The sequence below is a fragment of the Citrus sinensis genome, chromosome 3, assembly GCF_022201045.2.
Source record: "Citrus sinensis cultivar Valencia sweet orange chromosome 3, DVS_A1.0, whole genome shotgun sequence".
Classification (NCBI taxonomy): Eukaryota; Viridiplantae; Streptophyta; class Magnoliopsida; order Sapindales; family Rutaceae; genus Citrus; species Citrus sinensis.
This window is the reverse complement of record NC_068558.1, coordinates 27,078,073-27,141,514: the sequence shown is the minus strand read 5'-3', so window position 1 is coordinate 27,141,514 and position 63,442 is coordinate 27,078,073. Positions and strand designations below refer to the sequence as shown.

Here is a 63,442-nt window from a genome sequence, read left to right as displayed (position 1 = left end):
GTGTGACCATGATCGAGTAATTTTTAAATTATTCAAACTATTACCTGACTTGAACTTGACCATAGTCGAATATATTTTTCAATTACTCGATTATTACCCGCCTTGTGCGTGACCATAGTTGAGTAGTTTTTTAAGTACTCAACGTTACCCGACTTGTGCCTGATCATGGGGCGAGCAATGTTTTAACTATTCGACTATTACCCACTTTCTACCTAATTGTGACGGACCTGATGAATAATTTTTATTCGGATTATGATAATTAAAAACATACACGAAATTAATTTTAATTTTAAGGAGACAAAATAAATATTGAAATAGTGTAAACATATATAATCAAAATCCTGGCGTTGGAATGAAATTGTGTAACTTGTAATTGATAAATGAAGGTATATTATTCTTTGTGCAGATGAATTTGTCATATGACTGAATAAATGGAAAGGAGGGCGTACAGCACTTTTGTGGCATATACAGATAAAAAAATTTGCAAAAGTTATTATGAGATATACATATTTGATTATGGGAAAACATTGTGAGTGCTCTTAGTGCATACTCGATCATTTGGTCTATTTTTTTTTCACGTGTGTATACACTTTAACATAATTAGATGAAAAAGTTAGGGGGCAAAATGCCATAGCCAGCACTTTAGCTAACATGAAAGGCAAAGCAGCGATCACGGAATCAGCGGTTAGCAAGTCTTGAGAGGAAAATTCCTTTTGATACACCCCTGCTTGTAGCAAAGCTTAATTTTTCTCCGAATTAACGGTGAAGGATCTTGTTATGGACCTGATTGTGTTTTAGTTAATCTAGTGACTGCCTTACTACAATGAGCTTTTTTGATGTTTAAGATTTTAAAGTGCTTTGCGAATTAATTGATTCAAAACAAAATACAGCAAATCATACATATATGGGATGATAATATTTATTGCAACTTATAAATATTGAAACTAAAAACGCACATCCAACTTAATTACTACTGCTTGGAGCAGTCAGTTGGTTTAAACGAAACCGTGCGTCCCTCAATGTCATAGCCGATCAAAAAGTTGGTCTGCATAATGTTACCATAAACTGGCGTGCCATTGCTAGCACTAAAAACTAAACACACAAGGTCTTCTGAAATATTCATAAAAAAGTTGGAAGGGCTCAACTTTACATCTGCATCTCTGAAATGTATTGTGACTTCAGGAAATTGAGGTCGTGAACCTATACTGTAGCAAAGATCATATGGCCCTTCAACGGGTTGTGCCGCTATCATACTGGACATTACTGAAAGCAATTTTGAGGCATAAGCTGGTGGTAAATAGGTTAGTGTAGTACCAGAATCAATTACAATGTCTCCTCCCGGAGTTGATCCTGATATAACACCTAGTCTTTGATCTCCTACACTGATTGCATCGAGTGTGAGGTAATAGAAGGTTTTGGGATTCTTAACAAGCAAGGGAGTAGAAACTACGCCAGAACCTGAAACAATTCCATTGGTGCCAAAATTGATTTTGGTTGAGCTTTGTTGCACCAAGCAGTAGGAGAATTTACCTGCAATTGTAGTTCTTATTTGAGAAATAAGGGAAGCATCACCTCCCCCAAGGCCAACGATGCCATCAGTTTTTGAATTAAATCTCCCACCATTTTTTGTTCCGCAGCCAAAGACTATTTCTGGCAGAGCCACGGCCTGTCCGGATTTTGATCCCAAAGTAACAGTTTCGGTAGCTAGATCGCCATTTGAGAAAGATTCTTGGTCTCCGTAGCGGACTAAATATTTGCAATTCCCCTCCCCCGAGCAAGATTCTTTGATCGGTGGTGCGCATTGGCTCGATGAGCAAGAAAGATATTTGTAAGTGGAAGACTTTTGAGGATCAAAAAGTGGATTGTCTTGCTTGTAACATTGTGATGGTGGGCAGGGTTGACACTGTGTCCATATGAGATCACTTCCTGTGTCAGCCACAGCTAGTATTTCAACAGGGGGAGTACCGATTGATATACGAATGAGATAGTCACCAACATTAGGTATTATATCAGCTTGGGAAACTTTTGCTGAAGAGACTGATGAGTTTTTATTGAAGTGACTGAGACGATTGGCAGAACGATTCAAAGCATTTCTCAACCGTTGGTAGGGAGTTTCATTAGGGTTATAGAAGGGAGACTTTGGAGAGTCACGGTGGATCAGTTCAACACTGAACCCTCCACTTTGAGCCTCTGCTTGAGAGATAACTGAGAGACAAAGGAAGAAGAGAATGAATGCACAACTCAAGAAGGTTGCCATTGTCAAAGCTGCAGCTGTATCTAGAGAGATGATGATAAGGAGGGAATGAGTCGATGCTTATATAGGGGAGGGGCATAAAGAGATGATCAGGAAAATTTAATTAATTTGAAGTGGAAAAACGAGGAGGAAGAGAAGTAAACTTCCACCTTCCAGGATACTACATGCCATGGTGCAAAGAAATTGAATGCTGAATCTTTCTTTTGTAATCAAAGCTATCTTAAGAGTGACAGTTCTGTCACCTTTGCAACTTGTGTGGAAAATTCTTAAATTTGTTTGGCTGAAAAGTCTCTCTTTCATGTGAACTTAGCACGGTAAATAATGACGATTAGAATTTTTTGCTGATTCTTAAAAAAGTTTTTGAATGTTAAAGACCAGGATGCATATTGTCAAAACGCTTAGCAGTTTGTCCCATTTATTCCGCAAGGTCCGGCAATTGGCATACCAGTCCCTGTATGAAACCAACATGAGAAAAAAAGACTTGAGAATATTCAGGAGAAAAGACTTATTTAGTGCAGTATTTTGATGTATTTTCCCTTTAGACAACTGGACATTCATTTTTAACGGTGAGAATATCTTGGTAGGGTCTGGTTTTTTGTTATGAAATTTAATAAATTCAATTTTGATTAAAATTTGAGTAGATTAAAATATAAGTATCTATATTATATATATTTTTCATATCCGAAAAAAATATCATAAATTTTGTTTGTTTACTTTTTTTTTTCTTTTCACATCCGAAAGAAACGTCCTGAAAACATTTTTTTTAAACTAATTAACGATATTCGGTAATTAATGATAGGACTTTAAAAAGTTAAAAGAAAATATGGCTTCTTATGAAAATAGATATTATATGTATTAATAAAAAGTTAAAAAATTAACTTTGTTTAATTCATACACTTTTTACAAGTTTACCGTTGAAAAAGTAAAGCACACAAGAGAATTTTTACGTGGTCTGCGATCCAAATTCCTATGTTTACGGAGCGATAGTCAAATATCAAGTAATTCACTAGGCACAAAAAAAAAAAAACTATTGAAACCTTATAGAATATAAGACTTCCCCTTAGTGATTGCTTGCACCTTATTGTAACCTCCGCTCTCAAACAAGATTTCAGCCACCGCAATTTCAAATTAGTCCTTAATAATGTTGAACAGTGATCATATGGTATGCACATATACCAATAAAAGAAAAATTTAGTCAAGCTCTTAAGTAAAAAATTTAAGGGATTAACATATGTTTTAGGAAAATGACGTTTGTCCCGGGTCAAACCCCGAACTAAACGCACCGTTTTATTAAGTTAAAAACGCACCGTTTTATTAAGTTAAAAACGCACCGTTTGCCTTCTGCCAAAAACGTACCGTTAAATTGGTCCTCAAGTACAAGTTGAGGACCAATTATTGCTCTTGCTCTTCTTGTTGGTCCTGCGGTTGTGGGGAAGAGAGATTTGGGGTGAAGGCTTTAGTAGTGACTGTTGTGGGTGTGAGAGCCAAAGAGGAGAAATTGTGAGAGAAGAAGAGCCAACGGATGGGGATTAGAAGTGAGGTGGGGTTTACGGAGTTGGCATTTTGAGAGGATTGTGGAAGTTGTTGATATGCAGAGGGGTCTCAACAAGAAATCCATTGTTGTCGCCATCGTCACTGCAGCGGTGCTGTGCTGACTAAGATTTTTGACAAATAAAATTTTAATGACAAATATATTAGTTTGAAAGTCTCTGCATGACGGTACATAACTGCAATGTTTCAACCTTCTTCATCTAATTCATGAACCAAATCAGGATAAGAGCGAATGAGCATGTTAGGTTCCAGTCAGAATTAGTGGAAAATAACAAGTAGAGAATTTGTCTTCTTAGGGTGAGAACTACCACAATTGCTAATAGCTTTGGATAAAAATCTGATCTCCTTTTATTGAGATTTTGGAGTTTATTTATAGAACAAAGTTAATGAGATAAAGCAGCTAATATCAAATAAACTACTTTGCTATAAATTCAAAGCAAATAACAATCTTAAAGGAAACATGTTTAAAGATGAATTCTCCACCAAATCAATAAGGCTTAACGTTGTAAAGCCTCCCTGTTGCATGCATGAAGAGTCCTTGAATCAGCTTCAAACTCGGAAGCATATTCTCACTTAAAGGACATACTTCCACATGATGCATACCTCATGCATGACTTGCATGGCTGCTTGCGTGACTTGCATGGTCGCTTGCATGTGCCCATGCATATTCCTTATACTTGCTATTGGGTTTGGGTGCTCGCTTGGACTTGCGTAGCTCCTTATCAGAGCATAACGAGTTCCTCCAGTGGAAGCTTCTTCCCAAGTAGCTTCCTCCAAGTAGCTTCTTTCAGCAGATTAAACTTTTTCGATGATGGAACCCCCACGTTTAAGCCAACGAGTGTCCACAACTGAATCCTGTTCTAACTCTATCACACCTTCATCATCAATTGGAGGCAATTCGGTGCTATTATTGGACATGTCACCCACAACTTTTTTGAGCAAAGATACATGGAAGATGGGATGAATCCGAGCCCCTTCTGGGAGCCGAAGTTTGTAGGCGACATGACTAATTTTCTGGAGGACTTGATACGGCCCAAAGAATTTGCAAGCCAGCTTATGGTGTGCACGCTTGAAGACCGAGGATTGCCTGTATGGATGCAGCTTTAGATACACCATATCACCCTCTTGGAATTTAACTTCTCTCCGATTCTTGTCAGCCGATTGTTTCATTCTATTAGCTGCAGCCGCCAGATTTATTTTTAATTGAATCAACAATTGATCACGAGTCTTCAATGCTTGGTCTACTTCATGAACCAGTGAGTCATTAGAAGGGAGTCATTCCGGTTGAAATATGAAAGGTCAAATTATACCAAAATTCTGCCCATGGTAAATATGAATTCCACTTTCGCGGCCATTGATGAACAAAGCTTTTTAGGTACTATTCTAAGCATCGATTAACGACCTCCGTTTGTCCATCCGTTTGACGGTGGTAAGCTGAACTCATTTTCAATTTGGTTCCTGACATTGTAAAGAATTCTTGCCAGAATTTACTAATGAATATGGGATCCCGATCACTTACAATCATTTTAGGCATGCCATGCAACTTTACAACTCCTTCAACAAATTTTTTGGCAACCGATTTTGCTGTAAACGAGTGAGATAAGGGCATGAAGTGTGCATACTTACTGAGCCTGTCAACTACCACCAATATCGTATCTCGGCCTTGTGAATTCGGGAGTCCTTCAATGAAATCTAAAGTGATGTCTTCCCATACTTAGCGAGGGATTGGCAGCGGTTGAAGAAGTCCCGCTGGTTGAAGTGTTTCAACTTTAGTTTTCTGGCATGTTTCACATTTGTTGACATACTCCTTAACTGAGTAAAACATTGAGGGCCAATAAAATTGTTGAGCCAAGCGTTTGTAAGTGCGAAGAACTCCCGCGTATCCTCCCATCTTGGTGTCGTGGGCCTCAAATAATAATAACTCTCGTAATTGCCGTAGAATTACCACATTTCCTTTAAAAAATATCAATCCATTACGTAATGTGTAAGGGCTGTCATGTTGGGTTGCAGCTAGCTGTGTAATTTTTGTCATATACTCATCGTCAAATGCAACCTTTTTAATCTCCCCCCATAATACTACCTGCGGCACAAATAGATGGTTAAGAGTTGGACTATCCGGTCGTCGTGACAGGGCATCGGCAGCAGCATTTTCTTTGCCGGGGCGGTACTGAATTTCGTAGTCGTAATCCATTAATTTAACCATCCATTGTTGCTGTTCTGGCGTGGCTATTTTTTGCTCCAAGAGATACTTTAAACTACACTGATCCGTTTGAATCACGAATTGATGCCTCTACCACGGCTAACATTTCCTTCGCATACGTCGACCAAGACTTTTTTGAGACACCCAAAGCTCAGCTCATGAAGGCTATTGGCTTTCCATTTTGCTGTAGTACTGCCCCAATGCTGTCTCCTGACGCATATATTTCTATGGTAAAAATATCATTAAAATTTGGCATGGAAAGGACCAGTGTCTTCGTCATGGCGTGCTTGAGTTTTACAAAGGCTTCTTCTGCATCCTTGTTCCAGCCGAATTGCCCTTTCTTAAGGAGGTTGGTTAGAGGCCTTGCTAATAAGCCGTAGTCGCGTACGAACTTGCGGTAATATCCGGTTAGGCCCAAAAATCCCCTCAGCTCTAAAATATTATGTGGTTGTGGCCATGATACCATTGCTGCAATTTTCTTTTCATCCACCTTCACACCGTGACAAGTGATGATGTGCCCCAAATGTTCTAGCTCCTGTTGTCCGAAATTGCATTTGTTGCCTTTGACAAAAAATTGTTGTTGCTTGAGGATCTCGAACGCTTGTCTAACATGCTTAAGATGACAACTCCAAATGGGGCTATAAATTAAAATATCATCAAAGAAAACAAGTATAAATTTTCTAAGATGAAGTCTGAAAATTTCATTCATTATAGCCTGAAAAGTGGAGGGTGCGTTGCGTAATCCGAACGGCATCACCAAATATTCATAATGGCCGTTGTGTGTGCGGAAGGCCGTTTTATGTATATTTGATGGGTGTACCTGTACCTGGTGATACCCGGTCCTAAGGTCAAGTTTGGTGAAGTAAGCAGCTCCGTGTAATTCATCTAATATATCTTCAACCGTGGGAATTGGAAATCTGTCTTTCACGGTTACTCCGTTGAGTGATCGGTAATCGGTGCAAAACCTCCAACTACCATCTTTTTTTTTTACAAGCAATACCGGTGAAGAAAAGGGGTTGGTGCTTGGCCAAATAAGCCCAGAATTCAGGATCTCATGTACTTGTTTTTCAATCTCGACCTTTTGAAAATAAGCGTATGGGTACAGTCTTACATTGATTGGTTCTGCCCCTTCTTTAAGTGTGATGCGGTGGTCAATTTCTCGCATTGGTGGCAGTCGCTTGGGTTCTTGAAATAATTCAGCATATTCCTCCAACAATTTTTGCATATTGGTCGGCGCTACATTGAAGGAATCTTCCTTTTTTTATTTGAAGGCATATTGCGAAGACGAAATGCCTTTGCCTTATCTCCTTCGTGATTTCAGTCAAGGAAGTGGCTTGAATTGCTTGTGGTCCCATCCCTTACAGCCGTTGTCTTTCATTCTTCCACTTGAAATCCATTGTTAAGGTTTTCCAATTGTGGTAGTGTCGTTGAGGTGCACCAAATTTAAAACCTTACCACTAATATAAATAATTAGTACATAGCAAATAATGATCGATCCCACAGAGACTATGCTAGTTATATTTATTATTAACTCCAAAGCAAGATTTAAAATAAAATAATAGTAATAGTAATAATAATATAAATTAATCTAACTAAAGAAAATGCCAATTAAAAATAAAAGGGGGGTTTATGAATTTTTAACTAAATAGTAAGAAATAAAGAAATTAAAATTACGAACAAGAATTTAATAAAAACTCTAATTAAAGGAGAAATAAATAATAATGATGAAAGCTTTGGTTAAAGGATCATTCGCCACCACCAAACATGCACATAATATATCAATTCTATTATTAATTTATATTGAAACTATCAACCATAGACAACAATAAGCTCTGTTAGTCTCAATCTTTCCTTAATGTGTCGTTAGGTAAAATAAGCTCTTCACCTAATCTCTAACCATTAAATAATTTAAAACAAGCTCTTTAAATTTAAGATAATGGAAGCATTAAACAAATAAAGATATTAGGTTGATCTAGGCAATACACACACAAGCTCGGATTATTTAACTTAGGTTATGTTCTTCAATTGAAATCACTAATTCCAACCTGCTACTAATGATTAAAATATCAAGACAATTACGGATCAAGAATTTTAATCTAGCAATCAAATTTATTCAAGTCCTATCTAATTGGCCACTCAAACAAAACAAGAATAAATCATGAACATTAATTATAGAAGAACATAAACAATCTCAATTAAATAAATTGAATGGTAGAATTTAAATTTAATTGCATAACATGTTTAGGGTTTTGAATTCACCCTCAACCAAATAAAAATCTAGCCTAACATAATTGAATTGGGAATAAGAGAATTGACAAAACCAATCATGGAAATTAATTCAGGTGGCTGCCTTTTTCTTCAATTGAATTCCAGCTGCTGATTTTTTCTTCTTCTTGCGACTGTTGATTTTCCTCTTGCTGCCGAATTGGATCTGCCCTCCTTTTTTTTTTTTTTTTCTGTCCAGCGGCTGCAATCTCCTTTTATAATGCTAGTTGACCGAATTCTTCTCCAACAAGAATAAAGAAATCCTTTTTCAATTCTAATTGAAATCCTTTTCCAATTTAACGCCACCAAAAGCCATTAATTCCAACTTTTGAAAGTCAATTGCGGGCCCGTTTAAATGCTTTCCACTTTTGCAATGCCATGCACGTGTACTCCAATTGCCAATTGGAAAAAATTAAATCTTTTAATTATTCAACATTTCTCAATTGGATTAATTGCTTTGATTTCTTCCACTTGGTTTTATCAATTTTTTACTGTATTTTTGTCTTCCAATTTAATCTTTATTCCTTCTCAATTTGAACTTCTTCATGCCCTTTTTATTCATAATCTCCAATTAATTCCCTATTCAATAAAATAATTTAATTAATTAAAAATAACTAGTAATTAAATAATTAAGGGTAAAATATGTATAATTTAAAAATTAACTAAAATAACTAGAATATTTAAGACCAAAACAAGAAAAAGATGGAGAAATTAATAGTAAAATATATGAAAAACATGCACTTATCAAATTGCAAACAACCAATCCCAAATTTTCAAGCCACTGAATGCTGAGTACCATATCTAGTCCTGTAATAGGTAGCGAGTAAAGGGTAAGTTCAAAAGGAACATCCTAGATCAAGACCTGTACCTTTTCATGTTTCCCTTGACATGTAACTTTTTCTTCGTTCGCCACTCTTATTGAGAACGCGGCTATAGGTTGAATCGGTAGTTGGAGCATATTGGCTAATCGGGTATTGATAAAATTGTGTGTAGAGCAACTGTCAATCAATACTACAATTTCGTTTGGCCCGATTTTAGCCATTACTAGCATAGTTTGTGGAGCAGCCCAACCTGTTAAAGCGTACAAAGTAATTTTAGGGTCAACAAACTCCTCTTGCTCGTTCCTATGCGGCGATGCCTCCGTACCTTCTCCGTAAGGGTTCTCATCAACGTCGGCCTCACTTTCTAGAATCAACAGCTGAGCCTTGGAACACTTGTGCCCGACGGTAAACTTTTTGTTACAACTGAAACAAAGACCTTGCACCCTTCGTCTTTTCATCTCCTCCCAAGAAAGTTTTTTAAATGGTACTGCTGGTGAAGCGCGGTTGTTGAAGATTTGTGGTGGCGGTGAACGGCTGAAAATCAGTGATCTTATCAACCTCTTCTATCGCTGTAATTGTTCATCCCTCATTCTCGCCAAACTGAACACTTCCTTAAGAGTTCTTGGTCTGAACAGCAGGATTTCCTCAGATATCTCGAGTTTCAGTCCACCCATGAATGTGTTGACAAGAGCCTTTTGAGTCCACCCTTGAACTCGATTGCCAAGCCTCTCAAATTCTTTCTGGTAATCTCGAAGAGTGCCGGTTTGCTTGACCCTTGATAGTGCCTCGTCGAAGTCCTCGCAATCTATTGGCCCAAACCTCACCCAAAGTTCCTCCATGAAGATTTCCCAAGTCACGACTCATCCTTCCTCTTGATATGACCTCCTAAGCCACTGCCACCATTGGTTAGCTTCCCCCTCCAAGTGGAATGAAGCCAAGACAACTTTCTGGTCTTCCATTGACTCCTAATATTCGAAAAACTGATTGATATGGTTGAACCACTTGGTTGGGTCATTGCTAGCATAGCGTGGAAAATGTAGTTTTGCCACTTTTGATTGAAACAGTTGTCGTCTACCATCCTTGTATTCTCGGTTTGGTCGTGATGTTGCTATGTTATTGTTGATGCTTGGTGCGTCTTTGGATGTGTTGAAGGACTTTGCAAGTTTGCTCAATGTTTCCTCAATGTGAACCAACTTGTCGTTAATTCCCACTTCCATCTCTCCGAGCCCCACTTCCACTCATTCGATGCGTTCCTTGTTAGTTGTCATCTTGCCTAGCTTTGATACCAATGTTAGGTCCCAGTCAGAATTAACGGAAAATAACAAGTAGATAATTTGTTCTTCTTAGGGTGAGAACTACCACAATTGCTAATAACTTTAGATAAAAATCTGATCTCCTTTTATTGAGATTTTGGAGTTTATTTATAGAACAAAGTTAATGAAATAAAGTAGTTAATATCAAATAAACTACTTAGCTATAAATTCGAAGCAAATAACAATCTTAAAGGAAACATGTTTAAAGATGAATTCTCCACCAAATCAATAAGGCTTGACGTAGTAAAGCCTCCCCGTTGCATGCATGAAGAGTCCTTGTAGGAGCCAGCTTCAAACTCGGAAGCATATTCTCACTTAAAGGACATACTTCCATGCATATTCCTTATACTTGCTATTGGGTTTGGGTGCTCGCTTGGACTTGCGTAGCTGCTTATCAGAGCACAACCAAGAATTTGAAATTCCTCGAGTGAGCTGTATCGAATAATAAATTTGAAGGTTTGCTGATAAGTTTCAAGACGTCCTCATGTGTGCTTTCTGATATTTCTTCCCAAAGACATTTGACTAATTCAAGTGGTTGAGATGAAGAGTCTGTACTGTTGGTGATGAACTTCATTCCTGGAACTAAAAGACACAAAATTATTTTTTTTAATTTTTATTGTTTTTGTTTATTGAATTAAAGCATCAAGTTTCTGTCTTGCCTTATTCATGTTTTCTTTGCTTCTATCCTACTGGATGAAGTTAAAGCCAAAAATTGGTCCTCAAAATGGCATTGTTGTGTGAAGAAAGTAGCTCATCTATCTTAACAAAAATTGATCCTTAAAATGGCGTCGTTTTCTCAAGTTCGGGGTTTGACTCGGGGCAAACATCAGCACTATATGCTTTATGAGAATTTCCCGGCTTTTGAGCTTAAAAGAAAATGAAATGGGAAGAAAGAATATTAATTATAATAGAAACAGTACAAATCAAATGGGGTCGTATTATTTATGACACTCAAAAGTCATTTTGTTCATATTGTGATTGAGTTGCAGTTGACGAAGACTTTTAAGTCAATCAAGCACCGCAAGTAAACCTTAACCTTAGGGCAACGAAATTACTTTGTTAGTTGCATGAAAGCGTCGGAAAATAAAGGGTGTTTTGATAGGAAATTTGAATATAAACATAAACAGCATCATCTACTAGATCATCTTAGTTGTTTTATATTTATTTTAATCAAATGAATAAGTCAAGCATTTGTGTGCCAAAAAAATTACGAAGTGGGGTTTAGTGACTTTGATATTTCAAAGGAAAACAATTCTTTAAGTTAACTGGCTTCTTAACTCAACTAAAAACATTAAAAATAAAACAAAATTAATGATTTTATCAGGAGATTATAGTAACTTTCAAAACGCCTCTATTTTTCATCATATATCAATGGTCATCGTTATCATTTCCACATCATCCTTATTCTAGAATCCTTGATTTTTTGTAAATCACATATACGACTTTTTTTTCCCCAATTGTTGATTAATAGTTGTAATCATAAACAATTCACTTCCAAACATAATACCACTATAGAGAATACATCTAATTCTTCCTCAATAAAAGCGAAAAAACAAAGAATCTAAATTTCTACGAGAACATTTTGTAGGATTTGGATGACATTATAATTTGTCTCAGTCCTCCAATAGGTCCAAGAATAGCATTCCCGACCCAACAATGATAGAGATCTTCAATAAAAGACACAAGAGAAAAAGTTAAAAGAAGCCCCCTTTTTGTTTTTCACTTCTACTGTAAAACATAAACAAGATGCATGCATGAATCTATGAAATTTAAAAACTCATATATATACAAACTCTCATATATGAACATCCATATGAATATGGATTGAATTAATACAGTTCGTAACAGCCAAATATAGCATAATTTCAACTCCATATTGAGTTGTTAGAGAGAATAGAATGATAAAATTCCTTCGTTGTTTGTTAAAATTAATCAATTTTCCACATGGTTCAAAAATTCATCAAAACCCTTCTGTGTTACAAAATCTTTTTTATTAACTTTCAACCTTTTTTTTTTAATTTCTTTTATTTTACTTCTACAAACAAACTTATGATTACAAAACAAAATAATAATACTCAATTTACCTAAACAAAACTCAGTAACTAATCAATTAGAAAAATCTATCAACGGCTTGGACTTTTTATGAACTCCGAATTAAACATGAAGAGAAAATTTAATTTACCAAAGCAACATGAGAGCTGTGATCATTTTTTTCCGAAAGACTAATACTGCTATAATTAAATAGTTGACGTAGAATTGTAAAATAAGCATAATAAAATCATATTTTATAAAAATAAGAATGTTCTCACTTGTGTTTTTTTTTTTTTTCCTCTCTCTCTCTTTTTGTGGTTACAATCTATAAATATATTACAATCTATAGTCTATTGGACAGATATGTAAAGTTATAGCACAGCTCTACTACGAGACTAGTTCAGATATAAACTCCCACTAACAAATTAACATTTGAGAATAAATCAAACACTAATTCATTTATTTCATTAGGAAAAAAAAGAAACTCCTAAAGGCTCCAACGGATGCCCTCAATGTTCTTAAGAGCACTGATAACAATGGGCTACAAGCCCAATTACATATATTATAATGATAGGCTTAGGTACAAATAACTCATAAACTTACTCAGCTAACCTAATCGCCTCCTGAAACTAAGGTAGTATTTGTTTTTTCATTTGAAATCTGAATGGGTCTGAATTTGGCTGAAGTCTGAACAAGTCTAAATGACATGTTTGTTTTTTTTTTTTTCAATATCTGAATATAAGTGGCATCTTGCTTGTTTTTATAAATCACAAACATTTGAAATATGATTATTTGACATTTATGTCCTTATAAGAATTATTTATTCAAATTTTAAGAGTTAAATATCTATACATTACAATTAAAATCAAATATATTTAGAATTAGGTAGTAATTGATCTTTAAATAAAAATATTATTACATTACTCGAAATACAAAATTGAAGTATGATGATCCAATTTAAGTCTTCCCAAAGCCTTTCATCATGCCTTCCTTTCGGCCTCCCTTTCCATATTTCTCATTTTGCTTTAATTTTCCACAATTCTACCTTGGATGGTAATATTGAATTCCCCACGAATTGAGTGAACCATTGGTCCGTTACCCACCCCACTTCAATAGTAATAATAATAAATAAACTCTTCAAGCAATTGAGAATTGGCCCACCCCACTTCAATATTAATATTAATGGGAAACCATAAATTCTTCTACAAATCAGTCAATGTTCTAAAATCCATGGAGTTGCCGAAATTAAACAAACCACAATCACAATATTAACACTGGAGTTTTAACGGGCTGTTCCTGAAAAATTTTAGTGCTAACAAAAAAGAGAATAAATAGAAAGAGTAGTTGAACGTGAATTAGAGAGAGATAAAAAAGGGATTAGGTTTTATAATATAGGAAATATGTATATTTAATAGGGATATTATTGAAATATAGTATTTATTTCCTATTCAGACTTTTTTTTTCATTCAGAAAAAAATAATGTAACTTTACTTTTTTTATTCAGACATAAATATCTAAAAATCATATATAAGTTGCAAAAAACAAACAAGTAAATTTTAAAAAAACATATGAAATTAATAGATTTTCAGACTTTGGACGTTTAACAAACAAGCTCTAAGAAAAGATTCTCTAAGAAAAGATTAAGTAGGCTAGTTGAAACCCTCTTTCTCTAGCTCTGTTCTGAGATCCACAAAATCCCCATGTTTCTGTTGGCTAAGAATAGCATGCAGGCGATTGTTTGGAAGTTTGGGTTCCGAAAAGTCCCTCAGGATCCCAAATTCATGCCCAGTTGTAAAAATAATCATGCTGAAGAAAAAATAGTGATTTGTACCTTGTGGTGGTGCAAGCTTCCTGCAGGATGTTCATAATTGGGAGGCTAAATGGCTGTAAATATAAGGCCGTTTTTATTAGAGCCATGTGTATTCAATTAGAAAAGCTATTGAAACAAGCAGGAGTTGCAGAAGCTTTCAAGAATAGTCTAATGGATGGAATTCATATGGCACACTTGGTACTGAAAAAAACACTTGGTACACCGAGCACGAATGATCAACATACAAGAAATTGCCGACAATGAAAGGCTGCTGAACTGGGATTATATATCCATGTACATTTGTCGACAACAAGAACCAAACACGTTGTATGTTTGATCCAGTTGTTTTAATCCATGAGGGTAAATTTCGAATAAGAAGAAGGCAATTGGACGTGCTGGGCCACGTGCAAGGCCTTTACTGATCATTGCTGAGGATTTTGATACGGACAAGCTTTGTCTTGCTGATGATAGCATCACCAGGGCCAAGGCTTGTATCCTCCTCAAACTAAATTTTGAAAAACAATGGAAGGGTTTCACAGAAGATCTAGAGATTCCGACAGGCGCCAAGGTTGTAACTTGTGAAACTCCTCTATACGTATATGTCTATCACCGTTATTTCAATTAAATCGAGTTCATGCTCTGAGACATGACTTATGTTACTGATTTTTCCAACTTGACTGTCCTGATGACCAGGGAAGTGAGAATAGCTTGCACTGTTGCTCAAATGGAGCGTGAAGGAGGCATCAGTCCACGGGTATCACCTTTGGCACAGGTACTTTATGGTGGCAAAATGAAAATGCCCATAAGTTTGTTTAATTGAAATGTTAGCATCAGCTCAATGCAGTACTTCAAAATTTGTATTGTTGGAATAATTCATCTGTTTTCACTGATGCTTATTAGCCCACGACTTATTGTGGAGGGTTTTTGTTTATATTATTATTATTATTTTTTTCCATGGCAAAGATTATTGTTTATATCATTGATTTGTCTATTTGCCTATATCTACTGTGTTTCTTTGAGGGAATCATCTCTGGTCTTCTGCCAGCAACGTGTTACCTTTTTAATTTTATTTTCCTGTTTCCCGGGCATTAAATAGCACTTTGGCTCTTCTCTGCTTAGGTGCGTGATGCTGGCAATCTTTTGACCAGAGCTGGATTCACTCTTCCTAGTGTTGATGTTGATCAATACACTGTTAAATATAATAGCGGTAATCTTTTTATTTTATTTTATTTTATTTTTCGAAAATAGCACTTTGGCTTTTCTGCTTAGGTGCGTCATGCTGGTAATTTTTTTTTAAATTTTTTCAGAAATATATAATTCTTAAATTTTTTTTTGCTGAACGCCATTTGAAGTTATATTGTTTTGCATCTGTCCACTACTGTGTCGTTATGAAATGATAATTTTACCCTTATAATGTCAACAAAGTTTTAACGGTGTTATAACGAGAGTGGACCAATGAAAAAAATGTTAACTTCAGGTGGAGTGCTAAAAAAAAAATTATGTATTTTTGAAAAACGGTGACAAAACAGGTGGTCGGTAGATAATTTTTCTTTTTTAATTACTCAACATTACTCAACTTGTGCCTGACGTGGCCGAGCAGTTTCTACCTAATTGTGGTTGACCTGATGAATAATTTTTATATGAATTATGACAATTAAAAACATGCATGAAATTATTTTTTTAAGGAGCCTAAATAAATATTGAAATATTGTAAACATATATGATCAAAATTCTGGAGTTGAAATGAAATTGTGTAACTTGTAATTTATAAATGAAGTTATATTATTCTTTGTGCAGATGAATTTGTCATATGACTGAATAAATGGAAAGGAGGGCGTATAGGCACTTTTGTGGCATATATAGTTAAAAAGACTGGCAAAAGTTATTATGAGACATACATATGTCATTATGGGAAAAAATTATGAGTGCTCTTAGTCATTTGGTCTATTTTTTTTCACATGTGGATTCGCTTTAACATAATTAGTTGAAAAAGTTAGGTGGCAAAATGCCATAGCCAACACTTTAGCTAACATGAAAGAAAAAACAGTCATCACGGAATCAACGGTTAGCAAGTCTTGAGAGGAAAATTTCTTTTGATACAGCCCTGCTTATAGCAAAGCTTAATTTTTCTCCGAACTAACGGTGAAGGATCTTGTTATGGACCTGACTGTGTTTTGGTTAATCTAGTGACTGCCTTACTACAATGAGCTTTTTTGATGTTTAAGATTTTAAAGTACTTTCCGAATTAATTGATTCAAAACGAAATACAGCAAATCATACATATATGGGATGATAATATTTATTGCAACTTATAAAAATTGAAACTAAAAATGCACATCCAACTCAATTACTACTGCTTGGAGCAGTCAGTTGGTTTAAACGAAACCGTGCGTCCCTCAATGTCATAGCCGATCAAAAAGTTGGTCTGCATAATGTTACCATAAAGTGGAATGTCGTCGCGAGCATTAAAAACCGAGCACACAAGGTCTTCTGAAATATTCATAAAAACGTTGGAAGTGCTCAACTTCACATCTGCATCTCTGAAATGTATTGTGACTTCAGGAAATCGAGGTCGTGAACTAATACTGTAGCAGAGATCATATGGCCCTTCAACGGGTTGTGCCGCTATCATACTGGACATTACTGAAAGCAATTTCGAGGCATAAGCTGGTGGTAAATAGGTAAGTGTAGTACCGGAATCAATTACAATGTCTCCTCCCGGATTTGATCCTGATATAACACCTAGTCTTTGATCTCCTACACTGATTGCATCGAGTGTGAGGGAATAGAAGGTTTTGGGATTCTTAGCAAGCAAGGGAGTAGAAACTACGCCAGAACCTGAAACAATTCCATTGGTGCCAAAATTGATTTTGGTTGAGCTTTGTTGCACCAAGCAGTAGGAGAATTTACCTGCAATTGTAGTTTTCATTTGAGATATAAGGGAAGCATCACCTCCCCCAAGCCCAACGATGCCATCAGTTTTTGAATTAAATTTCCCACCATTTTTAGTTCCACAGCCGAAGACTATTTCTGGCAGAGCCACGGCCTGTCCGGATGTTGATCCCACAGTAACAGTTTCGGTTGCTAGATCGCCATTTGAGAAAGAATCGTCTCCGTAGGAGACTGAATATCTGCAATTCCCCTCCGCAGAGCAAGAATCTTTGATCGGTGGTGCGCATTGGCTCGATGAGCAAGAAAGATATTTGTAAGTGGAAGACCTTTGGGGATCAAAAAGTGGATTGTCTTGCTTGTAACATTGTGATGGTGGGCAGGGTTGACACTGTGTCCATATGAGATCACTTCCTGTGTCAGCCACAGCTAGTATTTCAACAGGGGGAGTACCGATTGATATACGAATGAGATAGTCACCAACATTAGGTATTATATCAGCTTGGGAAACTTTTGATGAAGAGACTGATGAGTTTTTATTGAAGTGACGGAGACGATTGGCAGAACGATTCAAAGCATTTCTCAACCGTTGGTAGGGAGTTTCATTAGGGTTATAGAAGGGAGACTTTGGAGAGTCACGGTGGATCAGCTCAACACTGAACCCTACAGTTTGAGCCTCTGCTGGAGAGAGAACTGAGAGACAAAGGAAGAAGAGAATGAATGCACAACTCAAGAAGGTTTCCATTGTCAAAGCTGCAGCTGTATGTAGAGAGATGATGATAAGGAGGGAATGAGTCGATGCTTATATAGGGGAGGGGAAGAAAGAGATGATCAGGAAAATTTAATTAATTTGAAGTGTAAAAACGAAAAGGAAGAGAAGTAAACTTCCACCTTCCAGGATACTACATGCCATGGTGCAAAGAAATTCAAATGCTGAATCTTTCTTTTGTAATCAAAGCTATCTTAAGAGTGACAGTTCTGTCACAATTGCAACTTGTGTGGACAATTCTTAAATTTGTTTGGCTGAAAAGTCTCTCTTCATGTGAACTTAGCACGGAAAATAATGACGATTTGAAATTTTTTGCTGATTCTTAAAAAAGTTGTTCAATGTTATTAATTAACATATGGTGTATGAAAAAGATCAAGGATCAGTATGCATATTGTCAAAAAGTTTAGCAGTCTGTCCCATTTATTCCGCAAGGTCCGGCAATCGGCATACCAGTCCCTGTATGAAACCAACATGAGAAAAAAAGACCTGAGAATATTCAGGAGAAAAGACTTATTTAGTGTAGTATTGATGTATTTTCCCTTTAGACAACTGGTCATTTATTTTTAACGGTGAGAATATCCAGGTAGGGTCCGTTTTTTTTTTTTTTCTTATGAAATTTAATAAATTCAATTTTGATTAAAATTTGAGTAGATTAAAATATAAATATCTATATTATATATATTTATATTTTTTTTTCATATCCGAAAGAAATATCTTAACTTTTGTTGTTTAATTTTTTTTTCTTTCACATCCGAAAGAAATGTCCTCAAAACATTTCTTTTTATACTAATTAATGATATTCGGTAATTAATGATAGGACTTAAAAAAGTTAAAAGAAAATATGGCTTCTTATGAAAATAGATATTATTGTATTAATAAAAAGTTAAAAAATTAACTTAGTTTAATTCCTAAACTTTTTACAAGTTTACCGTTGAAAGTTGAAATGTAAAATGTAATTTTTTTTTTTAATATTGTATGATAGATCCAATTTTAGTAGGCTTACCAAGTTTAATTAAAAGTTAATTAAACAAATACAAATGTGTAAAAATTCAGTACATAAAAGTGAAGCACATAAGAGGATTTTTATGCGATCTGTGAACCAAATTCCTATGTCTACGGAGTGACACTCAAATATCAAGTAATTCACTAGGCACCAAAGAATACAAACTATTGAAACCTTATAAAATATAAGACTACCCCTTAGTGATTGTTATCACCTTATTGTAACCTCCTCTCTCAAACAAGACTTCAGCCACCGTAATTTTAAATTAGTCCTTAACTAATAATGTTGAACACTGATCATATAGTATGCACAATTGCACATATACCAATAAAAGAAAAATTTAGTCAAGCTTTTAAGTCAACAATTTAAGGGATTAACATATGCTTTATGAAAATTTCCCGGCTTTTGAGCTTAAAAGAAGATGAAATGGAAAGAAAGAATATTAATTGTAACAGAAACAGTACAAATCAAATGGGCTCGTATTATTTATGTCCCTCAAAAAGTCATTATGTTCGTATTGTGATTGAGTTGCAGTTGAAGACTTTTTGAAGTCAATCAAGCACCACAAGTAAACCTTAACCTTAGGGAAACGAAATTGCTTTGTTAGTTGCATGAAAGCGTCGGAAAATAAAGGGTGTTTTGATAGGATATTTGAATATAAACATAAGCAACATTATCTACTAGATCATCTTATTTGTTTTATATTTATTTTAATCAAATGAAATAAGTCAAGCATTTGTGTGCCAAAAAAATTACGAAGTGGGGTTTAGTGACTTTGATATTTCAAAGGAAAACAATTCTTTAAGTTAACTGGCTTCTTAACTCAAATAAAACATTAAAAATAAAACAAAATTAACGATTTTATCAGGAGATTATAGTAACTTCCAAAACGGCTCTATTTTTCATCATATATCACTGGTCATCGTTATCATTTCGAGACTATCCTTTATTCTAGAATCCTTGATCTTTTGTAATTCACATACACCGCTTTTTTTCCCCCAATTGTTGATTAATAGTTGTAATCCTAAACAATTCACTTCCAAACATAATACCACTATAGAGAACACATCTAATTCTTCCTCAATAAAAGAGAGAAAAAATAAAAGGCCAAGATAAGAAGCTCTGAAAACCTCGGAGCAGGAAAAACCTTAGTTTCACAATGGATTTTCCGCCGCCGTTACAGGCGACTTGCTTAACAAAAAAGGCTCGGATGCTGGAAGAAGGAGCAGATGAGGATAATCCACCACTAATGACTTATAAGGAGACTCTAGTTGGACCCTTACAATTTCAGGAACCTGGATTTGGAGATAGTGAGGAAGACTGGGAATTCGAGGAGGGTGATGTGATTGAGAATTGTGAAGGAGTAATGCCATCTATAACTTTCTCGGCCAGGATACAAGAAAAATTAATTCAGCCATGGAAGAACTCGGTTGTAGTAAAGTTGTTGGGAAGGAACATTGGCTATAAAGCTCTTTGCGCTCGACTGGCCAGTATGTGAAAACCTTCTATGGGGTTTTCAGTTATTGATTTCGAAAACAACTACTTCTTAATAAGGTTTCGTGCTGCAGGGGATGCCATTGATGCTATGAAAAAAGGCCCGTGGATTATATTCGGTCATTATCTAACAGTGCAGCCATGAATGCCTGACTTTGATAGTACAATTACGAACTTGAATCATGTCACTGTCTGGATTCGATTACCTGGTCTGGCTGTTCATTTATATCATCAGAAAACACTATACAAAATTAGCCAATTAGTCGGGGAGGTCATCAAGTTTGATGACAATACTGAATTGTCGACACAAGGTAAATTCGCAAGAATCGCTGTCCGGATTTCCCTTGCGCAACCTTTAGTCTCCCAAGTTGAAATCAATGGAAGGGTTCAAAAGATTGAGTATGAAGGGTTACCAATTATTTGCTTACAGTGTGGCAGATATGGACACCATAGTGGAGCATGCAGCATTAAAACAAATTATGGGCATCCTACAGGAGAAGATACAACTAGCCAAGACAAACAAAGAGCTGAGATGGCTGAAACACAAGAGGATAGAAGGACTGAAGCTACCCACCTTGAACCTTTTGGTCCATGGATGATTACGTCCAAGAGGGGTCGTCGACCGAATACTGGGAAGGAGAATGGGGATGATCTGAATCGGAATATGATGCATCAGGGTCAGGGGCGGACCTTAAGAGGAAATTTAAGGGGGGCCAAATTTAAACTTATAATTTTGATGTTATTAGGAGTGATAAATTACAATCAGACCAAATCATCCAAAAAAATAGTAAGATACTAAATGAAAAAAAGTTACATTTATAATTCATGAAGGAAGATGATTACAAAGCAAAAGAGCCTCCACCCATACAAAATTCCAAGTCTTAAAGTACTGAAGCTATCAAAAGAAATAAAAAACTGAAACAAAAACCATCATAACTGTAAAGGGAAAAAGCTTCCTCAAGCAACAAAATATTCTTAATATAAGATACTAAACCCACCAAAATCAGGATTTCCAACATTAAAATGGAATAAGACGTTCTTTCATATCTCAAAACTCGTTGACTATTGATTCAATACTTAATTTTTCTGCAATTTCCCTTTCAATGTACATAATCAATCTGTAAGAAATTCATCCTCTATTTTGCTGCGAAGTCTTGTCTTTACTATATGCATAGCCGAAAATGATCGTTCCGTAGTTGCAGTAGACATTGGAAGAGTTAGCACAAGAACAATTATTCTATAGACAAGGGGGAATATTGTTGCTTTTCTAGTACTAACCAACCATTGGCTCAATTCAGAAATGGTCGACAAACTTTTGAACTTTGGATGTTGAACTACATTATACTCATAATGCTCAAGTTGGATTTTTAAATTCATTTTATCAACATCTGTGAAATCTGCTGGATAAAACTTGTCAGCCAATTGACAAACATCACCAATTCTAAATGACTCCCTACATTCACGAGGATCAAGTGTTGAACTAAGTATAAGCAACTGCACTGCATGTTCATTAAATCGACTACTTAACTCTTGTAATTAGCAATCTATAACAGTATAAAAAAAATTTACCCTATAATGTTCAGCAACAATAAAGTTATCTTCTTGACGCCGAGCTCGACCTTGTCTTGCAACATAATGAGCATTCATTTTTGGAATATCTATATTTCTAGCCTCACAAAATGATTTCACTTGATTAAGCAAAGCAATCCACCCATCATCTCTAAATTTCTACATAAGTGCTTTAATTGATGAAACAAGATGCATAGCATGTAAAATTTCTTGAGATTTAGATTGCAAAGCTTGGTAAAGTATATCAGTGATTGCCATAATTTCTTTCATAAGGTGCAAGATAAAAACAAACTCAAAACTAGTCATTGCCTCATATGCAGCATCAACATCTCCTCGTTGGAAAGCATTAGTGTCATCTTCAATGATGTTAAGTAGAACAGAACATGTTGCATTGAACATTTTTATTAAATTGGAGACTGACCTGAAGTGAGAACTCCATCGAGTATCCCCAGGCCTTTGTAAAGTGCCAATTTGATTAAGCCCTCTCCTACTCTCAAGCTCATCAATGGAAATCATGTACTTAATGTCAGCAGCTTGAGCACGTTTCAGTTCTTCATTGCGCTTACAAGAAGCACCGACAATATTCACAATAGAAGTTAGTTTAGTAAAGAAATGATGAATAGGAACAATCTCATGAGATACTGCGACTAAAGCCAATTGTAGTCGATGGGCCAAACAATGAATGTAGTAAGCATATTGACAATCTTTCAAAATTAAAGCTTGTAAAACATTCCACTCACCCCGCATGTTACTTGCTCCATCATATCCTTGCCCTCGAATATTTTGAATATTTAAATTATTATGAGACAATAGAGAGTGTATCCCATCTTTCAAGGTCACTATAGAAGTGTTAGAGACATGAACAAGTCCAAGAAAAGGTTCTCGCACAAAACCATCTTTGTCAACAAATCTCAAAACTACAGCCATCTGTTCTTTCTTTGATTCATCGTGTGATTCATCTACAATTAAATAAAACTTTACATCTCTTATTTCTTCACGAATTGCCTTTTTCACTTTCATGGAAAAGACATGTAAAATTTCTTTTTGAATATTTGGTGATATATAGGAGGCATATTTTGGAGCTTTATCAAGTATAACTTCTGCAATCTTTTCATTATTAGAGGCAAATGCTGTAAGTAATTGCAGAAAATTTCCACGATTTAATGATTTTTTGCTCTCATCATGGCCTCTAAAAGAACAACCTTGAAAAGCTAAGTATCTAATTGCTTCAACTGTAGTTTTTAACCGCAGCCTATTATTTTCAATTTCTTAAGAGGAATAACGATTAAATACCTATGGCAGATGCTGAGATTGCCTCATCGAATCCTCACATGATTTTTCATCCTTTTTATGAGTTGAATTCGGATCCTTTCCCACATGATTAACGAAGGCACAAATTTTCCCATCTTTAACCTTTCTCCAGACATTAAACCCATTAACAGTATAAGCATTATATTTTGGATGTGCAGATGGTGTATTGAAGAGATAACATGGTAGACAAAAAGCAGCATCTTTTATAGGCGAATATTCCAACCGAGAAGGAAAATAATCGAACCATGAAGATTGAAAACGAAGAAGGTGCTTTTCTGGTCCAGCTTGGTTAACAGATTCGAGGTTTGAAAATTTTATGAAAAACAATTGGAATACTGATGTGTCTTATTATCAAGCAGTTTCGGAGTTCAGCCAACAAGTGAAAAAATGGAATAAGGATAGCTTTGGGAACATTTTCCAAAGGAAGAAAGGGTTGCTGGCTAGAATTGGCGGAGTTCAAAGAGCCTTAGAACGGTGACTTCTCCGGAGTTTATACCGTTTAGAAGCTAAGCTTAAAAGAGAATTGGAAGAGGTTTTGATGCAGGAGGAACTGTTTTGGCTACAGAAGTCGAAAAGGGATTGGGTATTATTTAGTGATCGAAATACTGCTTATTTTCACCAGAAAACTCTTACTAGATGACGTCGTAACAGGATAGATGTAGTCAAAGCAGAGGATGGTCGATGGCTATATGACATAGATGACATTAAAAAACAGGCTACCAATTTTTTCTTTAACCTATACACATCGGAGCAAGAGTTGTACCAGGTGTGTGGTAATTTCCCGCCAATTGTTGAATATCGATTGACAAATTTAGATGCTGAGATTGAAGAAAAGGAAATTCGGCAAGCGGTATTCAGTATGAGCCCTCTCAAGGCACTAGGAGTCGATGGACTGCATGCCATTTTCTACCAGACTCAGTGGCATATTGTGGGTGAGTCCTTCTGCAAGGTAATAAAGGATGTTTTTCGATCTCAATATATTCCTGCTGAGATAGATAGAACTTTGCTAGTCCCCATCCCTAAGACGGAGCACCCTATTTCCTTTAAGATGTACCGTCTTATAAGCCTCTGTACTGTAGCTTATAAAACAATTACCAAGATTATAACTAATAGATTGTAAGAGATCTTCCTTGATTTAATTGGGTCTCATCAAACCAGTTTTGTTCCTGGCCGCCATATTACCTAGAACATTATAGTTGCTCAGGAGATTATTTATTCCATGAGAAGGAAAAAAGAGCGTAAAGGCTTTATGGCAATAAAAGTGGATCTAGAGAAAGTGTATGACAGGCTTAGCTGGAATTTTATTCACAAAACTCTTCGGGAGTTGAATTTAACGATTGGGCTTATTAATCTCATTATGGCTTGTATTACTACAGCTAGGATGAATGTACTCTAGAATGGTGAGCTCACCTCAGAATTCAGCCCTTGTAGGGGTGTTCGACAGGGTGACCCACTTTTTCCGTATATTTTTGTACTATGTATTGAGCGCCTCAGCCATGGGATATCTAGGTCGATTCAACAAGGTCTTTGGAAACCAATTCGGCTAGCGAATCTATGAACCCCTTTGAGTCAATTGTTCTTCGCGGATGATCTACTGCTGCTCTCAGAGGCTTCTAGATAACAGGCTGGCGTTATCGATAAAGTTATGGAGGAGTTTTGTGCTAGCTCGGGAGCCAAGGTTAATAAATCAAAAACTTTGGTTTATTTTTCTACTAATATTTTAGCTATGGAGGCTTCTAGAATCAGTTCTGAGCTTGGAGTTTCAATGACTGATAACTTAAGGAAGTATTTGGGTGTCCCTTTGCTTCATAATCGGATTTCGAAGCAAACATACTAGAATATTATTGATCAGGTTGACAAGAGGCTGTTTGGGTGGGATGCTTCTCACTTGTCTTTAGCGGGATGCATTACTTTGGCACAATCAGTCTTACAAGCCATTCCTATGTACGCAATGCAAACTATTAACTTGCCAAGAAGTATAAAACTGAAGATTGATCAGTTATGTCGGTGTTTTATTTGGAGTGGGTCAGCTGAACATCAAAAAATGAGTTTAGTTAGTTGGGATTTGGTTTGCACTCCTAAGTCTAAAGGGGGCCTTGGATTTAAAAAGCTGGATATCATGAATAATGCCCTCATTATAAAGAATACTAGAGTTTGATTACTGAACCCACTAAACTCAGTAATCAAGTGTTGCTAACAAAATACGGAGTTCAAATGGATGAGGTTCCTACAAGCTTGCCTACTCAAGAAGGAATTCGATAGACCATTGGCGATGGGGAGACGATTCGATTCTGGTGGGATTGCTGGGTGACAAGTACAAGGCCTTTAGCTGACTTTGTGACTCAACCAATCTTGAATGATTTACTAAACAAGAGGGTAGTGGATTTTATTGATGTCATTGGTAACTGGAATTGGCCTTTGTTTTGCCACTTAGTGTCTAGTAGTATCCTTTTAAAGATTGCTGCAATTCATCCGCCAACAATTTCTCATGGCAATGACAATTACTTTTGGGGAATTTCATCTAATGGAATGTTTTCTGTGAGATCTGCGTATGAGTTTCTTGATGATTCTATGGGTGGTGGATCTTAAATAGTCTGGCATTTGGCTTAGAACTCGAAGGGCCCTCATAGCATACGAGTTTTTCTCTGGCTTCTGTTGCATGGTTGATTGAAAACTCGGGAGGAGCTCTATAGGAGACATGTTGCTGTTTCTATTTTTTGTGATAGATGTAGAGGGTCGGTTGAGGATATCCTTCATTCTCTCCGTGATTATGTTACAGCTATGAGGGTTTAGTCCCAACTTCTGTCGAGTTAGTATCATCCTAATTTCTTCAGTTGCCCTCTTAAAGAATGGCTCCATATGAATCTGTTGAAAGGTAATAATGCTGCAAGTCAAGAGTACTGGAGAGTGTGCTTTGGAGTGACGATGTGGCGTTTATGGTTTTGGAGAAATGATGTCCTATTTAATCATGGATCATGGGATAATAGCTTTATAGTTACAGATATTAAAGCTTGAACTCTTGAGATCCTAAGGTGTATCCAGCAACCTATGACTGTAAAGCAACAGAAAGTGGAGAAAATGATTTGGAAAGCTCCTATTTGGCCGAGTGTTAGCTTAAACACGGATGGTGCCAAAAAGTGGTCCGGTTATGCTGGGGCGGGTGGTTTGATTTGCAACGTCAATGGAAATTGGCTCATGGGTTTTATAGTCAACCTTGGAAAATGTTAAGTTCTTTCGGCTAAGCTTTGGGGGTTGCTGCATGGCTTGAGAATGGCTTGGAAAATGGCTTTAGGAGTATTCAAGTTGGAGTGGATAACAAGAGTGTAGTGGATCTATTGGCACTGTGTTCTATTCCAGAAAATGAGAATGTCGTTCTTATCAAGGCTATTCGGCAAATTGTGCTGCTGATTTTCTTGCTTCTTATAGTTTAAATGCTCTTACAGGCTTGCATGTTCTTCCTTTTCCTCCTCTTACAATTGTTGGCTTACTTTGTAAGGATGTTTATGGGATTGCAAACTCCCGATTAGTGTTGTCTTAGCTCTTCGTGAGCTTTTTTATAATAAAAAAAAGAGAGAGAAAACAAAGAATCTAAATTTCTATAAGAACATTTTGTAGGATTTGGATGACATTATAATTTGTCTCAGTCATCCAATAGGTCCAAGAATAGCATTCCCGACCCAAAAATGAAATAGATCTGCAAAAAAAAGACACGAGAAAAGTTAAAAGAAGCCCCCTTTCTGTTTTTCACTTCTACTGTCAAACATAAACAAGATGCATGCATGAATCTATAAAATTTAAAAACTCATATGTATACAAACTCTCATATATGAACATCCATATGAATATGGATTGAATTAATACAGTTTGTAACAGCCAAATATAGCATAATTTCAACTCCATATTGAGTTGTTAGAGAGAATAGACTGATAAAATTCCTCTATTTTTTTGTTAAAATTAATCAATTTTCCACATGTTTCAAAAATTCTTCAAAACCCTTCTGTGTTACAAAATTTTTTTATTCACTTTCAACCTTTTTTTATTTCTTTTATTATACTTCTGCAAACAAACTTATGATTACAAAAAAAAAAATGCTCAATTTACCTAAACAAAACTCAGTAGCTAATCAATTAGAAAAATCAATCATAACTTTTATTCTTGGGATAAAATAGTAACAAACATGAAAAAAAAAGACAGTTAATAAAATCTTTTCAATGGCTTGGACTTTTTATGAACTCCGAATTAAACATGATGAGAAAATTTAATTTACCAAAGCAACATGAGAGCTGTGATCATTTTTTTGGAAAGACTAATACTACTATACTTAAATAGTTGACGTGCCTTTGGTTGTTTTTGTTACTCAATGGTAGAATGGTAAAATAAGCATAATAAAATCATATTTTATAAAAATAAGAATGTTCTCACTTGTGTTTTTTTTTTCTCTCTCTCTTTTAGTGGTTAAAATCTATAGTCTATTGGGCAAATATGTAACGTTATAGCATAGCTCTACTACGAGACTAGTTCAGATATAAACTCCCACTAACAAATTAACAACATTTGAGAATAAATCAAACACTAATTCATTTATTTCATGAGGAAAAAAAAGAAACTCCTGAAGGCTCCAACGAATGCCCTCAATGTTCTTAAGAGCACCGATAATGATGGGCTACAAGCCCAATTACATATATTATAATTATAGGCTTAGCATAAATAACTAATAAACTTACTCGGCTACCCTAATCGCCTCCTGAAACTTAGAAAAGATTAAGTAGGCTACTTCGAAATAGGGTTGGCAATGGGATGGGATTTACCAATCCCAGTCCCATCCCATATATACAAATGGGATGAAAAAACGTCCCAATCCCGTTTCTATATTTTTTTTGGGACAAAAATATGTCCCAATCCCATCCCAAAAGAGATGGGATCCTGCGGGATCCCATCTCAATTGGAAATATTTCCATTCTTAATCGGTAATGAGACGGGATGGGATGGAATTTGTCAATCTCACTCCCGTCCCGCATATGTAATTGGGATAAAAAAATGTCTCAATCCCGTCCCTAAATTTTTTTATGGGACAAAAATATATCTCAATCTCGTCCCAAATGGGATGGAATCCCGCAGGATCCCATCCCATCGGGAAAAATTGCCATCCCTAGTTCGAAACTCTCTTTCTCTAGCTCTGTTCTGAGATCCACAAAATCTCTATGTTTCTGTTGGCTAAGAATAGCATGCAGCCGATTGTTCGGAAGTTTGGGTTCCGAAAAATCCCTTAGGATCCCAAATTCATACCCAGTTGTAAAAATAATCATGCTGAAGAAAACAAATAGTGATTTGTACCTTGTGGTGGTGCAAGCTTTCTGCAGGATGTTCATAATTGGGAGGCTAAATGGCTATAAATATAAGGTCATTTTTATTAGAGCCATGTGTATTCAATTAGAAAAGCTATTGAAACAAACAGGGGCTGCAGTCTTGCAGAAGATTTCAAGAATAGTTTAATAGATGGAATTCATATGGCACACTTGGTACTGAGAAAAACACTTGGTACACAGAGCACGAATTATCAACATACAAGAAATTGCCGACAATGAAAGGCTGTTGAACTGGAATTATATATCCATGTACTTTGTCGACAACAAGAACCAAACATGTTGTATGTATGATCCAATTATTTTAATCCATGAGGGTAAGTTTCGAATAAGAAGAAGGCAATTGGACGTGTTGGGCCACGTGCTTTGCCTTTACCGATCACTGCTGAGCATTTTAATACGGACAAGCTTTGTCTTGCTGATGGTAGCATCACCAGGGCCAAGGCTTGTATCCTCCTCAAACTAAATTTTGAAAAAAAATGGAAGGGTTTCACAAAAGACCTTGAGATTCTACATGCACCAAGGTTGTAACTGTTGTGCGCGGAATGCGGAATCAAGCGCACCAAATAATTATAGAAAAATAAAGGACACAATTATTTAACGTGGTTCGATAATTAAACCTACATCCACGGAGGCAAGAAAGAATAATTGTTTATTTAACAATTAATAGAATACAAATATTTGAGTAACGAATCTCACTTCCTAGAAATCCAAATATACCCAATACTCTCACACTCTGCAGCAAAGATAAATTTCTCAGACACACTTCTCTCACTTTTCTCAAAAGCTTAGAAACTTATAAGCTTAACAATTTTGGGATACTTAGAATGGAAGAAATGCCATCTATTTATAGGGAAAACAATGGCACTATTGCACCAACCCTTCTACTATTCCACCTGACCTAAGCAAATTGTCAATGGTGTCCATTTGGCAAATTTGACAAATTTGCCAATTTTTCATTTTTTCTTCAATTGTTTCGTAGCTCTTTGAAATTTGCGTGCTTTCTTGAATTTGGATTCCACATGCATGACTTTTCAACAATTCTCCACCTTGGCAAAAATTTGTCCAAATTTGAGCCGACTACCAACGAACCATCATCCCTAAAGTGGCTGCATCTCTGATGACTGCCTACGTACCCACAATTTGGGATCAAGCCAACCGTAGTTCAAAATTCCCGAAGGACATAACTTAACACAATCGAAGGATTTGAATTAGTTTCAAGCAATGTTTAAACTTAACTCCAGAAATTACATTCATCAACATATTTGATGGATTATCTTTGGTATCGATCTTTCTCAATAACACAACACCGCTCTCAATAATCTCCCTCACATAATGATATTTCACGTCTATGTGCTTCGTCCGAGCGTGATATGTTTAATTCTTCACAAAAAATATCGCACTTTGATTATCAGAGAAGACCGTAATGTTCTCCTGGATTACTCCTAAATCACCTAACAAGATTTTCAACCAGATAGCTTTTTTTCAGCTTCAGTTGCTGCCATATACTCTGCTTCCGTAGTGGACAGAGCAATTGTTGATTGCAAAATCGACCTCTAGCTAACCGGACCTACACCCAATATGAATACGTAGCCCGTTGTTGATCTTCACTTATCTAAATCTCCAGCGAAATCAGAATCACAATACCCAACACATTGTTGACCACAATCCTTCTTGAACAATAACCCAACATCAATTGTCCCATACAGATATCGGAGAATCCACTTTACTGCAAGCCATTGATTTTTACCCGGATTGTGCATGTATCTACTAACCATGCTCACTGCTTGAGATATATCGAGCCTTGTGCATACCATAGCATACATAAGACTACCCACAACACTAGCATATGGAACACGAGCCATGTGATTGCGCTCTTCTTGAGATGTAGGACATGAAGAAGAGCTTAATTTGAAATAAGGAGCTAGAGGTATACATACCGGTTCAGTTTTGTCATCCATACCGAATCTTTCTAGCATTTTCTTCAAATAAGACTTTTGAGTCAACCATACGCTCCCATTCTTCTTGTCTCTACGAATCTTCATCCCAAGTATTCTCTGTGCATCACCTAAGTCTTTTACCTCGAACTCAGAAGCCAGCTACTTCTTTAATCTTTCGATCTCATCTCTATTCTTTGAAGCTATAAGCATATCGTCGACATAGAGTAACAAATAGATGAAAGCTCCATCTGGTAGTCTTCTAAAGTAAACACAATGATCGTGTTCACTTCTGGTGAATTTATGCCCTTGTATAAATTGATCAAATCTTTTATACCACTGCCTTGGCAATTGCTTCAGTCCATACAAAGATTTAATCAAGCTACACACATGATTCTCTTTTCCAGCAACTTTGAAACCACAAGGCTGAATCATATAGATTTCCTCCTCCAAATCTCCATGTAAAAACGCCGTCTTAAATCCAATTGAGCCAACTCCGTCTTAACATCCAATTGAGCCAACTCTAACTCATCTTCTGCAACTAATGCAAGTAGGATACGAATGAAAGTATGTTTTACAACTGGAGAGAAAACTTCATTGTAATCAATACCTTCCTTTTGAGCAAAATCTTTTATCACGAGCCTTGCATTGTATCGAGGAGTTGTTTGATTTGGAGATCCTTGTTTTTTGGTGTAGACCTATTTATTGCCAATAGCCCTTTTTTCCTTTGGTAACTTTACAAGTTCCCAAGTCTGGTTTTGATGGAGAGATTTCATCTCTTCCTCCATGGCTAACTTCCACTGATCACTTTCACTGCTGCGTAATGCTTCACCGAAAGTGTTGGGGATGTCATCATCAATAACTGGAAGTGCATAGGCTACCACCATATCTTTAGTAAGCCATTCGGGTTTCTTTATCTCTCTTCTTGACTTCCTTGTTGCTATAAAATCATCATTATCTACATCATCAATTGTTTCTTCGTTTTGTGGGACATAAGAAGAAACAACCTATTCTTCAACTCTAGGTGTCACCTCCATAGTTGAACCCTTCTTTGATATAGAACTAACTAGTACATATGGAGTTGCATCAAACTCCACCTGCTGCAATACCTCTTTGGTCTTGTTCATCATCTGTTGAGAACTTGAAGCTTTCATCATTGAATTTTCATCAAATGTGACATCTCTACTACACACAAACTTTTGTCTTCGAGATTATAAAACTTGAAGCCCTTTACTCCACCTTTGAATCCCACAAAGATAGCTTTTCTAGCACGAGGATCTCGTTTACCATCTTTGACATGATAATAAGCTGGACACCCGAATATACAAAGGGAATCATAGTCTTGTGCATGCTTTCCAGACCACATTTTCATAGGAGTTTTACCTCCAATTGGAGCAAAAGGCAGCCGGTTTACCAAGTGACTTGCGTATCTCACAGCTTCAGCTCAAAACTTTTTATCTAAATCACTATTAGATAACATACACCGTACCTTCTCTAGTAAAGTACGATTCATACGCTCAGCCACACCGTTCTGTTGCGGAGTATGTCTCACCATGAAATGTCTTTTAATACCCTCGTTCTGGCATACTTGCAAGAATGGATCAGAAGTATATTCACCCATATTATCATATCGTAATACTTTGATCTTTCTACTAGTTTGAGTTTCCACTAATTTCTTTCATTTCACGAAAATCTCTATAACCTCATCCTTTGCTCACATGGTGTACATCCACACACGTCTAGAGAAATCATCAACAAATGTAACAAAATAATGGCTTCCATTAATTGATGCAGTCTTGGTTGGTCCCCATACATCACTGTGAACATATTCAAGGATCTCACGAGTATCGTGATTAGCAGTACCAAACTTGACCCTTGTTTTCTTGCCTACTACACAATACTCACAGAAATTTAATTTACAGATTTTGGTACCTTTTAAGAGTCAGTGCCTCATTAGAGTTTGTAAAGACTTCTCTCCAACATGTCTCAATCGTACATGCCATATCTCAGTGGTGTCATTGTGCGTCTCAGCAACATTTGCTTCATCAGTTGTACCTTCCTTCAAATAGTACAGATTGTGACGTCGAACCACTTGTAGAATCACCATAGCCCTATGTGTAAACTTCATTATACCATCTTCAATGGTAACCTTGTAGCCTTTAACTTCCAAAGCACCCACAAAAATTAGATTTTTCTTTAAAGCTGGAACAAATCTAACCTCTTTGAGTTCTCTAACCATTCTATCAAACATTTTGAGCTGAATTGTTCCTATCCCCATTGTGCGACAAGGTTGATCATTCCCCGTCACAACTGCACCGGATTTCAGATTACGAAAATCCGTAAACCATTCCTTAGTAGGACACAAATGATAGGTTGCTCCAGTATCAAGTATCCACTCGCTCGAACTAGCCACGTATGCTGCAAGAGTAATACTTAGTGAATAATCAGAGTCTTCATCTTTCCGTGCCATGTTTGCTGCTGCTGGTTTCTTCTCATCTTTCTTTTGAGCCTTTGGACAATCTTTCCTCCAATGGTCCTTTTCATGACAAAAGGCACACTCGTCTTGAGCTATATTTCTACTTCTCGATTTGGATCGAGAATTCTTTCCACCATGTTTCTTATGTTTCTCCATCGCCCAATCTCTGCTCACCAAAACTTCAGACGATGCTCGTTCAGAATTTTTATCATTATTCTGAATCTCTAAGCTAGTCAATGCTATGCAAATATCTTTGAAGACGATGACACTCTTCCCATATATCAAGGTAGTCACAAAATGGTCATATTTCTCTGGTAGTGAGTGTAACAGAATCATAGCCTTGACTTCATCCTTAATATCTTCATCAAGATTCTTCAAATCAGCAAGTAACTTTTCAAATCTTGAGACATGATCGTGCATTGACACCCCAGGCTTCATTCGAAAACCATATACTTGGCTCATTGCACGAAGGCGATTTTCAGGACTTTTCAGCAAGTACTTCTCCTCCAATGTATGCCACAAAGTCATCGCACACTCCTCATCTTTCACCAAGTATTTTACCTCCTTGGTCAAACAAGATCTGATCTGACCACAAGCTTTCTCATTCATACGATCCCAAATTTTTTCATCATACAAGTGTCTTTTATTTTTCAGAACAACATCGAGATCGATTTGAATAAAAGCATCCATAACTTCGCACCTCCACATGCCAAAGTTGATTTTCCCATCAAACTTTTCAACATCGATCTTTTGGTCTCTTATAACAGGTGCTGAATAGCGATTTGATAAATCTCGCCTCCTACCTGAAGTATCTCCTGAAATAGTCTCGATTGATCTCTCCCCAATTCTGGAAGTTTCACCTTCTACCATTTTCTCAACGAACTATTTCCACTTGAAAAACAGCCTTTATGATGTTAATTTCGCGTGAATAAATGTACCAGGAAAGTTCCCAGGAGACTGGACGGGAACTCGGTCCCTATTAAAAACCAGAATCCTTAAACTCTTATCGCCTTTGTTGACAGAACTTTCTTACACATGCAAAAATACACACTACTTACAATAGACTGTCTCCCAAGTACAAATGGCCGTCTCCACCGTATTCGTGAACAGTACCGTATGTGAACAGTACTATATCCCCCCAAGTACAAACCGTCGACTCTGATACCACTTGTGCATGGAATGTAGAATCAAGCGCACCAAATAATTACAGAAAAATAAAGGACACAATTATTTAACGTGGCTCGGTAATTAAACCTACATCCACAGAGGTAAGAAAGAATAATTATTTATTTAACAATTAATAAAGTACAAATATTTGAGTAACGAATCTCATTTCCCAAAAATCCAAATATGCCCAATACTCTCACACTCTGCAGGAAAGATAAATTCCCCAGACACACTTCTCTCACTTCTCTCAAAAGCTTAGAAACTTATAAGCTTAACAATTTTGGGATACTTAGAATGGAAAAAGTGTCATCTATTTATAGGGAAAACAATGGCATTATTGTACCAACCCCTCTATTATTCCACCTAACCTAAGCAAATTGTCAATGGTGTCCATTTGGCTGGCAAATTTGACAAATTTGCCAATTTTTTATTTTTTCTTCAATTGTTTGGTAGCTCTTTGAAATTTGCATGCTTTCTTGAATTTGGATGCCACATGCATGACTTTTCAACAGTAACTTGTGCAACTCCTCTAAACGTATAGGGCGAATCCTTGGTACTTGCGTGGAGGCTTCAGTATGGTTTGAAATGGCATCGATATCGATGTGGCGTTATAGTAGTGGTTACTTTGAAGAAGGCTTTCAAAAACAACTTGAAAAGTTGAGATCTGCTATTAAATTGGGCACTTCGGATAATGATATGGCTTAAGAAAGGTCTGATCCAGTTGTTAGTAAGATATATTTTTTTTCAGGATTTTAAAGCGGGAATGTTGGCGAAGGAAAATTATTATAATGGCCTGAATATTGAAGAATGTCACGCCCCTCGTGTTTCTATTAGGCATTTCATGGAACGCTTGGAACATCTGCGCTCCGTAGAGGTGGCTTTCCCCCCGCGGGCGGGGGGGGAGGGGGGGGGTGGTGGGGTGGTTGGGGGGATTAATACCTGGTGGCGTGGTCGTACTACTACATGCCTCACAGGAGCTGGAGAAGCTGCACGACGCAGCCACCTGCCCTGAGAGAAAGTTTACTATTCAGCTTTTTCAGAATGCTTTAAAGATGCCTGTCTAAGCGATTGCTTCCTCAGCTGGATTTGACGGTTTTGCTGTTGTGGAAAAACTGCTGAAGCAAGACAATCCTGACATTGGATTTGATCCAGCTAGAGGTGAAATATGTACATATGATCAAAACTGGAATTGTTGATCCATTGAAATTTGTAACGAGGGAATTATATAATAGCTTGCGTCACTTTCCTTCTTATATGAGCATCAATAAGAATCGCAGGCGTTAGGCAATTACGGAACAGAATCCTTTTGCATTTGGGCATCAATGAGAAGAGCATCGGTGAGGATCTCCAGGCATTCAAGGAACAATTTTTCAATAAAGAGCACTGATTTTGAAAAGAAAAGTTAAACAAGATGGTAGTAAAAAAACAACTGATCCCGTGATGGTTTAAACAATTTAGTTACAAAATTATAACTCCGCACTGGGTTACTGACTATTTTATCGCCATCTTGTCACTCTCTCGTCTGTTTGTCATTTTTCTTTAATAAAAACTTTGTGTAAGAAAAATAGACAAAGTCTTATTGGTGTCAACAGTATTAGGTCGCCTACTGATATGGTGGTGAAGGTCAATTATTTTGTGTCACCTAGCAAACATGTAGCAATGTTTTATTATGATAATTTTTTTTTTGGCAGTATGTTTTTCCACTTCCTTTTCTTCTTTCTCCCAAATATTTGTCCCTAATTTCAATTTCTAAATAAATACTTAACGCAACTGCATTTTCATTTGAAATTTCTTTGAGGCATGTCAAAGAAAAGACTAAATTGAACAGTAAAAAATTAAATTTTCATTCTTTCTTTTTTTCATTACAACACGTGAGAAAAAAAAATGAAAGAAATAGCTATACTAAAAATGGGAATAGTGGAAAATGAAGGGGAAAAATAATTAGGCACAGAAGAAGAGGGAGAACTAAAAGATGTTCACAACTCTATTTACCAATTAGAGTGAGAGAATATGAAAATAGGGTTAGAATATGTTTAATTGAATTGAAATTCCTAAAAATTTTCAATGATTGGAGTTTTGGCCGGTCAGATTTCGGTGTTGGCATAGGAAAGACTTTCTACCAAAGAGGCAAAGATTATACTTACCCCAAAAAGAGTTCATACTGGCTTGAAAAGGAATAAGGTTCCGTTTGATATAATTTTTTAGATAAAATATATTTAAATAGTGTTTTTACTATTAGAAATTTTATAAGTGGAGCTTTTACTATAAAATTTTAATTGTTAATTTTTAATGAGAGGTTTTACTAAAAAAATATAAAATTATTTTAATAGATAAGTTTTTAAAGGTATGCCATAAAAAGAATGAAACAAGAATAAAAAATAAATCATAGGTATTTTAAACAATTGAACTTTATTAAAAAAAAAAAAAAACCTCTCCAACCTACACTCATGGAATCTCAAAATTTGAAATTTTACTATTAAAGATAAAAGAGTTTATTTAAGCCCCAAATATTTAGGGATGGCAATAGGGTGGGGTGGGGTGGGGGTGGGGAGACCTACCCCATTCCCCACCCCGATAGAAATTTTTGCCTCCATTCCCCACCCCATTCCCCAATAAATTTAGTGGGGTGGGGATGGGGAATCCCCATGTGGGGAATGTTTTCCCCATCCCCACCTCATTCCCCATTTATCTATTTTATATTATGTATAAATACATGATTTTAGTAAGTTAAAAATTAGAGACTTAAAATAAAATCATCACCATATTATAAAGTATTTAAATTCTTTTTAAAAAATATCTAAAAGTTTGAAACAATATTTTAAAATGATATTAAAAATAAAAAATATTTAAAGAGCGTAGCACTTTAAAAGAGAAAAAAAAATATAACAATGTTTCATAGTTGAAAAATATTATAGGGTTTTCTTTCATTCATATCCTGTTTATATTGCATAAAAATTAAAAAAATATTAATTGACATTATAATTCATAAAATAAAATTTATTAAATAAGAATTAAAAATATATTTATATATAATGGGGATTGGGGTGGGGAGTGCAAAACCAAACCCCACCCCATTAAGAATTTGGGGATTATTTTTCCCCCACTCTCCACCCTATTCCCCAAAAATTATTCAAAATTTTCCTCATTTGGGGTGGAGCTCCATGGGACCCCAAACCCGTGGAGGATTTTGTTATCCCTACAAATATTGTACTTAGAAAACAATCAATTAACAGTAATAATTTATAAAAAAAAAAAAACTTATTCCGTGTATCATAAATCATAATGTACTTTATTTATTAATTTATTTGCTTGTTGGCTTGCTATAAACACTTACCGGAGGCGGATTGTAATAAACTTTGTGCAGTTATTGTAGTAAATAAAATAAAAGAAAATAAATAAACTAAAAGGAAGAAGGAGAACTTACCCAACAGGCAAACGAATGAAAGCTCCACTTTTTGGGTTTTGCAACGATAAGCCATATAATGCAAGGAAGCTGACATTCCGATACATCGATATAATTTATTATCTGGTAGTAATTTATAAGTAGCAAATATGTACACACACAGAGAGTCATCCTTTAGTGTGCGCGTCCTCATTTCTTTTTATACAGATATGCTTTTAAGCTGTGTGGTTTAATAAATTCAATTTTTAATATTATTAAACCGTGCGACTTTATAGTTTATTGAAAATTAACTCTATTAAGTTACACGGCTTAATAATATATCTACATTTAAAAAAATGAAAGTATCTATATCTGAGAATTATATATATAAGACTTTGAAAATAGAATTAATTTATCACTTTCAAAGTATTATGTTGATGAAACCCTATCAGACCTCCAAAAAATGGTGGTAACATTGCAATAAATCCTATTGTAGCTATTGCTAGGGCTTATCCATAAAAATAAGAATGTATACCATTATAAAAGTTAAAAATACATTGTCAATTTCTTCTTTATTGAAATCAATATATATCATTTATCCCTTATTATTTTTATAATAATCGATTATCCTTGGCATCAATAAAATAACAAAAATCAAGGGGAAATCATTCATTCGATGCATGACATGAAAGAGAAATTTTAATACATTTGGCATAGGAAATATGAAACCTAGAAGAAAGTAAAAAAAGGCTTTTAGTTAAATAGCCCAAAACTTAAAAGTTTTTTCATCCTCTTTTCTTCTTCTCACTTATTTTTGGCTAGTTAGAAAAAAAAAAAAAGAAGATAATATTATGTAGTAAATATGATTTTTAATATTAATTTTGACAAATTAATAAATACATAACTGATTTTTCATCATTCAAGTGTAAAATCAAATCAACTTAACTTTCAAGATACAAAAACTATTGTTACTAAATACTTTAATGTTGTAACATTTAAATTACAGCTGCTCAATCTCAGTTTTAAAATGCCTTAATACAGATACTGCTATTGATATTCGACATGGGATGGCTTGTTATGCAGCTATGGTACGAAACCATGCAAGACTGGTTATGGAGGCAAGGTCAATATTGGTGTATACTTTGATGAGCGGAAGCTTTATAATTTGGTTTATAGTTCACTGGGAAGATTGGTTTGTCTCTACTAATTGTTGAGTCGAATTCATTATGGGTCATTCAACGTGTATTGGGCCATCAAAGTACTCATACTGAGTTGTTTTGGGTTATTGCAGGTCTAAAACTTGTTGTTTACTAAGCACGATTTCAAGATTTGTCATGTTTCAAGGAAATGTAACCAACTTCTTTTTTTGGGTGAAAGAATTTTTGCAACATTTAACTTGTTATCTTTGAACAGTCTTTTCTCGAAATAATGAGGATTTTATTTTTTTTTTTAAATTTACTTTGATAAAGTACTATTATCATTTATATATAAATATTATATCATAAAGTTTACTGTATAGTATTATATTTTTTAAATAAGAAAAAGGATAAAAATTCGTTTAGTCCCTATATTTTAAAGTTAGTGTCCGTTTAATTCTTATATTTTAAAAAATACCTCAAACCATCCCTACCATTAAATTATTGACACTCTTGCCATTATCTTTTGTTCCTTTTAACTTATTTTTATAATATTACCCTATTATAATAATTTTTTAGACATTATTAAAAAGAAAAAATAAATTATCAGTTTAACACCAAAAAATAAAATAAAATAAAAAATATATTAATTTTTGTGGAACACTCTCTGGAATTAAAATATTAATTTTTCTAAAACAATTGATAATATAATTTTTTACAATATTAATTTTTTAGACATATGTGAGCTTCCACAAAAATTAATATATACTTTTTTTGTTTTTATTTTATTTTGGAGGATAATTTGATAATCTAATTTTTTATTAATATCCAAAAAAGAAACATTATTGCAAGAGTGTAATATTGTAAAAGCAAGTTAAAAAGAATAAAAAATATTGGCATGAGTGTCAATATTTTGCAACAGGGACGTTTCGAGGTATTTTTTAAAATACATGGACTAAATAGACACTAATACTAAAATATAGGGACTAAATGGACTTTTACCCTAAGGAAAATATCACATATTTGACCAAATATTTTCGGGAAAAATTGATGTTCATAGGCCATAATAAACTCACATACATCACTTTTATGAGTTTTCTCAAGTAAAATTATGATTTTTGTTGGGAGATTTAGCATAAGATTTCTAGATATCCAACCCAAAAGACTAGCTTCTTAGGTGAAGTGACCTATTACTTTATAAACCCAAGCATCTCCCATTTACTAGCCAATGTGGGACACAACTCAACAATTCCCCCCAGACGAAACTACCACCGGACTCTGATCCTTTCGTCCAACACACCTAAGTTGTTCCACTACCATATTCCGGCTACTAAGGTCTAGCTCTGATACTTGTTGGGGACACTTAGCATAAGATTTCTAGGTATCCAACCCAAAAGACTAGCTTCCTAGGTGGAGTGACCTACCACCTTATAAACCCAAGCATCTTCCCTTTACTAGCCAATGTAGGACACAACTCAACAATTTTAAAAGTACTTTAAACGGGGTTCGTTGGGCAGACGGTGGCATAAACTATATTGTTCTCAAAGGCATTACTGATTTAATCCATTTAAGGATTGTAAATGGTGCTCGGGTCTGGATCGTCCGGATTTTACAAAATCTATCAACAGCCATTTGATTCACTTGACTCACATGCTTTGCGCGTGAGTCACTTTAGTTCTTCAGTATGGCGTCCTCACACTGTCTTTTAGGGGGTGTTTGGTACCCCTCATTACATGGGGTTGCAATGCAGCCCCATGTTTGGGGCACCAAACTGCTGCATTAGGCAAAATTGGGCGCATTAGTTAAACTCAACTAAAGCATTAGCAATACAGCCCCATGTTTGGGGCACCAAACTGCTGCATTAGGCGCAATTGAGCATATTAGCCAAACCCGTTATTTTCTCAGTGAATATGTTATAACAATTTTATCACTTTATTATTTTGTAATTATCTTGTGATATGCATAAACTTTTATCCTATCATCCTAAGATGATTTTTCAACTAATCCTTAAGATTTTAATAATTTATTTATATTATTAAATTATTTAGAGATTATTTGATTAAATTATTTGTTTTGATCTTTATTTCACAGGTTATATATTTAGAAAATACTAAAAAAAAAATACACTTTCAAACATTAAGGCTACAAGCTTTAGAAGAATTATGATATTTTTAACATTATTTAATAAAAATGATAAATTTTTAAAATTTAACACTTTTATATTTAGTATTTTTAAAGTACTAATAAATATTATTTTCTAAATATATAATTTAAATTAATCACAAAAAATTAATATAATACAATATAGCATCAAACATTGTACATCATTATTATAATACAGTGCTAATGTAATATAACATAATACAATATATACGCATTAAAATAATACAATACAACATAATACAATACAGTGTGCCAAATGCACCCCAAGATTATACAGCAAGTTGAATATTTTCTTTTTCTTTTCATTTTTGGGGATGCCACCTAGTTGAGCCTTGAGATAGTTAAATCTCTGGTGTGAAAAACATGAGAACTAAAAATTAAACCCACTCACATTGAGCATATGAAATTGAGTTGCAATTAAGCTGAATAATATCAATAATAACCAAAAAAAGAAAAAAAAAACTATACAGGATGTAGAGGCTTATTAAAGCCAGGGTATGTAAAATTGTTGTGCTTCGATTAATTTTGAAATCACAATAGCTGTCAATTGAAGGCAACAACACTTCAGTCTCAAATGACTATATAGTCTTGAAATATCAAAGTAAAAGACACAAATTCAATAAATAAAAAACTAAATTTTGTGCTAACTATATCCCTATTTTCGTAAATAAGTTGATAATTATTCATGCCTGACTATGATCGGAATCTAAATAAAAACAACTAACGCTATGATTGTAATCTAAATAAAAACTACTACATGCTAATAGGGGAAAACACTATTACAACTCTCTCAATCTGTATAAACTAATTTCAAGAAACTTGCCTCGAACTGGATTAGAAATGGGCTTGAATGGGCTTAACTCGGTTGGGCAGATTGATTTTCACTTTCAAAATGTTTATGAATATCCTTGAATGATACCGTGGCAGATCCCCTTCTTTTTGGTTTTGGTTGTGAATAATGTTCCCTCCATCCTGTCATGTAAATCACCTGCAAATCAAATATACCGATTTATTATAAAGTTAAAGATATTTTCTTTTTCCAAAACATCATTACACTACAGCTCAGATTGAATATTTATGATATTGAGGCCTAAGACTGTCAAGACACCAACTCATACTAACTTCTGATATGCCAAATTCAATCTGCCAAAAATTCGCACACGTTTTTTATGTGCTCAGTAATTGATGTCTTCCTTGAATAATCAGGAAGGTATATGGTATACCTGGCTTATTCATACATGTTTTCTCATTAACTAATTTTATTAATTTCCATATAAAGCAGAAATTGAAGTTACAGTTATTTTTTTGACGTTAGGGGCATTATTTTATGTAATTAAAAATATTTTCTGAAGGAAGAAGTTGAATAAGTTCACCTGGAAGGTTGCAGGGATGGAGCTATCTTCTGCTGCAAACATGGAATCATATATAGCGGCTGTTGCAAGGGCTGTTTCTCTATTTAGGATCTGATTCATTGATGAACACAATGAATTTCCAAATAAGAATTGATAAATAAGCTGGAGTCCTTTTATAACATGTGATTATTCTCTAATGGGGAAAGAGCTTCATAGTCATCTCAGAAGAAAAAGGAACATCATTATCCATGAAAGAAACCATACTTTATTCCTTTGTAGAAGAGCATTGGTTTCACCCATCGCACGCAGATGTTCTATCAGCTCCAGTGCTACACCAAACAGAGCAATAAGAAGAGAAGGTGGTGAACAAGCAAATGACTAACCAGTCTTAACATAGATAACAGATATGTAAGAAATTCAATACTAACAACACCTCCACCCCCTCCTCTAAAACCATCAAAATTTGTATTTTCTTTTATTTTCAAAAATAGAAAGGCAAATAAATACACCGTATTTATACGCATGCTACTTCGTATGTCACGTATATTTCACACAAGGACTGATATCTGAACTTCAATACAGGTTATTGATAGGACTTAGGGCTAAATTAGGGCTGACTTTTATTGATTAAATCAAAAGAAACAAACAATCAATCCTGACCTACAATTCGAGAGGTAGGTCAATCTCTCCCAAAACTCCTAATGGTTCCTAATACCACACAAAACTCAACATAGAACATAAATGACTCCATAATCTCTTATTTATAGCTAAACCCTAATTAATAGTAAAGTTACTAAATTGCCCCTGCCCCTAAAATTACTAAACAGCCCCTGCCCCTTTATATTTGCGCCTAACATAAGCTTTCATAGGTCTAACAGTTATATATGGAAAATAGCAAGAAAAATTTACAAGCAGAGAATTGAGAGTGGCAATGCTTACCGCTATTATATTTAACAGTGTATTGATCAACATCAACACTAGGAAGAGTGAATCCTGCTCTGGTCAAAAGATTACCAGCATCACGCACCTAAGCAGAAAAGCCAAAGTGCTATTTAATGCCCGGGAAACAGGAAAATAAAATTAAAAAGGTAACACGTTGCTGGCAGAAGACCAGAGATGATTCCCTCAAAGAAACACAGTAGATATAGACAAATAGACAAATCAATGATATAAACAATAATCTTTGCCATGGAAAAAATTAATAATAATAATAATATAAACAAAAACCTCCATGATAAGTTGTGGGCTAATAATAGGCATCAGTGCCAACAGATGAATTATTCCAACAATACAAATTTTGAAGTAGTGCATTGAGCTGATGCTAACATTTCAATTAAACAAACTTATGGGCATTTTCATTTTGCCACCATAAAGTACCTGTGCCAAAGGTGATACCCGTGGACTGATGCCTCCTTCACGCTCCATTTGAGCAACAGTGCAAGCTATTCTCAGTTCCCTGGTCATCACGACAGTCAAGTTGGAAAAATCAGTAACATAAGTCATGTCTCAGAGCACGAACTTCATTTAATTGAAATAACAGTGATAGACAACTTCAAGGTTTCTCCACCAAGAATAGCTCCTAAAAATAGGCCATCCGGCTTCAATGCCAATCTACACTGTCATAAATTCAAAGAACATGAAGATGTGTCATAGACGTGTACATAGATTTTGCACTAAGAAAATAAGAATATGTGAAGTGAAAAATGATAGTAGTTGTATATCGACAAGAAAGAGAAAATATGCCAATAGCGGTACCTTTGAATTTTTGCAACATAGTACGATTACTAGAAGGTACAAGGTATAAAAAAACTAGCCAAACTTATTACATAAGAAATCAAGATCAAAATCTAAGAATATAAAACAAATCAAAAAGGATAATTGAAAAAGAGTGCTACTCTTATCAACTTGTGGAGAATTACTGCTTTACTTTCATCATAAAGCATATGCAGAAATCACTATTTACTATTACGTGATCTTTTAAGTTAATTGATTTATTAATTGCTTGGTATTATTTTATGAGCAGAACTTCGTAGTTTTTCCAGAAGGCCAATAGGAGATAATAATCTTATTCCACTAACAGCCGCGATTAAATTATTTAACATATGCTTGTAAGTAATTAAAAGATTATAGTTGGCATGGTGGTGAACTCCAGATCCATTCTCTAGTTTATTGTATATAAGACAAATGAATTTGGTCCACCTAACCTTCCATTGATGATAGAGTTTTAACTTCCAACAGCATTTGTATTGCATCTGTACCATGCATCGTACTCACTCAGGTCAATACTAGGTGACAATCGATGCATAGAAAAGTTGAGACTTGATATTAACACTTAATCTGGTAACAAAAATATGCGTACCTGTATCATAGCCCCTGGGAGATCATTTGTCCAATGAAGCCCCAAGCAACTGATTGCCAAATCTAGCGAACTTCCCATCCACAAATAATAGAAGTAAGAAGCGAATATAATTCCTCCACAATAACATGCAGCACACTAATCCAAAGCTAAAACAAAAAACCTACATGCATACCTTTCTTTTAGAGGCAAAAATTCTTCGTCCCCAACCACGAAGCATGTTTCAATGTTATCATTATGTGCATCCTGCTGAGCATCTTTACACAATTTCAGCATATCATATGAAGTATCCATCATAATGAGCTTTTCAATGCCACCTAGCATTAGAGAGAAGATTCTGAGTAATATTATGACTATGAGTAAATGATGATTTCATTGTCAAAAGGTTCATTGGCAGAAGTTAGGACAAAGCATACAAGATCCTTCCACAACAGGACCATAAAGTTACATAAAGAAGTTAAATCACTCATGGAATCCAAAATTTAAAATTTAGAGTAAAGATCCGCCATACAACTAAGTTCTATTTAAATCAGAGAATTTATGGAGGAAATCAGGTTTTAAATTTTCAGAAACAACTCAAAATACAAAATTTGAACTGAAGATCTGCCATACAACTAAGTACTAACCAGTAAAATGAAAAAGATGAACCAAAACTTCTCTTGTTGCACAATCCCAGACACATGCAAGAATGTTAATATCATCAATAGCAGTTCCAAATTACAATCCATTGCGAAAGCTTATAAAAGGCAGATTCCAATTTATGCAAATTCAAAATATTTGAATTTATTTATGTAGCTTTTGCTTTCACTTCTTCAGTATGCTCTAATTTCCAAATAAGTCTCACCTAACAAGATGAAGATTTTGACTTTTTAATACTAAAAAGAGTCTTTCTTTACTGGTTCTTACCATTATCCCCAATTCAGTGGTTACCCTATGGTTCAAAGTTTCAATAAACCACCTCCAAAACTCAAAATTTTCTTTCTGCAGGACAACTGATAAAGAAGCAGGAAATAAGCAAAGATAGGAAGAGACAACAAAGGCATTAAAAAAAAAAAAAGGAGCGGAAGGAAATGAGAAAGAGAAAGACCAGATGAAAAGGTTATATTAGAGGCCATAACAGAGCCAAGAGGAAATGAAATCCAATACAGAATATCCCTAACAAAAAAACCCTAGAAATAAACTAACAAATAAGTAACATTGACAGCCCAAAAACAAGTTCCCTTTCAAACAATGACACAAGCAGACAATTGAATAAAATATTTTTGCCTCAATTATTTCAACATCTAGCAGCCCAAAGAGGACCTATTGACCTATTGGTATACAATCATACTCAGGTACTCATGTGTAATACTATGTCAATTTCACAACAATGCACAAACAGTAAGTCAAAAGATATTAAGTCTTTTCCATTCTACAAAATCCTTCAGTGTCCAAATATTTCATTAAATTGCATTAGATAGCTAACAAGTAAACTCACCAAGCTGTCCTACATCAAGTACATAAACCATAAGCAATGTAGTTACAGCTTTAGGAAGTTATCTTTGCACATATACAACCAATATGATTTTTTTTTTTTTCTTATTTCATTATATACAGAAGACTGTTTAAGATGTTTCCTCTTATAAGATCGTAAAAGATGATAATTGCTCAACTCTTCCCATAATATTATGAACCATATTTAGCTTCCATTCAGTTCTGACAGATCCATCTTAACAGCAATATCCCAGGATAAGTAGCATCTTAAAATTCTACAAAAGCACTGCTTCCCATCTGCTGATCGTATTAACAGCATCCAACTCAAAAACTACTGTATTTTTTTTTTTTAAATAATAGTAAGGCATTATGTAAAAACAACCACATCCTTGCGATTTATATACTATCATTGAATAAAGATCATCATACCAAAACATTAGCAAGAGCTGTTTACAAAGCTGAAAGAGAAAGTAAATTGTTAAATTTATTCTCACCACGGCCACGTAACAATCGCCTTACAGCCTCCATAGAACCCCCTAAACATAATGCCGTAGGAAATGTTTTCCTACAATCCTACAAAAAAGCAAGCACATGGCTCACTCATTATAAAACAACCCAGGATTATCAAAAGAACAAAAAAAAAAAAAAGAGAGAGAGACCAAAACAAAGAGTAAAGAAGCACTTTTAGGAAATATTATCAAACATGGCAACATAATCGAAGATTAATACCAATTTTCCGTAGATTTAAAGCATTGATATACAAAGTCTCCTTTTTAAGAGATTATCACAATAATAGCAACGACAATGATAGAGATATCAAAGAACATAAACTTATAAGCACAACTTGTACCTCCAATCGATCTAATAGATTCTCTGCAACAGCATCTACAAAAGAGTCATTTGGACGCGTCAACCATGCAGCTCGATCCCGCTGCCACCAGAAGCAACTAACATTAGAGCTAATACTGAGGCTCTCTAAACCCTAAAACTTATCATACAATTAACACATATGCTAAACTAAACCAAAAGCATAATATAACTGCGACTGCTCAGCTAATACGATGTCGTATAACTCAAAGTCACAAAAAATCTTTGTTTTCTTCAATACTAATAAATTGAAAAGCGAATTCAGCCAAAAATTTCAAATTTCTTTAACTATTACTGATGAAATGTTATAAATTAAGGATTTTTTTTTTTTTGTTTTCAATCTTTTAAATTTGAACTTACTTGTTTGCGTTTGAGGTGGCGATCGAAGATGCTGACTCTTGAGCTGCCGTTGCTAGTAGTCTCGAATCCATTGTCCGTACAGAAAGAACCGGAGGGAACCAGAGCGTACGGTTCGTTGTTTGCTCTTCTTCTTCTCAATAGCAATGAACTTCTCTGAAACGCACCGAACGCTCTCATTTTGCTATTTCAGCAGTGAACTCGGTTCTCAATTTCATAGTTGCTTATGCTCTAGGACCTTTCTGTATATATTTGAAAGTTAAATAAAATATATGTATTTAAAGTAAACTAAAAGGAGCATGATGTCAATTTGCTGTTGGGTTGGATATTTCCCCCACCAAAATGTGTAAGTCCACGCCCTTCTCAAAATTTATTTATAAAAATTTCACATTACTTTTTTAAATTGAAAATAGAGAAAACCTTAAATAACTAATCAATTGCTTGACTGCCATATATTCCAACAGAGTGCAACTATGAGCTCCAGTTCAATCTTGCTTCTTCTTTCAGCCACAGCTAACAGTAAATCTTTATACTTCAGAGCTTTTACTTCGTCTCTAAAAGATACGAGTCACTAAGTTTTCTGAGAGCTTTACATTCAAACAGCGTGTGGAAAATAGAATTTTGTATTTTTTTAAGAACAAAAAGGGAAGTTCTCAATTATCAGTAGCTGAAGCTGAGGCAATTTTGTAGGCTTGGGTATTGTAATTAGAAATTCTGAAGGCAAGTTTATAGTAACAGCCATAAAGCCTACAAAATGTTTCGATAAAGTTGATTGCGTAGAAGCTGAAGCAACCAAGTTCGAGGCTAGAAGTAGATGAAAACAAAGGATGTTTATCTTGATTATACGCTTTACTGTGTATTTGTCCAAGATACAACACACTCCAATAGCCACCAATAATGGCTATCCTGTGAACTAGAAACTATTTACTTCCTGTGAACTAGAACCGGGGTTCATTGTATATATATATATAATATTCTCTCTTGGACTTGTTAACCAAGTTGAGGCTAGAAGTAGATGAAAACAAAGGCTGAGACTGGTTCACAGGAAGTAATAAATTTGTCCAAGAGAGAAGCATGAAGAGGCTAAAATAAGTCAAGATACAACACACTCCAATAGCCAATAATGGCTTTACTCACTACGCACTTACTAAGTTAGATTCGATCACACTTATTTTGTATTGTGGTTAGATGACATACCAACCCATCCTCTATATTTATTCACAGAGTTGAAAGATTGAAAGTTATCATTCCTTTCAAAAAAAAATTAATCCATTACAAAATTTCTCAATTTTTACTTCAATAAATTTCAAATGATAAATAAACACAAATTTTATAATCAATAAATTTTATGAAATATCAGATTTTAACTATATCTTGTTTGTTAGTTTAACCGATGCTTAATAATTAGGATCTAATTAACTAATTGTTTCAATTTAAATTTAATTTTTAATTATTAAAAATAAAATGAATTTTTTATAATTAAAAATTTAAAGAGGATGCAAATACAACTGCTCATTTTCTTTAATTTATTGGCCCCTGACAAATCCTAAAATTACAAATATATACCAAAATAAAAACAAAATAAAATTATCAATCCACCGGATTTTTTTTATAGTGAGTAGTTAAAATCGCTAAGCAGCTCACACCCTCACCACTTGAAACTGAAAGCATGTCATTGATATCTCTGGCTTCTTCTCAGTCCGTACTCTTCTCTTCCACAAACCCAGCTCACAATTTCTCTTCACTTTCGCACAGATCTTCGAGAAATGGGAACTGGGTTTCTGGGAGAAACAGACTCCATGCAAAGTCTGCAGACCCTGATGCAGGTACCAGCCAAGTAGGTGATGCTTCAAGTGAAAGTAAAAGTGGCAGTGCATCAACTTCTTTCTTGTCTGTTCTCTGTCCCTTGCTCAAGCTCTTCTCTGTAAGTATGAATGAATTCTCTGTCGAATATAAACGGTGAAAATTAGAACTTTTATCACTGGTCTTCTGAATTCTTCTATTTATTCTTGTTTACTCGTTTAAGTATTGAAAATTGAACTGATTCTAGTTGTTGACATGCTTGAACATTTGACAGAAAGTTAGCAAGGTTCTTAATTTTACGTCTATCTTATCTAAGAGTTCAGGTCGTAGGGTTGATTGAAGTGAATACGTTAGAACTTGTATGTGTGCAAGTGCTGATGATTCTGCTTAATTTTGAAAGCACAACAGCGTTGGGTAAGTGCGTAAATTTACTTGGTAGCTAATGCTTACCAACTATCCGCCCACTTGTATTCGGTAGCTTATGATATCAGGGGCTTCATTGTGCATACACTTAATATGCCTCTTAATACGAATAAACTGTATGACAATAACTAGTCATGAATGAACAATACTAAAGCTGTTTCTATTTTCATATGATTTTGTTTCTCATTTGATATTCTCAAGAAGGATACTCTTATTCGTCCAAAGTTGGTCGATCAATTGTGTTAATAAGTTTTATGCTTATATTTTCCAATTACACATTTTCAAGAATATTAGTAAACATTAGTAGTTTTGGATGACATATTAGGGTATGATATTAGTAGTTTGATGATTTTTTTCCTTCACTTCACTAGTGTGTTCATGTTACATTGCAGGGAGGAGATCCTTCTCGTGAGCGAAATGACACTTTGGAGGTATTTACTTTAGATATTTTCTTGTTTTGCATTCATAGTGAGAGTGCTGGCGGATCGTAGAGGATTTCCAATCTTTTATGTCTTAATAACATAAGGTATCATTTGCATGCTACTTGTGCACTCAGGGGCTGGGGAGAATTCTTTACATGCTTGCATAAATATTTCATTGAAGTAATTCTAAAGATTCTCAATTTCCGAACAACTTAAATCTTCTAACAGATCCCCATTCCTCTTTTTTTGTTGCTAAATAATAGGTGGCAACATCTTCTCTGTCTACCTTGGCAAGATTACCATGGGGATCAAGATCATTATCAGAGGGTTCAGATACCCAAGAGATCAGTAATTCAGACTCTCCCACGCGTTTGCAACTGTTTGAATTTGGTAAACTTCTTAGTGATTGTACAATCAATACTTGTTATTACCAATGCTCGTCTGCCCATGCATGATAAAAAAGAATAAGTATAGCAGTTGGTTTAAAAATATGGGAATATTAGCTTTATGATTTAAACCATTTATCAAGACAATATGGAGTATCAATTTTGATGTGGACCGTAAACCCTAAACCCTTGTAATGTCATCGCTAAGATGCACTCAACATCTTAGCCAAGACATATTATGTTGCAATATTTTTTAAGATAAGGAGACTCCTGGCTGAGTCATTATACATGAGACAAAGATTATCATACTGCATATTTAAAATTTGAGTTAATAAAGATTATCATACTGCATATTTAAAATTTGAGTTAATATCCATAGACCATAGGGATTATAAAAGTCCCAAGATGAGCTTTATTAACATCTTCTATCAACAGAGGCATGCCCCTTTTGCCGGAGGGTTCGGGAAGCCATAACTGAGCTAGATCTTTCTGTAGAGGTGAGAAATGGGCACAAAATCTAAATTGGAACTCTGCTATTTCATTTGATTTCCAATATTCTATAGTTGCTCTTCCGGCCCTTTTTTGAGCAGTTAATTTCTCTTTGCTTTCTAGTCTATTATGCTCTGGCCATTTACTTTGATAGCTCAATGCAGAAATTTTTTCATGATTTATCATGAACTTTGGGAGAAACTTTATTTTTCCCTGAATCTCCTAGGATTAATATTTAAAGCAAAACATGTCCTCCTCTCTCTCCCTTTGGGACTACTGAAATAGTATGAATCTAATGCAGCAATCTTTCACTTCATAAAAGTAGAGGACCTCAACTCCTGGAACTTTTTTTGTTCTTGCTCTATATACCACAAGGATTTCAGTGAGCAGAGAATGCCTAAGGAGTTGGTGATGACCATAAACATGTTGCAGTATGATAGAACTGTGTCCTCTTGCATTTCTGTTGGCTACTTTTACGTCATCTGCTAGCATAGCTGTTAAAGGTGCGTCTAGGCTGAAGATTACCCAGTTTTCACCTAGGCCTTAAAGCACATGCCATTGGAGCATGTAATGTCAAGTAGATTTTAATTTTCTTTATATTATGTTGATTCTTCTGCCTGTTCAAGAGTTTGGACATTGGACTGGGTAAGTCTAATTTTGACTTTGATCACTGATATTGAGATTTGCAATAATGTGGTTGGTTAGCCTACTCTAATTTAATTATCAGGTTGCTCTATTGCGATTTAAAGAAAAAAAAGGGAGACAAATTTAAGCTTTGTGGTGTTTGCCTAACTTTGCAAAAGAATTTGCCTGCTTAAATTTGAATGTAGGTATAGAACTCTTCTGTAATCAATATACCTTTTTTCCTTAAACAACTATATTTATCTACCCGCTGATTAATTGTCATTTGGCTTTTCTGATGTCAGCTTAGTGGATGTATGAACAGGTATTTCCTTGTCCAAAAGGCTCCATTAGACATAGAGAAATGGTCAGAAGATTAGGCGGGAAAGAACAGTATGTGGTTCTGCCCTTTAGTTTTTATTTTTATCACGAAGCTGTTGCTTGTTTTATTTTTGATAAGTTAGTGCCGCACTTCTCCTGAGGAAATTTTTTAAGAATTGGATAAATTATCAACTGTCATTATGCATGTTGGATCATCTTGAAGGTTAAACTCAGGAATATGCATGCTCTGGATCTCCTTGAACTATTTCAAAGATGCATTATTCTTGCAAAAGATCATTTGTTTTATTCACTTTATTTGTCATATTGTTTCACTTTTTCTCTGCATATTTTGTACAGTTACGAAAATTTCAATGCAGGTTCCCTTTCCTGATTGACCCAAATACTGGTGTTTCAATGTATGAGAGTGGTACGTTGTGTTTACTGATAACAATTCCTTTACAAATGAATTTCTCACTCCCTTTCATTTTTCCTTATGAGTGCTTCAGCTTTATATTATTCTGTACCGAGGACAATAATGACAAAATATGGAAAAAGTGAAATTTTCATTTCTTGATTTTTGGGATTTAGTTTGGTGAACTTGCACTTTTTAATTATCAATGAACCCATATGTGTTGCTTTTATATATCTATCCTATGTTAATGCTCTTGTTGACCTTAGTTTGTCACTTTTAAAGTTTTGTTTAATGCATTCTTCTTTCTTTTTCTTTTCTCCTTTTTACTTTTCTTTTATAGGTGATATTGTCAACTACCTATTTCAGCAGTATGGTAAAGGAAGAAGCCCTTCGACAGGGCTGTTGGAAAGGTGCTCAACATTTGTTTGCAAAAATCTCATATTCTGTAGGAGTGTACATTCCAAGCATGAATTCCGGAATCACAATTAGCATGAAAGTGTATTGGCCAGGGATTAGGAGCTCATGTAATATTATCCTTGAGGCTGATACCAAATTTGTTGCTCGGTTCGCTAATTAGTTTTAAGAGTTTGTTCAACTCTAATATTCAATACTCTTTCTGTGTGTCTTGTTCAACATATTGCGTCATGCAGCACATTGATGACGGGATGGATGCCAACAATTTTTCGAGCAGGTAGAGGAATGACATTATGGGAGAAGGCCAGGCCAGACCCCCCTTCCAAAAAGTTGGAACTTTTCTCATATGAGAACAATCCAGTAAGAAATAAAATGTTTTTCCTATAATAATTTCACTTTTCACATGATTGGGTTACCACACATATATAGATTCTCTATGCATGAGGTGATAGTGCAGGATACCTCTTCAACATGTTTTTCTCCTGTACTTATTCTTTCTCCTATGCCATGCATAATCATTTCCGCCTTTTTCCTCTACATTATTCCCAGTATGCACGAATTGTGCGTGAGGCACTATGTGAATTGGAGCTTCCTTACATCCTTCAGAATGTGGGAGACGGGTCTTCCCGAACAAAGTTGCTTGTCGATATAACTGGATCCAAAGAGGTTTGTTCCAGATAATATTTAATAATCTTGTAGCTACATATTCAGTGAACTTAAGTTGCTCTTGTTGCCAAGAAATGTGGCATTGCATGCTTTCTCACAGCATGTATGTCTTTTCATGAGTGCATGTCTGATATTCTGATTTCGAAGCCTAAAATGGAAATTTTGCTGTAACTTTTTCAGGTGCCCTATCTAATTGATCCAAACACCAGTACTCAAATCGGTGACTACAAAAAGATCTTATCTTATTTGTTCCAGTCATATTCAGCTTCCCCTTCCCCTGTGTAGTTTACTCCGTAATATTCTCTACTCAATGTAAGCTAATTTTACACCTATCTACTTCATGTCTTAAAACAAAGTTTTCTGGTGTTAACATGTATCTATATGTATATAATGAGCCCTGTAGGTTGTGTTTGCCGATGGCTCTGGGTTGTGCTTTTCAAGCATAATTATCTCTATTTGCTGAGTAATAGTTAATCATTATTTCTCGATAGGCTCATATCAAGCTATCATTTTAGGCACCAAAGTCCAACGGACTGGCATAAAAGAAAGAATGATAGATTGCATTTTTAAAAGAAAAAAGTTAACAAACGCTAGTAACAGTTATAAAACTTCTTAATTGAGGATACTGTTGTAGTCTCTTGATATGATATTACATGAATGATGAAATAATATCCCTAGCTAAGAATGTTAAAAAATTTTGTGATTCCTCTCAAAATTGGTATGCATCCACAGCTCATGCTTCTTGCTTAACGATTTCTAATCTAAAATTCCATCACATTCAGCCAAAACAGATTTTTCAAAGACCAAAACGTGAGACTTTTTCAGTTCCAAATCTGTTTCTTGGGTACTTAGAAATCAAAATTTTGAAACTTTCGTCAAGTTCAGAATTCATAATAAAGGACAAAGATGTTCCTATTACATCAAGTTCATATAATTTTCCATTGATGATAAAGGGTCAGGAATCCAAAGGTAACTAGTCAAAAACAATCCATATGTGCCTCTAAAAGGACAAACCATCCATGTGAAATGGATACGTCCAAAATACTAAGATATAAAACATGAGAAAACTGTAGGTGTGATCAATTGCAAGCCCTCATCCTGTATCCCTTACATATGAATGATATCTGTGTAACTAACAATTTGATTCAGAAAGGACAGGTCACACGCTTACAACATCTGCGGCAAGATGCTCACGCCTACTTTGAACAAACTTCTTTTGAAACTGTTCAAAGCATCCTTCCTTTATTGCTTCCCTTATTGATCGGAAGAAGCCCAGATAATGGTGAGTATTATGTCTGCGCATCAAAGAAACTCACAATTATTAGTATATTTATCATATTACAACTGTTACCTTTCTTATTATCACTCAAAGTGAAGAAAATAATACATTTCTAGAAGAATCTGAGCCAACATTTCATGAACATTGAGAAGATGATTGATGTATGCTTTAGTATGGTTCTGGCATGTATAGCAGCAACAATCTTCAACTATCGGCGTTGCATCTTTCCTGGAACAAGAAGCAAGCATGAAGATAAGTCGTGAGAATCTTGCTAGAGAACATAGCTAAATTCTGATTTTCTGAAGTCACATACAAACTATATGTAGTCACCAAAATCCAAACTCAGGCCTCTATGCTGCATTTAAAAGAACAATAAAAGCTCAAAATATCAAGAGTTGGAGAGGGAAAAGGCCCATTTTTGCTGAGATTATCTGAGTTTCTACACAAAAAATAACCTATATCTACTGACGAAAACTAAATTTAGCTGTCCAAGCAGGAGTTCTTTTGACATTTCAATCAGAATGTAAAAATATAAGGAGGAAGTGGCAAATAAGAAATCTTTATAAGAATTTACAAGAGTCCCATGCCTTTTCCACACTATGGAGCCATTGATATATCAAACATATCTCAAAACCAGCCAAAAAAGATGAAACAAAACAGACCAAAACTCTCTCTTTTGCTGAAAAATATAGATAAAAGCGGCTTGTAAGTTGTAGTTTACTGAATCAGATAATGAAACATTGAGACTCAAGCAATACTTTGGGCAGAGCACTCAAATCCAGTGAAAAACTACCTAATGTGCAGATAAAAATGAAAATGATATTTAAAAGGTAAATAGGAGAAGAAGATATTTGCAGAAACAATCACGAAAATAAGGCTCCTATTTCAAGAACCTGAAGAATAATAAGATCAAATCATTCACCTGTACACTGTTGCTCTTAGATTTATCTTTGTCCGATCACTTCCTTGATCACTCAATTGATAATTGTAATCATTTTTCTCCGTTCTGTCCAGTGGAAAAGTAAGTGCAAAGCCTCCTATTGTAAGATGGTAAATATAGCTGCAAAACAATCATGAAATTCGTAGACTTCAGTGACAGATCCTCATGAGGAAAAGATGTGATGAAAATACAAAGTGTAATGAGCCACATACGCCGAATCAAAAAGATCCACTCCGGCAGCAACCCCCTGCAGGACCTCCTCTGTAAGATGTCAAGACAAATTTATTTTAAAAGAAAAGGAAAAAAAGGGAGCTAAGGGTACTCAGTTGCAGACAAGAAAAATTTATTTGCCAATATACGACTCTAAAAATCATCTTGCCACAGAAATACATTCAAACCAATAATTCACAGCTATGAGAAGCTGTCCCATGAAATATTTTGCATTCAAGATCTGAAATAGTTCTTTTAAGTAAGTCAAAACAATGTTTCCCGAAGATGTGAAATAGTTCTTTCAAGTAACTCAGGAAATTGACATTCAATCTGAACATTTAATAATTAATTGACATACAAAATTTTCTATTGTACAGAAAACATCAAAAAAAAAATTCCCTTTAATTTCTTTCTGCAGATGAAATTCTGGAAACGTTAGAAACTAGAATATTTACGCAACAAATTTCTTTCACTGCAAATATTTCTTTTGGAATAAATGGAGCATTCAATAATAGAAAATTGTAAAAATGATGAACAACATATCATAATAAAAAATATTGCAACCAGTTGTGACAAAATTCTCCCAAGCAACTAGAGATAAGACATGACTTCTGGGCAATAAATAGACTAATAAAAGATCGAAGTATAGAAATGGTGAACATGATACCTGGCAATCCAAGCCCACATATCATGCGTGGCCAATCCTTAGGTAAATTATCCTGAGCATTTGGTAGCACCATTACAGATATCATCAGTGAAAGTATAATATATTTCAAATTAATACAGCTAAAAGTCCCTAAAATGTATAGAAACAGATTCATTAAGCACGACTCTAGAAAAATAAAATGAATGAAAATCACCAGGAAAAAGTGGCTTACTTATGGTTGATAATATCTAAATTAAACTTGCAATGTGAAACTATTCTGACAGGCAATCATTTCTACATTGTGATTGAATGGGCTTTTGCAGTGAAGATCTTTTGTTGCAAGGCTCCTAATATATTAGAGAGAATTTATGTTGACTGTGCAGCATTTGGAAGCAAGGAACAGCTTTGCTTTGGGCTTCTTTACACAATATAGACTTAATATTCTTAGGAGTTTTTTTTCATTGGATAACACAATTCTTTCCTTTTTCCATTTATTTCTTCAATGAACTTTTGGGCAGTCTATTTCTCGTGTGTAATCTATAGTTCCTGTGAATTAAATCTCCACTCTTTCTTTTCTTCTAAACTACACTTCCCGTAATTCATTGCCCGAATAAGGGAAAAACTTGAATCTTTCATATAAAGAATATTTAACTTACTGTGACAGCATTTAGGAGAGAAGGACGTTCCTCCATGCTCTCTCCAAGCCCAAAGCCTCCAATCCAGTAACCTGCATAAATTATCTTCACATCAATGTTAAATTAACTTACTGTTTCTTAGACATCAAGATCTCATGTAAATACCTGATACATTTCTTACAGCTACCTCTTGGGCACATCGTTTCCGTTCTTCAATGTTAGACCCACCAACAATGGATCCAAAAACAGCCCCACCTGCCTAAACTCTTATCATGAGTATACACACAGACATATGTGAATTTTAAACATATAGTATATAGTCAAAAAGCTGTAAAGATAATATGTACAAAGTTCAGATATCAGTTACACAAAGATAAAGATTATTGCTCAAATTTAAAAAAAATAATAATTATTAATAAGTAAGATAAACGGTCAGCCAAGACTTCTCAGGCGCCGTTAAGTATTCTTATAATGCATTCACAGTTGGCAAATTAGGCAAAATATTACACGTTATTAAGCATGCCTCTCAATCAAAGGCATCTACATGCCCACAAGTTTCAAGAGTAGCTGTTTGATATAAAAAATTTTGGAAGTCATAGAAGTTTAATGGCTGCTAAATGTCTGATGTGCCCACAGGAATATTATCTACCACATTGAAACACCAAAATAAAGGATCAAGTCAAAACTAAAAACTATATTATGAATAGAAAACCATGATTATCAGAAAATTCATAGACCATAGTACTGTATCATTTTATATTACTCAGAGGAAAACAATTATCAGGGCCAGAAGCTAAAATTGTGACTATATTTTACCGGACTCCTTGCAATGCATTCATCAAGCCACTTCACAGTTCGGTCCACTGAGGTCTTGTTCCTCTTATTATTTGCCCATGCAGGTACCTCATCAGCCAAAGTGGCCCATAGGTTTGGCTTCATGGAAGTAATCATTTCCATGTATTCTACAGGCTTAATCTGCAAGCATATTATAAAATTAAAATTACTTGCAAAACATGATTTTACAGGAAAAATAAGATAGTAACTTAATGGAAGTTAGATTGTGTACCAAACGGCGACCGCAAGGAGTCTCAAAAGATGCTCCAGTTTTATTAGTCGAACCACATTCTGGGAGGCATTGAATAGAATCTCTTGCTACGGCTGCAAATCCGTATTCATGCAGACCAACCATCTGGTGGAGACCTCCAATACTTGATATTGTTTTCGGTGACGGGCCTTCTGAGCTGCATATTAACACAAAATAACAAAGAAACCTCATTGATATATAAATATCCTCTTTCTGCGGGGAAAATCATCAAAACAAAAATTAAAATAATCACATGAAACTAGTGCCAAGAATGAATAATGTCGGTCTGATACTGGTTTCTGTTGGGATCCAAGCATGTTATTAAGAGCACATTCAGTGAGATTGATATATAACTAAAAGACAAAATTAAGCCAAGAGTTTATGCAGATGAATTATAAGCCAACCAAGCGTAGAAGCCTTTCATTTTGCTCACTATTGTTCCTAATGTGACACTCAACTTCTCCCTTGAACTCCAACAATCTCCCTCTTTCACATTTACTTATATGAAAGCATCAATCCAACCCCCCCTCACAAGTGAAATATTCATTCCCCTTTAAAGAAGTACCCACCTATCGAAATTTGGAGTCATGTCTCCCCAGCCAGCCTCCTGGCCTATATTTACACACCTCTTTGAAACTTCCCTTCCAGAAGAAACCAAAGTAGAACTTGCCCCTTCTCTATGTGGCAAACTTAGGGGTAGAACTCACCTTTAGAAACCATTCATTAAGATTTACATTATTTAGCCAATATTGGATTTCCGCAAGTAACACTTCACAACCACCATAGCTATGGGAGTCCATCCCCAACTAGGTGCATCATTCCCAACCAGGTGACTTCAGAGATCCTAATAGTGGTCACCATGCCCGTAACATCAGTCATCAGTTAACACTAGGCACAGTCCCTGCTCCTTAGAAACTGGGGAGTCCAAGGATTCATATTGAATAAAATTATTTCACCATAAGAAAAATTGCAAAATATCTACACTAACTAGCAAAAGACATGAATAAGTAACCTAATTTATATACATATTTTTATTATTATAATCCAGTGAGTGGCGTTCGAAGCCTAGACCTCTTGTTTACACCGAAGAGATTTTACTAACTGCACTGTTGATCACATTTCAGTAACCACACAAACAGATACTGACTAATCTATTCTCAAAAAAAAAAAGATACTGACTAATCTACTACTGCAAAAAAATCAAAACTAAATTTTATAACATCTAACAATCAAGAAGCTAAAGTGAGCACAAGAAGCAAAGTGCAATAACCACAAATCTTTCTCACAAGTCAAAACGCAAAAAGATTATGCAAGAGCTTTTTTTTGAAAAGATAAAGAGATGGGTATTTCAGTAAACTCACAAATGGAGTGGACTGAACTGCAGAAGATTAGAATCCGGAGAAGGAAGAGAAGAGAGGAGGTCAGGGGAAATAAAAATGGGCAGGCCTTTACGGGTTGAAAGAAGAAGACAAGGCGTCTCAATTGGGCTCGGGCAGCTGCCCAGATGGACCACTCCTGCCCGCGCCTTGCCGCTGCTCAGCGCCTTCACCGCGAACTTCATGCTCTCACCTGCAAAGTTTCTTCTTTGCTGCTGGGTAAAAGGACAGGGGAGGGATTTAATAAATTGAAATTCATTTTATTACTTCTATAAACCCTAACTAAACCCATCCATTAAAATTTAGTATAAAATACACAGATGACAATAATTAATTTTTTGAGAAGTAATCGTGTTATAAATTCCCGTACAATTATATTGTACCTAGTAATGTAATATGATTAAAGGATAATGTCATATCGTTAAAGAATAAGGTTATATTTATTTAATTGAGATACTTAAATTGTATCTTAACTATGGCTAATCGAATTTTACTATTTTAATGAAAAATAATAAAATTTAATTACCAACTATTACTTGAACCAATCAAATAATATTATATTATTTACTATAAGTTGGATATAAATTAAGTATCTCAATTATTTGAATGAGTATAGTATTATTGATAATTAAATTTGTTAAAGAAAATTAAAGAAAGAATGGTTCATGTGAATCGAATGGTTTGTGGCAATATAATATTATATGGCCAAGATCTATTTATTAATTTTTCTCATGATATTTCATTTTAACTTTCCTAATTTATCTTTAAAAAAGTTCTAATATGTCTCCAAAAAAATACTCTTTGATCACCTTAAACTTTTGCAGATATGATTAGCCACGGCTGCTGCAAAGAGAATGCATAATTTCAAAATCAGTCAACACATATATATTTAAAATTTGGGGTTCATATGAAGAGAATCTTTGATAATCATATCAAATTTAGGAGACAAAAGTTTGAAATTTTTAGCAAATCTTTTGTTTAAGGCACCATTTACTCTTTGCCCCAAAGCATATGTATTGATGAATTACAGTATAATATGTAATAGTTAGTCCTTTGATTTGAAGAAAAATAAAATGGTGAAGACAAAAACAAAGTAAATCTCACCTACACAGTAGTGTTAGTGTTAGTGTCACATGTCATTAGATCCTTCAAATCTTAAGAAAAAAAAAATGATATTAATAGAAGATCCGAGTGCCTAATGGATTTTAACGTTTAAATTTTACTATTTAGGGATAAATTGTTGCAAATAGAAGGACTATAGATGTGCAATCAAGAAATCACAGTATCACACAAGGCAAGCAAATTTAGCTAACATAAAGAGATCAAAGTAATTTTCACTAATGCTTACATAATATTACTCAACAATAAGAAACAAGTAAAACAAAAATGACAATTCAAAGACAAGACTAATTCACCAACGAGGTGTTGGTTCAGCTGGCGCCAACTGAATCTCTTAGGTGGTTCGACTGGGTTTATTCTCCAGTTCGAGTCCTCTAGGAGTCGCCCTCGTTGGGAGGACTTTATTGGCACCCGACCCGAATCCAGAATAATCGGGGCCCAATATAGTCACCGGATATCGGATGGATAAGACAAAAAAAAAAAAAGACAAGACTGATTCACTCAACATAAATGTGACCATTTGACATACAAAACCCCTTCTTTTTTTCTGTTTAAGTAGACATCACATGAGATTTACAACAAGAGTATACAAGTAAACGAACTCAGAAGATGTTGTTCTTTTGTTACCATGCATTTTAACATCAAAGATGTAATGGATAATTAGAAAATTAGTGACTTATTTGATAAAAATGAGAAACATTAAATACTCAAAAGTGTTATTCTCCCTAAAATAAAATGGAAAAAGACAGTAACATCTAAAGTTTGGCTCAATGAACAACTAGACCCTCGTTAATTATTTGAAGAATATCCATCTAAACCTCATTCCGTTAGTCAGTTTCTCTTGTTTGGAAGCTGATACAATTCTTTGGGATATGGACGTGGCATCTTGATGATCAAATTGCATGGCATCATAAGTGGAGTCGTTGGTGAGATCTTGTTCGGTTTGTATTTTCTTATATTGTGCTTGTTTTTTGCTCGTTTCATGTTCAAGATCGGATATCAGTCCTTACTTTATGGATTTTTGTTATCACAATTTCTTTCTAAGAACAAAGTGAAATGAATAAGAGTGTGTACGATTCTTTTGAACTAATCAATGGTTGTGCAGAGGAGCTATAACCTCGAAGTGCCAGTAATTCACTTTATTTTGTTTCAGTCAACAACATTTTTTTTTTTTTTTTGTCTTTACAGTCTTAACAGAAGCAGGGAATTATATACGGTATTTACTTTGGTATTCATTTAGTATTTAAATAGGTTGATATTTTAATATAATCGATAAGAATGAAGTAAATCAAAACATTCAATCAAATGATTAATTGTCTCTATCCTAAGTAATGATTAAAAAAGATTGATTGTCAATTAATATAAATATTAATTGACTTAATATTTGCCGGTCAATCATTATTCCCAAATTATGTTAATTATATCATTTTATTTTTCATGTTTCAAATACTAAATTGAGTTGTCGTAAACGTGAATTAATAAAAAGTGAAATTTAAATTGCTTATATTGTTTTTGAAAAGTTTTTATAGTACGAGAGCGGGATTGGGAATCCTCAAATTCATGGGTTTTGGCATAGTCACAAAATTTACTATGGGTTTCCGAAGCATGGTGGTATAAAAGAAGAGAAAGATATGAATTCCTTTTCAATTGTTCTTCATTTTCTTCAAAAAAAAATTAAAAAAATATAAATTTTGCTCTTATTAATTTGTGAGCACAAAGACTCAATTTATACAAGTACTTCAAACATGAAAAAGAAAAAGATACAATTAACATTATTTGGAAATAAGGATTGAGTAGTAAAAATTAAGTCAATCAATCTTTATGTTGATCGACAACTAATCTCTCTTAATCATTAATTAAGATGGGGACAATTAATCATTTGATTGATTTTTTTAGTTCCATCAATATTACTTGCTTCTTATCATCCTCTCTCAAGCTAACAAAGGAAATTTTTTAGAAATTGGAATCACACCTTACTTATGAAAAATTTAAATCATTGATTTTAATTTAGTGAGATAATAATTTATACAGTAGCTAAACAACGAAAATCAGCTACTGGAAATGACAAATGAAAATAGAAGCAAAACAGAAGAGAAAGGAAACCGAAACAAAAAAATAAAATGAAACCCGAGGCCTGCACAGGGCAATATCCTTAAAACAGATTTACCACCTACTGGAGTGCTTTAGGTCTGCTGGTAACTGTTTCCTAGGATACAACATCAAATTCCGGCGAACCACAACATCGAACTCGATTAGAGAAAAACAGACAACGAAGAAGGAGGAAAGAAAAACAAGTGTGCTTTGTGCTGATTTTTCGAGTGTCCAAAAAACAGAAGAGGAGGTGTCTTTTTATACTCATGTGAGGATGTAACAGCTGCTTTGTATTGAATTTTCGAATTCAATATGTTTTATTTAATTGTTATAACAACCAAATCAATTCAATGAATTGATTTCAAAATTGAATTAAAAAACACGTGAATTATATAATAGCTAAGAAATAATTGTTAAAGCTATTACAAATCCTTTGAATTCAAAACGTGAAACTGTTACAATAAAAAATTCAAAAGGAAATAAAAAACGTGCCAAGTTTGCATGGATGATTTTGGGCTGACATTTGCGTACGCAGGATGTGCGGGCGCACACGAGTTCAACCAAATCGGTCTTGGATTTGCACCCCCCCTGTGCACAGGCATGTGGAGAGAGCATCTATCCTTATAATTCTTACTCATGCATGGTTAAGTGTTTATATATAAACACTAATCCCTAGGCTTCTTTTTCCCATGTGGGATAAGCCTCATTTCCTTTCAAATTTTCAATTTCAAGGGTGAACTTTGAGAGACAATTTCTCATTCACCCAAGCCCCATTAAGAGAAAATAAGATTATACT

General features: G+C 34.9%; 4 protein-coding genes across 6 annotated transcripts; 1 reads left to right on the top strand and 3 right to left on the bottom strand.

Moving 5' to 3' along the window:
* Positions 1-896: 896 nt before the first annotated feature.
* Positions 897-18,022, bottom strand: LOC102622667 (aspartic proteinase CDR1-like). Its single transcript, XM_052439072.1, has 2 exons — positions 16,826-18,022; positions 897-1,200 (listed from the first exon to the last, which is right to left on the bottom strand). The coding sequence occupies exons 1-2, from the start codon at positions 17,877-17,879 to the stop codon at positions 971-973; spliced, it is 1,284 nt and encodes a 427-aa protein (XP_052295032.1). The 5' UTR covers positions 17,880-18,022; the 3' UTR covers positions 897-970.
* Positions 18,023-41,402: 23,380 nt separating this feature from the next.
* LOC102623554 (putative methyltransferase At1g22800, mitochondrial) lies at positions 41,403-47,532 on the bottom strand. Of its 2 annotated transcripts, XM_015530240.3 has the most exons (12): positions 47,313-47,532; positions 46,936-47,016; positions 46,580-46,658; positions 44,788-44,929; positions 44,616-44,685; positions 44,461-44,508; positions 43,808-43,872; positions 43,634-43,712; positions 43,196-43,283; positions 42,521-42,585; positions 42,278-42,367; positions 41,403-41,892 (listed from the first exon to the last, which is right to left on the bottom strand). In XM_015530240.3, exons 1-12 carry the CDS (start codon positions 47,487-47,489, stop codon positions 41,761-41,763), a joined length of 1,116 nt encoding a protein of 371 aa, XP_015385726.2. In that variant the 5' UTR covers positions 47,490-47,532; the 3' UTR covers positions 41,403-41,760. The 2 variants fall into 2 exon arrangements, with proteins under 2 accessions (XP_015385726.2, XP_006478261.2); XM_006478198.4 differs by lacking the exon at positions 44,461-44,508 and having other exon boundaries at positions 47,313-47,530.
* Positions 47,533-48,930: 1,398 nt separating this feature from the next.
* On the top strand, positions 48,931-53,721 carry LOC102623835 (uncharacterized). The gene is made up of 10 exons (XM_006478200.4): positions 48,931-49,233; positions 49,928-49,966; positions 50,221-50,347; positions 50,779-50,840; positions 51,779-51,846; positions 52,152-52,201; positions 52,527-52,596; positions 52,837-52,960; positions 53,150-53,266; positions 53,447-53,721. The coding sequence occupies exons 1-10, from the start codon at positions 48,979-48,981 to the stop codon at positions 53,549-53,551; spliced, it is 1,017 nt and encodes a 338-aa protein (XP_006478263.2). The 5' UTR covers positions 48,931-48,978; the 3' UTR covers positions 53,552-53,721.
* A 460-nt stretch (positions 53,722-54,181) lies between these two features.
* Positions 54,182-59,778, bottom strand: LOC102624314 (uncharacterized). Of its 2 annotated transcripts, none has more exons than XM_025098495.2 (10): positions 59,422-59,778; positions 58,043-58,217; positions 57,793-57,951; positions 57,164-57,235; positions 56,998-57,081; positions 56,363-56,414; positions 55,698-55,746; positions 55,468-55,605; positions 54,654-54,773; positions 54,182-54,561 (listed from the first exon to the last, which is right to left on the bottom strand). In XM_025098495.2, the coding sequence occupies exons 1-10, from the start codon at positions 59,619-59,621 to the stop codon at positions 54,426-54,428; spliced, it is 1,185 nt and encodes a 394-aa protein (XP_024954263.2). In that variant the 5' UTR covers positions 59,622-59,778; the 3' UTR covers positions 54,182-54,425. The 2 variants fall into 2 exon arrangements, with proteins under 2 accessions (XP_024954263.2, XP_006478264.2); XM_006478201.4 differs by having other exon boundaries at positions 56,998-57,068; positions 57,142-57,235; positions 59,422-59,776.
* Positions 59,779-63,442: the final 3,664 nt, after the last annotated feature.

Bases quoted from the DNA above. Each gene is read 5' to 3' on its own strand.
- LOC102622667 (XM_052439072.1), bottom strand. From the start codon at position 17,879: ATGGAAACCTTCTTGAGTTGTGCATTCATTCTCTTCTTCCTTTGTCTC. The intron at 1,201-16,825 runs GTTCACGACCTC...GCTACAGTATAG, and splicing joins TGATCTCTGCTACAGTATTA to GTTCACGACCTCAATTTCCT.
- LOC102624314 (XM_006478201.4), bottom strand. From the start codon at position 59,621: ATGAAGTTCGCGGTGAAGGCGCTGAGCAGCGGCAAGGCGCGGGCAGGA. The intron at 57,952-58,042 runs GTACACAATCTA...ATATGCTTGCAG, and splicing joins CTCCTTGCGGTCGCCGTTTG to ATTAAGCCTGTAGAATACAT. The intron at 55,747-56,362 runs GTATCATGTTCA...GACATCTTACAG, and splicing joins ATGTGGGCTTGGATTGCCAG to AGGAGGTCCTGCAGGGGGTT.
- LOC102623554 (XM_015530240.3), bottom strand. From the start codon at position 47,489: ATGAGAGCGTTCGGTGCGTTTCAGAGAAGTTCATTGCTATTGAGAAGA. The intron at 46,659-46,935 runs GTACAAGTTGTG...GCTTTTTTGTAG, and splicing joins ATCTATTAGATCGATTGGAG to GATTGTAGGAAAACATTTCC. The intron at 44,509-44,615 runs GTACGCATATTT...TGCATGGTACAG, and splicing joins TCCCAGGGGCTATGATACAG to ATGCAATACAAATGCTGTTG.
- LOC102623835 (XM_006478200.4), top strand. From the start codon at position 48,979: ATGTCATTGATATCTCTGGCTTCTTCTCAGTCCGTACTCTTCTCTTCC. The intron at 50,348-50,778 runs GTAAACTTCTTA...TTCTATCAACAG, and splicing joins TTTGCAACTGTTTGAATTTG to AGGCATGCCCCTTTTGCCGG. The intron at 53,267-53,446 runs GTTTGTTCCAGA...TAACTTTTTCAG, and splicing joins ATATAACTGGATCCAAAGAG to GTGCCCTATCTAATTGATCC.